Source organism: Lygodium microphyllum, chromosome 12 (assembly GCF_053477565.2).
Source record: "Lygodium microphyllum isolate KBCC chromosome 12, Lygodium_microphyllum_v1.1.10, whole genome shotgun sequence".
NCBI classification, from domain to species: Eukaryota; Viridiplantae; Streptophyta; class Polypodiopsida; order Schizaeales; family Lygodiaceae; genus Lygodium; species Lygodium microphyllum.
In genome coordinates, this window is record NC_141146.1 from 80,327,892 (window position 1) to 80,399,980 (window position 72,089).

Consider the following 72,089-nt stretch of genomic DNA (forward strand, 5'->3'; position numbering starts at 1 on the left):
CCAAGCGATGAAAGCTCCAAAATCCACTCAATAGTATGTTAGGAATATCCCCAACTATGTAGCAGCAAGAACATACATCAGCTCATTTCCCAAAATGCCTCAAAAGCATTTAATGACAATAAACATACCAATTTCCTAACAAAAACAAAGTGCAGTCCTGAACTTCCTGGCAATACAGGTGGTTGTCCTACAATTCAGGCATGTAGTCTTGACATTCAAGAAAAATCTGTCCTAAAAATTCAAAACTAAAATAACCTCTCATATTGACTGAGATTGAGCTCCAAATATCATACAAAACTGCTCAAAACATCACCATAATGTTCTTGCATAGAAACATATCAAATTTCTTGACAGTGAGGTATGCTATCCTGAATATGTAGGAAACTATCCTGAATGTACAACAGTAGACCTATAAGTAAAGCTGATCCAAAAAATGAGCTTTAATCACTGCTCAAATGCATTTTGGAATCAAATCCAAGAATGTAACATCAACCCTAAACATAAATACATGGTTAAGAATGCTCAAGACCAAGTCTAGAAGCAAGACATAATGCATACGCAATCAAAATGTCATTCAACCTTGTTATTCTAGCAACCAAATCTCTATCAAAACCAAGAAAAATGATGACTCTAATCGCCCCAAAATGATCTCTAATCATGAACATAACATCTCCAAGTCATGTAGCACCAATTGGGCATTAGATAGTCATCACCTAAGTGAATCATAAGCATTATTCACTCAAGAAATAGTTGCTGCCCTGTTTCCAACCACAAATATGTCCGCAAAATGATCAAATCCTTGCCAAGATTAGCTCAAAATGGCCTCAAGACAATGCCACATGATTCCCAAAGCATCCAACATCAAGATACATCCAAATAGCTATCATATGAGTATCAATCTCATAGGTGATGCCCTATTTATTACAAATCCGAATTTTATGTATCTCAGACCTGAAGCTAAATGTATATCAGTCCCAAGTGTAATACTACACTTCAATGCACAACGCTAAGCATTAGATGCAAAGTCTAGAGCACAACCATGATGTCAAATGAAGAGGATAAGCTGCTATAGGTCATGAGCATGCTAAAAACCATATCTACATACCCACGCTAATGGTGCCTTCAACCCTGAAGAGATTAGAATGTTGGTCCAAGTGTTGGAGATGATAGGGAGGGTCCCCAACAAGTGGCCAATGATGGCTGCCAACAAGCTCAAATAAAAAGGGAAGCTTCAAGCTTCAAGAAGAAGCTTCAAACCTTGTCGCCTTGCCTGCAAACTCTTCACAGTGAACTCTTCTTCAACTTCAAGCTCCTACACCTGAAGAAATGCCAAGCTCCTGATTGCCTAAACCAAGCTCTGATACCACTTTGTTGAGTTAGCTGCAATGGAGCTTTTGTGTAGAGATGCAGGTTGAGAAAGAGAAGAGACAAAGACACACAATTTGTGGTACTAAAGAGTACCTCAATAATGTTTAGATAGGTATATGTACTATGTATAGCCTGGCCCTTACAGGCGGACATGAGCACTGCTCTTTATCCCAACACAAGTAGCTTCCTATACACAAGTGACTACTTTACCTCTATTTACACACACAAAGGGCATCCCTCAGTTGAATGCTATGGCCTATGCAACTCTTCTATACCCTAGGGATTGGCATGAGGATGCACTATCTTACACATATAGAACAACGTGACATAGTCCTCTCTTGATATTGTACAATCCAATAGATTTTTTTAAAAATCATTATGCAACTTTCCCCAAGAAAACCTCTCGTGGAAGTGTTGTAACCCCTATTGGGACTTGCTTGGCTTGGAACCTTTCCACCAAGAGACATACTATCACTACACATAAATTTTACACAGCTTGTTTGGAGTTTTTGACTACCAAGGTCCCCCAAATAAGTTATCTTAGTATTAGCAAGTGAATTATCTCCTTGTTGAAAAGGTTGGATACTTGGATGCACTTGCAATGAGCAAGGAAAAATCCAAAAGTTTTTGCAACATCTCTGAATATACTTCTCATAGTCAATTGCGTGCATCTTAGCCTCACTTAATAGCTTATGATCTCACATCCTCACTTGAATTTGCATACTAGTCAATAAGCCACTCATAAAAATCTCACACAACACATCATTGGGCAACCCAATGGCCCTTCTTGGTCAAATCCTAACAATATAATCAAAGGCTCTAGCATATTCTTTGATTGAGATGTATGACTCTTGTTGAATCTGTGCAAGATATCCCAAGATCAAAGTCATAGGAACCTTCTTCTCATACTCACCTACGAATTTGTCATATAGTTCCTCAAATGTTCTAATTGACCCTCTTGGGAGGCTCCAATACCATTTCTTGGCCTCTCCCATCAAGGTACTTGAAAACACAAGCATTCATCAAACCCACTTGTAAGTCAAGTTAGATTGTATTCTTTCAAATGCAACATTGGATTCTCATCTAGTAGCCCATAAAATACTAGGAGATCCCTATAAGGAGGAGGTCATTTATTCCTCTTCTTTGGGATCAACACTGGGTTATCTAGATCTTCATATTCATCTTGACCTAATCCCAATATCTCAAGGTCTCTAATCTCTTCTATTTCCACGTTTACCGATGTAGGAATGTTAATATTTCTATTGATGTCCCTTTCTACCAACTCATAGAGCAATCTAGGGAGTCCTATGGCTTTTACTTGGAATAGTACATGTACTAAACTTTTTAGCTCATGTGCTAGATATAATTTGTTAGGGATGATGTTAACCCATGATCCTCCATCCAAAAAAACATCATCATATTTTCTACCCAAATACTCTACTTAAATAGTATGTACGTTGTACTCAACTAGTTGCACATGGATAGGTATCATAGCTTAGCATTCCATTATGCCCTTTGCATAATCCGCATACTACTTCCATACTTTTCCTTGGCTAGTCATAATCTTGACAACAACTTCTCTTTGAAACTAGGAACATTATCAAGGATTTGTCCTAAGGTTAATTGCAAAGGAGACTTAGCTAATGCTTTAAACAACTCATAAGAGCCTTCTTACTACTCATGGAGTCTCAAAATTTCATCATGATATTTTTTGTGTTGCAAAAACCCTTGTAGATCTTGCTATTCTTGATCAAACTATTGTATTTCCCACATTTCATGCGGCAAATCTTTAGGGTTGAATTGATTTACCCCTGTTTTCTCTACAATCTTTGTACCTCTTTTGAAGCTTCCTCTCTAGCCTTCTCTTACATATCCCAATCTATCTTTTTCTTTGCTTTGGATCTTGTAATAGCCAAGACATTAGTGTCCTTTGTACAAATCTTCAATGCAATTTGAACAATCACATTCAGTATGTAGTTCCAATACCTACTAACCTACAAGCTTCCCTTCTTTACATGGCACCTTTGATATGCCAACTTCCTTAGTTTTTTGCTTCATCTGTTAGCCTATGGATAGCTTATTTTGCAATATCTTTAGGGATTTCTAGCAGGACAACAGTTGTCAGTGGTAGTGGTTTACTAACCTTAAGTTGCTCTTGGTGATCACATTTATTGTTGATTACAATCTACATTTCTCTTTCAACCACCCTATGGCATACCCATAACTCACATTTTGGTCCTGACAAATATCCCTACCTTCCATAGTAGTAACAAGGTCTTCTTAGCCTTTGCTATCTATTCTATAGTCTTGCTTGGTCATTGTATCACTATTTTTGTGGTTGACCCTTCTAGCCAAACCCTCTAAATCCTCTTTGTGGTTCCATTTTAAGTATAATTTGATTTATAGGTGCTACTTGTGGTGTTGGCTATATCCTAGCATTCCTCATGTTTGGGTTACAAACATTATTTGGCTTCATGTCCAATATTTTGACAAATAGTACAAGACTTCACATTCAACTAAGTATTCATTACTTCCATATCCACCATCGATGGCTTTTTGGTATTTCTCCTAGAGAGCTCTCTATCTTTCTTTGACTTTTCTTATGCCTTCTTTGTCTTATTTTTCCCCTTGTATCATTTGAATCACTTGACTCAATATTAGAGTCTGATTCTAAGGAAGAATCATCGTCCCTCACTAGTATCATTAGTATTTAGAATATTCTAATTTGGAGTCAAAAGACTCCTAGTTGTTGACTTTCTTTTTGGACTTGCTCTCTCCAAGTATCTTTTCCACCCTTTGGATAGCATCAACTAGAACATCTATAGTGCCACTAGCTTGTAGCTCAATATTAGCAATTGCACTTGCTATGGTCTTATCTAGACCCTTCACAAAATAGGAACTTTGTAGTTCTATTGATGGTTTATCTACAACATCCAATCTATTTAATAAATTCTTAAACTTCTATGCACAATCTTGTACAAGCATAGACTTTTTCTTAATTTGCTTTAATTTCTTTAGAATATTAGTACCTATTTTATCATTTTAAAATTTACTTAAAAATGCATTTTTGAGTGCATCATAGACCAATGGAATACATAATGTACAAATCCAAAGATTTTCTCTTAAAGGTTGTAACAAAATGTTGAAGTTTGGCTTGATCCCCATATATGTTGTTAAAGCCATTGCAAGCCATCTTGTCTAAAATCGAGCCACACGGTAGTCCAAATCTTTTTTCTTCTTTCAAGAGAACTTGAAAGCCCAAACCTTAGGGTTGATTGGTTGATTGGTTGATTGGAGTTACTATGGGTTGCCTCTTTGGATTCTTTAATCGAGATAACGGATTAGAAGTTAGAAATTTCTTTGATCCTACCACCACACATAGAAGTCTACAACATGATTGCACTACCCAACACTAAATATTACAATCCCTTAGCCACTTGATGAGGAGGAGTAGTATAGTCTTGGAATTGGTTTCTCTTCTTTTGTGGAACCAACAAGAGAATGGTACATCGAGGGCACCCCTCCAGAGTTAATGATATCTTGAAATCCTTTGCATAAGTTGTGTGAGCTTTCCTCATCTAGGATTGCAAATTCTTCTACTTCTAATCCATGATTCCATAATGACGTGTTGTTGCTCTCTTGCCTATAATTTCCTCAATTCTCTGGACTTTCTTATTGACAAAATTACATTTGACAGGTAAGGATAATTCTCTGATATATAAGAAAAAGGGCAAAACTAGCCCCTTAAACTACATTATCTTGCTTGAAAGAATGTACCATTACTTCAAGATTTGTGGAAAACTCTAATGTTGTCTGTCATGAAATAAGATTCTTTTTTATCCAATTTGAAACCATTAACACAAGAAATCATAGGTAAGTTCGCTAAAGTGTTACATGTTGAGATAACAAGCTCAATACGTACAGACATTGATGATGGACTGCTTGGTTAGATGGATCTACATGGCTACATTTAGCACATCATGGTCATTATGACTCTTACATGGTCATTGACTTATCAATTATTGTAAGAAAGTCCCCCCACCACATAATTCATGACATGGTTTCAAAGTGGTGCCATTAAGAGAGGCTAATTTTGAAGTTTGAAGTGAAGGAGAAGAAGTAAGGATTTGAGCAAGCAAGCAATAGGTAAGAAACTCTCCAATTCTTCTACTCTTTCTCTTGGATAGAGCTTCTGGAGGCATCAAAAGCATGGTAGAGTAAAAAATTCATATTGATGTGAGATTTGGTATGTGAGCATGTAACGTGCTTACCTATCAGCTATCCAAGCATGTTTTTAGTGGTCCATCGAGAGACGAATCTAAGTGATGCTGCCCAGCACTCCCATGGAATGTTATGGGGTTTTTTGCCTAGGGTTTCTTGAGTCCTCCTGACAATAGAATGTTCATGGCCAATTCCACTAGGATCGACCCGAAATTTGGGTCCCTAGTGGTCAAGGTCTCCTAACAACATTCTAGCGGACATCCTACTTTTCGCAGAGATACCCAAGCCAAAGTAGATCCATGCCGCACTTGGTTCAAAGAGAACGAGAAATGAGAGGGATGTGTCACTCAACCTCTCTACCTGTAAGGTGTAGTTCCATTCCGATCCCCTAAAACGGCATGAATCAAGGTTCTAACCTAATGATTTCTAAGGGTCGGCGGACGTCCGTAAAACCTTGTGAGAAGCCTCCCAGATTTTTGGGACCACCTTGCCATAAGGCAGACCCGTCGGGGGTTCCTCCCACTCGCTTCCCTCAATAAGCGATCTTTAATTATTTAATTAGGTCCTACCACAATTATGTGTGACATTTAAAGTTAGCTTCCTTAATTAAGCCTTTTAGGGATAGGGTTCGTTTCTGTAATTTATAGCACAGACACAAATACAAAGCAAGCAGTCCTTTTGGCAAACAAGTTCAAAAAAGTTCCTTAACTTATCTTCAAGTTAATCTTTGTCTTCTGCCCATACACGAATATTTATATGTCCTTTTTGCCCTACAAAAGTAGCTGGTCCAAATCACATGGCACCACAATTTCCATCCTTTATCTAGAATAGGATATTCCAACGCCACATACGTTGGGGCCACGAAGGTCTTCAACTCCATTCCAAACTTGGCAAGGGGTGTCTAGAGCTCCCCTGACCCGCAAGCTACCTAGGAGTGAAACATTATTCCTATGGTTGGCCTTTTCACCACTCAACCTTCGGCCCATAAATCAAGCAGTGCCCTTGTCGGGTTGATCCGTGGTGCGATCATGGAGGTGATCCACCCGTGTAAATAACCTTTCCTTAAATTAATTCATTTAAGAATCAAGCATAGTCAATGCAGTCAGTCCTAATATCATCTTCCAAGAAAACATTCCTTTATCCCCATGGCAATTTTTCATCATCACAAACCCCCACCATGAATTTACCATCAATCACAAGCACTTGGAATAATCATCCAAACGACAAAATCCAACAATCAATTGAATGTAAAAGCATTTAGGATGTTGTTAGATCAACCAACAAAACCAATTGTATTTTTCCAAACAGTGTAAGAATAGATGCGATAACATTTTCATCCACATATTCGCTCTCCCCCTTGGGATCTAAGGGTGAGTTTTGCTTAACGCTCCCTTCTTTTGCCTAGGGTGTATGTCAAGGTTTCATACAAGCATTACCTTGTACGATATGACTAAGGTAGTACAAGAGAATACTTATCCTTATTTTTTTAATTGAGCATTCAAACTATTTATCTTAGGTTCAAATTTCAACATCTACCAAAAGTTTACCTAGTCTCCAAGATTAGAATTTTGTACGAAGCTTAGGTAAGTCTATTTGAGTTTCTAGTCAGTCGCTCATATCTTGGCTTGAATCTATCAAGTCTCTAAGTAACTTTTCTAGAATTTCTTGTCTCCTGATTCTATGACGGAAATCGTTATGCAATCCTCTTGCCCAACAAGAGTAACTCTATCGAAGTTTAGAGAAATGCAAAGAATCCTAACTTGTGCAATAGTGGGCATCCATTTCCTATAGGTAATTGCATGTTTTTCTATGAAAACGATCTTGGAGATTGTCATCTTGATGACCCTTCTAAATTACCATGAAGGTAAAAACCAATGTTCTTATAGAGATTGATCATAGATAATATTTTGATTATCTTGATAGCAATTTTACAACTATCGTCCAGGGTTTATTGGGCCACTTGAGGTTTCTTGCGATAACCTAGGTGAAAATAACCCCTTTAACTTAGATTAATCTATCCATCTCATTGGGTACACATGATTCTATTTTATCACAACCAAGTATAAATTGTGCATCACTAATTACACTTAGGTGTAGATATGTTTATCATACATGGTTGAGTGTATTTTTCTTTTTCCTAATTTTAATTCTTGCACTTGGATATGCATTCTACAATTATAAAGCTAGAATTTATCCATTTCAATGACCTATTCTTATTATGCGGCATAGTACGGGACCTGATGGATCTCATGCAGAAATCAAAGCAAGCATCTAACAATTTGGAAATGTATTTCTTATATCCGATACCATAGTTGTATTTACAGTGATGCCCTCACCCGAAGCTTCATTGCTAGTTGTGGGATTGCCACCACATGCAACATTCTTTGCTTGTGGGCCATTCTCGATCTTCATTTCTTTTAGGGGCAACCCCCACAGGAACTTCAATAGCCTCTTGCTCAAATAGAGGGGCAAATGGGAGGAATAAGATCGCGGGGTAGAGGAAAAGGGGGAGGTGCATGTGGTCTTCCCCTAAGGAGGGGGAAAAAAACCTTCTGGAACCTTCTCTCTCTCTCTCTCTCTCTCTCTCTCTCTCTCTCTCTCTCTCTCTCTCTCTCTCTCTCTCTCTTTGCCAGTGCAGCATGCCCTCGGGGCGGGGGGGGGGGGTCACTTATTAATATATGTATATATAACGTGAGTTCAAAATAAGAGGTTTTTAAAACACCATTTTTTACGTACAGAAGGGTGTCATATAAAGGGGTTACTTACAGATTGAATAGAAAAGGGTTGTATTTTATTTAAGAAAAATTCACAGATTAGGATATTTATAAATATGCCATGAACGCATGTTATATAGATAATATATATATGGTGAACCCCCCAAGAGCATGCCAAGGCATCTTTTTCTCTTGCGATGGGTGGGGAAGGGGGATAGTGGTTTTATAATGGGGAGGTGGGGGAAGGTCGTATGGGGTGGCAGTGGTGGTGTCTCACCCCACCTACCACCTACCAATGTTTGCATGGTTGCGGGGGAGTTCTCAGCCCCCCAAGTGGCCGTAAACTACATGAGATGGTCAGGGGGTGGTAGGCCACGTGGCCTCCCCATTCATCATTATCATCGTCATTATCTTCTCTTCTTCTCCCCTACCACCTGTTTGGCATCGCTAGGGGGAAGAGATCAAAAAATTTGTAATAATTTTAGTGGAAATTTATGTTGGGGGGAGGGGGGGGGGGGGGGGGTCCTATGGAACACGCAAAGGGGGGTTTATTACAGAGCAGGGCATGATATATTCTATAGGTTTGCTCTTTATTATGTAGGGCTCTTTCGCTGCCATTTCGGGCCCCGTTTTAGATCCACAAGATTGCATAAAACAATTTTAAGGGATACTACGATTTCGATTGTGTCGACTAAAAGTAGATATATAGGTTGTATATTTTGAATCTATAAGTTCTTAGGTGTTTATCAAGAATCAAATACAAGTTTTATCTACAAATAGATTATAGATTATATGTACTATTGAGTAGTCAATGAAAGAGGCTACTTAGTGTGTTGTTGTGCACTTGTTATAAAGGTTGTAGAAGACTTGCTTGCAGATTTTTATCGATTTTGTGATAATGGCAAAGAATAGTGGAAACCCCATCATTAAGAAGCTGCATAAAAATAACTACCCATCATGGAAGTATATATGACAAACTTCCTTATTGGAAAATGTCTCTATGAGTTTATTTCAAGTGAAGAAAAGGAGCCAAAGCTAAGTAATCCTACAACTGCAGAAGAATTGAAGGAGTGGAAAGAATGGAATGCAAAAGACGAAAAGGTAATGTATTGGCTATCCATAGTCATTGATAGTACTATGTTGAGTCATATAGAAAATGTAGAAACTTCACATGTAGCTTGGATAATATTTGAGAATATGTATTTAGTAAACACAAAGGCATAGAAGATTCAACTCAAGCAAGAGTTGAATACTTTGAAGAAAGAGAAGATGCCTATAAATGTGTACGTTTTAAAAGTGAAAAGTATTGTAGATGTCTTAATAGCTATTAATGCAATGCATGATAATGATGATTTGGTTTCATATACTTTGGGTAGCCTTAATAATGAGAAGGCTTGGAAGTCATTTGTTACTTTTGTGTATATACAGAGGCCATTTCCAATTTTTGATGACTTGGTCTCTCTCATGATCACTAAAGAGATCAACATGAGTGAATCATTTGAAAGAAGTGGTGAATAGGTCCAAGCATTTACTCAAATTTAGAAATGGGACATGGCAGATCCTCTTCAAGAGACAATGGCATGGGATGTGCTCGTGATAACCAGTAAAATAGGTTAAATCAATAGTCTAGTGAAATCCATGTTTTAGGAGGCCATGAAAATGTTAGAGGTAGGGGGAATTCTAGAGGAAGAGGTGGAGGGCAGGACAAAGATTCTAAAAAATATATTAGCATTTGTCATTATTGTGGCAAACAGGTCATATTATAGCCTAGTGTTATGCTAAGAAGGATAGTATTCACAATGGTGAATAGCAACAAAGAAACTATGCATCATATTCACAACAAAATGAAGACAAAAATGAGCATCTATTTGCTATGTAGCATATGATAAATGCTATTACAAGAAAGGGACACATGCTGATATATGGTATGTTGCTTCAGATGCATCTAATCATATAGTTGGCCATACTGAATGGTTTGGAAAGACAAACTATTTACAAAATCTAGGTTATCTATAGATAGGTGATGATTCTTGCCACCCAATTTCACACATTGAAAATGTTACCTTATCTTTACATGATGGTTAGTAGACAAAGAGACTATCAAATGTATTGTATGTGCCATTCATCACAAAGAATTTAGTATTTGTTGGCCAAATGGTAGAGCAAGGGTTGCATATTTGATTCAATACAAAGGTTGTTTTGTGGAAAACTTTAATTATAAGTGTAGGTTGGTCAAAAAAGAAAGTAGAGTTGACTACATGTTTACTTTAGATGTTGAAATTCCTGCTATAAATGTTGCTAAGTATGCTAAAGGCAAAGAAGTGGTTGCAATACATTCATACCTTACAACCTTTATAAGGGTATATATAACGTGAGTTCAAAATAAGAGGTTTTTTAAACACCATTTTTATACATTTTTTACATACAGAAGGGTGTCATATAAAGGGGTTACTTACAGATTGAATAGAAAAGGGTTGTATTTTATTTAAGAAAAATTCACAGATTAGGATATTTATAAATATTCCATGGCTGGGGTTTCCTTGGAGCCTGCATAAACTGACTTACCAATCCAATAGCATAGCTCAAATCTGGCCTGGTAATAGTCATATAAATCAAGCTTCCTACTATGCGTCTGTACATAGTAGGGTCTTCCAGAAGCTCACCTGCATCTGTGCTCAGCTTCACATTGTGCTCCAAAGGAACTGAAATAGGCTTACAGCCTGTCGTCCCATATTTGGACAGCATGTCCAATCCATACTGCCTCTGCAAGAGCTGTATCCCACTTGGTGATCTAATCACCTCAATGCCCAAGAAATAACGTAGCTCTCCCAAATCCTTCATCTCAAACTTCTGCTTCAATAGCATTTTCACATGAAGGATATCTTCATCACTGTCACCTGTCATAATCAAATCATCAACATAAATGACAAGTAGCATAATACCTTTCTCTGTTTTTCTCACATAAAGTGAGAAATTTACCTTGGAAATTTGAAAGCCAATAGTGACAAGATATTGTCCTATCTTGTCAGACCATGCTCTAGGTGCTTGCTTCAAGCCATACAATGCTTTCTTCAACCTGCAAACAAACTCAGGATGAACAGCATGCACATAACCTGGTGGCTGCTCCATATAGACCTCTTCTTGCAAATCACCATGCAAGAAGGCATTCTTTACATCCATCTGATGTAAAGACCATCCCTTTGATGCAGCCATAGCAATGACTGCTCTTACGGTTGCCATCCTTGCAACCGGACTGAATGTTTCTTCATAGTCAATGCCATATGTTTGTGCATACCCCTTGACTACTAATCTTGCCTTGTATCTGTTCACAGAACCATCTACATTGTGCTTCACCTTATAAATCCACTTACAGCCAATTGCATTTTTACCTTTAGGCAAAGATACCAACTCCCATGTAGCATTTGCTTCCAAGGCATCCATTTCTTCATCCATGGCTTTCTCCCATTTTTCTTTTCCCATGGCTTGCTCAAAAGAAGTGGGTTCTGGTTCCTGTATCACTTTGACCATATATGCATAGTGAATGGCTGTAAATCCATCATATTTCAGCCTATCCATAGGATACCTAGCTCTGGTAGACCTGCTCAAAGTAGGTTCACTCCCAGGTGCTCTCAAAACATCCCTGGTCTTCCTTACTCCAGGTGTAACAATAGAAGGAATACCCAACTCATCATCAATGCTCTGTTCTAAGCCAGTGGATTCACCATCCACATACGAGTGACCTGCATTCACATCAAACATGGGCTAATCTACCTTCTCTTTTCCTTTCCGTGATACTTGCATACCACTATCTGCATTGCTTTGAGAAGATTCTCCTGATCTCAATCTGCCTGTCCATGGTGAAGAATATGAACCACTACTAGAGGACGCTCCAGGTCCACTGATATCTTGTGACTGCTGCTGTGAATTCTGTGCAGCATTACCATTTTGTGCATCTACATTATCAATCACATTTACTGGTTTATACCAGCTATTCATCTTATCAAAAACAACATCTCTGCTCACTGTAAACTTACGAGTAGAAGGGTTATAGCATCTATACCCTTTTTGCTGCAGAGAATAACCAATAAAGATGCACTTCTCAGCTTTTGGATCCAACTTGGATCTCATCTCATCTAGCACATGAACATAGGCAATGCAACCAAAAATTTTCAAATGAGAAATATCTGGTTTCCCACCAGTATACCTCTCCTCTGGAGTCATGCCATGTATTGCTGCACTGGGAGTCCTATTCATTATGTAGACTGCTGTAGCAACTTCTTCAGCCCAGTAAAAATCTGGCAGGTCTTTTTCATTGAGCATGGCACGAGATACCTCTTCAATATGCCTATTTTTCCTTTCTGCAATTCCATTTTGTTGTGGGGTATGACTGCATGAATATTGCTGCTTTATGCCATGCTTCTGCAAGAACCTTGCAAACTCATTTGAGAGGTACTATCCCCCTCCATTTGACCTTAGGCATTTTATTTGCAGGCCTGTTTCTTTTTCAACCATAGCTTTAAGAGTTTTGAAATGCCCAAAAACTTCACTTTTCTTTTTCATAAAATACACCCAAACTTTTTTGCTATAGTCATCAATAAAAGTGACAAAATAATGACAGCCTCCAAGAGATGCAGCTTTAGTAGTCCACACATCAGAGTGGATTAAATCCAATGGCTTCTCACTCTCTTGAACATGTCTAGGAAATGGTTTCCTTGCCTGTTTTCCAAATTGGCAGGCTTCACATACCTTATGCATTTCTGCAACCTTGAATTTAGGCAACCCTGCAACAATATTTTGGGCCTCCATTGATTTAAGTCGTTGTACATTAACATGACCAATGCGTTTATGCTAGATATCAATATCTGCAACTATACCGGTCCCATGTGCACACATTGCTACACTCAATTCAGACATGTCTGCATCCAACGTAAACATTCTGCCCTTCTTCTTTCCTTTTGCTATCAAGTGACCTTTATTTTTCATATCCTCAACAAAGCATCCATGAGGATTAAATCTGACCTGCAAGCCCTGCTCAACCATTTGACCAACAGAAACCAGATTCTTGGTGATATTCGGGACATGAAATACATCGGACAGGTATTTCTTTTTCCCATCCTGCATAGACAAAGGAATTTTTCCAATCTGCATAATAGAATGTGCAGTATCATCACCAGTCTCCACAAATCCTGGTTTTTCCATTTTCCTTGCATCCTCCATCCATTCTGCATGACCTGTCATGTGGTTTGATGCACCTGAGTCAACATACCATACATCATTGCTTTCTTCTGCACTTGTCACAGAATTATTCATGTGCTGCACCATAAACAAATGCTCATTTCTGTCATCACCCTGTCTACTAGAAGATGCATAATTCCCTTGTTGCAGTTTTCCATTCATGATGTCATTCTACTTTTTATAGCAGTCTTTAGCCATATGACCCATTTTACCACAGTAGTAGCATTCAACATTACTATTTGCATTTTGGTCTCTTTGCCATCCACCACGACCTCTTGGGCTCCCCCTGCCTCTAGAGTTACCAGTCCTCCTCCATAGGACTGGTTTTCTTGAGTTTGCTGCATATTTTGATTTCTACCACAGCCTCCAAATCGGCCTCCTCTACCTCTGCCTCTACCTCTTCCAGCATTTGAGTAGAAGACAGTTTCTTTTGAAGTTTCTCCTGAAGAAGATGCACCACCATTTCTTTGCTCCTCAGAAATTAGAAGAGCAATCAACTCCTCAAAATCAGGAAATCTTTCACGAACTGAAATGGATGTCTGAAACTGTGCATAATCCTTTCCTAGACCATTCAAGGTCACAGAAACTAAATCATCATCTTCCACTGGTGACCCAATGGAAGCAAGTACATCTGCAATCTTCTTCACCTTCATGTGGTAGTCATTGATGCTCATACTTTCTCTTTGCACATTATGCAACTCTTGCTTGAGCTGCATTTTCCTGGCTTGCGTATTTGTGCTATACACTTTTGACAAAGTATCCCATGCCTCCTTTGGCGTACTTGCATCCTGAATATGCACAATCATAGAGTCTGAAATACTGATAGACAGCCAGTACATAACTTTCCTGGCTCTCTCATGCCATGCTTTGAATGCCTGCATTTGCTGTTGATTGGGAACATCAGGAAGAACTGGTTCTTCTTCATTTCTTGCAACAAATTCCCAATATCCTTTTCCCATAAGGAAATTCATCATTCTAAACTTCCATGCTTGGAAGTTGTTCTTGTCAAGCTTTTCACTTACAATCTGTGAAAGAGAATCAGACGCCATTACAGAATACTGCAAAAAATTCTGTCACTGCAAAAAACACAGCTTCACCCTCACAAGGGCAAATCTGCAAAACTGGCGAAAGTGGTATTTGACCACACAGTCACTTCTTAGTGATGATTTTGCATAAACAGGAACCAAGGATGATTCTGTAACTCCCAATGTCTCTGCACACAAGCATACGATGCAATTTCTGTGGTAACTTTTCACCGACCTGTAGAACAGTGGTCGCACAGCATAAAACACGGCCTTTTCTTGAGTGCGTGCAGAAAACTTCCGCCTCCAAAACAGGCCCCGAAATGGCCTCAAATAAAAAAAACAAGGTCACCAAGGGCTAAAGCCCTCGCCCACAATATATACTGCCCTCTTGCTTCACCGTGAAGGGCATCTCAACCTGAGACAATGCACTCTTGCAATTTCTGGCTGTGCTACCTGCAAAGATCTGCTCCCAAAACAGAAAATGAAAGCAACACTGCTCCTCTTACCAGAACCCCGCAAGCTTGGCTTGCTTTCTTGAGCTCCTTACCACGAACAAGGCTCTGATACCATGTCAAGATTGTGGGAGAGAAGGAAGGAGTCTCACTTGTAGCTCTCTTGCTTGCACAATGGAGGAATACACACAGAGGTGGAAGCTGAAAATAATTTTTCTCTTCTTAGTTGTGTAAGCCAAAAAGAAGTCAAGTACAAAGAAATAGAAGAACCCTATATATGGGTCTCAAACCAAACTCAACTAACTAAGGTGGCATACTAACTGAGCCACGAACTAGAGTAGATAAGGATTGCTATCATCTAGCTATTATTCATGAGCGGTGTACCAACTGCATCTGCAACTGACACGTCGGTGACATAAATGCACAACGGTCACCCTGGCATATCACGAGTGGAGCTCGATATCTCAACAGTCAATCACAATCACTATACCTAGAGGTTCTCAAGTTAGGCGTGTCTGGTGGCCTCAATCAACCGGCTCGGTGTCTAACTTCCTAGCCCCTTTTTGACCCCCCACTACCATGCTTAGGGCACATCAAGGGCAGGACATACCTAGGAAGGTAACACTCGTGACCTGCCACCCTAAGCTACACACACCGCACCTTCCTTATGCACAAATTGGGTTCTCAAATGAGGGACAATACTGACCCAACTCTTAGTCCCACTAGCACGAGCACAATGCACCAATAGACGACAAACCAAGCACACTTCCAGGTAGTGCATCTTCTTTTCTTTTTAGGTACAAGCAAAGGCCCCAACCACCAGCTTCAAAGGCCCTATCATCCATGCAATGCACTCCTGGTCTACACCACCTTGACTGGGTGATCCATTTCTTCCCAAGCCCAATACCCCTAAGACCCCATCAGCATCGACTCACACGCCTACCCTTTTTTAGCAAACTTTGATTGAACCTTCGCCAGCTCAAAATCAAAAGTATCCTGGAATCAACACCCACTTAAGAATGGGGTTATCTCATGAGACAATGTCACCATGCAGGCAAACAAGGTAGACCGAGGTAGCCTAGTCAAAAAGTGAATGAAGAAGCTCATTTGGAATAGTGCAGGAGAAGACAAGGGAAAAGGGCCAAATGACGGATCCGTCTAACACAATATTCAATTTCAAAGACGGATCCGCCCCGCCAACCTCTCTTCACGCAGGGATTCATCCAACATGATATTCAATTTCAAAGGACAAATCCCCTCACGGCCAGTAGCAAAGAGGGACCCACCTTGAATTCATCTCCAATTTCAAGGGCCGGTCCACACCCAATACCAACCCTCGTAAGGGCTTGTATACACGCTCAAAAAGCCACCCTGGCTACACCCATCCCTCCTTCCTACCACTCCACATCAGTGCCATGGGACTAGCACTATACTAGGAGGGGGGTAATGTTAACCCCAACTTGAGACGAAATAAAAGGAAGTAAAATACATAGGCAATGGAAGAAGCAAGATAAAGAACAAGCAAAGGTGCAAGGATGGCCTCTAAAATCAAGCTAAATGCAAAATCACATTTTTAAGTGAAAGGTGCCCCAAATTTTTTGTAAAAGAGTGCCACGCTCCTTCATGTGCAAATTGGAAAAGGGTAGATGGACATAAACTAAAGAAATAGGCTAAGAACAAGGGAATGGAAAAAAGGACCTTGCCACAATGGCCAGTCATGTAAAAAAAGGGAATGGGTGCCCATGGCATTTTAGGGCCTATATATAAAGTGCAAAAACTGAATGAGAGATCATTCTTTGGTGTGTGGCAACAAGAGAATCTTCTTCTTCTCTTCTTATCTTCTCTTGTTTTCTTGTGTGTGCTTGAGAGAGGGAGTGTGAGGGTGTGAGGGAGTGAGTCTGGATGTAACGTGTCCCCCTATCCACTTGTAGGACACGTCTTAGAAGCCCATTGGGAAGAGAGTCTAAAAAGTGCCGCCCGACACTCACAAGGAGTGTCACAGGGTTTGCGATCAAGGTCTCCCCGAGTCTGCCACGAAGCGGAAGCATCTGGCCATTCCAACTTAGGACCGACCTGAATCAAGTTTTTCCAAATAGTCAAGTTCCTAGGAGGTAGCAGCATCGAGCCCCAGACAAACCACTTTGCACAGAAACATCAGGGTCGAAGTGAATTTATACTGCACTTGGTTCAAGGAGAATGGAAAATGAGAGAGATGTGAAGCTCGACCTCTCTGCCCGTAAGGCATAGTCCCATTCTGTTCCCTTAAAACAACATAAATCGAGACTCTAGCTCTATTGATTCTAGGTCATTGTTACCTCACTGTCAATTCCTTTGAGAAAAGTTCCCGGCTAACCGGGACCACCCTTTCATAGGATGATCCAGAGTCACGTCCACCGCACTTTCCTTGGGTTGCTTAGTTATCTAATTACCTACCACATTTAGTTTGACAAGCAAAAATAGCTTCCTTAATTAACCAACTAAACACTGGTTCCTTCATGTAACTTAAGCACTAACACAGAAAACAATGTCAAGCAAGTTTCTTTTTCAACATTTGATCTTTATTTGTCATAGTCTTTGGAATACATTAAATGACCTGCCCGAAGGCTATCCCAGCAATCCTCAGGGATCGCTATTCCAAGTTCCGCCCATTGACTAGTATACGGACCTCGAGATCCCATCTTGAGTCACGTCGGCCTCTAGTGCAGGATCTGGAGGCAAGGAATTTATGGCCAGAGCCTCCCCTAGCACCCAAGCATCCTCCTGCTCCAAGTAGCACCCATGAAGAGACCTCTCACAGTGGGTTCGGTCCATGTACCCGGTGGGCTAACAACCCACTTGGATAGGGTCCCAGGCAGATAGTCGGCGGTAACTGATACTGCCTCTCCCTCCAGGATTTTATCCTGAAGTATTAGTTGTTTTTCATGAATTAGTTCCCTGAGCAAAGAAGTACAAACAATGCACCTAAGTGTACAATCACGAACATTCCAGTGGTCGTTTGTACGGCCAACTGCTAAGGTGTAATTCCTTCTCCTCGAATACTTCCAGCATTCGATCCTGGATCATTCGCGACTTGGCAAGATCCCAAGGGTTTTGTAAGTTGAGTTGCTTGTTTACCCTTTTTCCATGGGTTAGGGTTTATACCCTATTGACACAAATTGTCATTACCTTAGGTTTACTTATATTATAGTCATTAAATCCTAGACAACCCCGTCGCCCTAACTTGGATGATTAATTACTTTCTTGGAAATTCATAACTACCCTAGCTTGACAAATCAGTCTCCAAGGAAGAGTGTTGTAGCAGGACAACTACTCAATTCCTAGGAAATTGGACTTGTAATTAGAACTCGCCAAACTGGGTCTAAGGTGTAGCAGTACTATTTTTTGATTTAGATGCAAGGTCATATGACGTTGCAGCTTGTTGCACGAGATAGGTGTCAATACCTAACTTGTGGGATTGTATCTCCCATCATACAGTATTTCTTGATCACGATATAGGGTTTGGGAGTCCTATTGACCCCAATCCAAAACCCTAGTCCTACTAGGCTGATAAACATTTTGGCCCTAGGGTCCCTACATTCCTTGCAGAAGCCTAGCCTTTGGTCAACTGATCCTTAGGGTGAGAACCCTAGATCATTCTTACACGGGCGATTTGATAACCCTAACATTTCGTGAATGTGGGTAGAACTTTTAAGATCGAAAATATTAAATCGGCATCCCAAGTGCGGTACTAAGTAGAATTTTATCATGGCTAACCCTACCTAGCACATTGAGGTGACTGCCATATGCTAACTAATCATATCGCTATGAATTTCATGTAAGTTACTCAATTACACGCGAATTACTTAGTTGATCTAACCAACCCACGATTAAAGATGATCTTCTCTTTAAAGATGCAAATACTTTCTTCTAAACTTGCAAGTACTTTCCCCTCGAGGGGTTCACTATATATATATTCTCTATATAACGTGGGTTCATGGCCTATTTATAAATATCCTTACCTATGAATTTTTCTTGAATAAAACACAACCCTTTTCTAATCAATCTGTAACTAACCTCTTTATATGACACCCTTCTGTACGTAAAAAATGTATAAAAATGGTGTTTTAAAAACCCCTTATTTTGAACTCACGTTATATATACATATATTCATGAGTGACCCCCTGAGACTTTCCCTAAAGGATGTAAGTGACTATAGGATGTGTGAGATGTATCATTCCATGCAATTTCAAGACCATAGACCTTCTTGCCTTTATGCAACTATAGGTTCTACAGTTATCTTTCTTTTCCTTGCCCTATATTATAATGATTGACATTCAAAGCTAACTCTTATAAATCCTACGTTGATGCATCGAATTCAAAGCTTTAGTATTTTAATGAAGATGCATCATTTCCTAATTTCGAACTTTGATAAAAGAACTCTATGCATGGATGCATCATTCTTTCATGACCAGATGCCAATGAATATATCATTGATTTAATCCTTCTTTTATCGCTTATCTCAACCTAAAATGTAACTATCATTGCATACGAATTGCATAATATATGTTTTATTGCCAAAGTTCATAAATCTTTTCCTTTCATTGCAACTATTTAGACATAATTTAATGACCGTCTACGATTATCCTATGCACGAGTTACAACTAGGAATTTATTACATAAGTGTATTATGTATTATATGCCCTATCCTTTGCGTGATGCAATAAGGATGCGGTCTTAGTACAATTTCATCTTTTAACTTATGCATCCTACGTTCAAAAATGTGACTACCCTTGACCATGGAAGTACAAGCAAATGCAAGTACTCGTCATACAATTGAACTTTGTAAATCAAACCAGTATATAAATTGATGGGACCTGAAATGGGCCGGCACTGGCTATGGTACTAGCCGGACCTCATGCTCATGACACACAAACACCCTCACGGCCTCGCGGACCAGGAGCGTCAATCTAATGCTAAAGGAAAAAGTCCCCTAAAGCCTAATCTATGCGTTTATAGTTTCATAGTTTTGTAGTCCAACGTTTCCCTTTCTGTAAAATCCTTAGAGGGAGAACCCATACACACTGGAAATGCCACGATCACATACATGGAGGCAACCTTTCGGTCAAAACACCGCGGCCCCACTGCAGCTCTCCTACATCACAGGAATTGGCCCCTTGATGCGCTGCTCAACATATAAAACATACGAACACAAACTCCTCTCTTTCATATTTCTCATATTTTTAGGAGATATACCATGTGTCCTTACTTAACGGTCCCTTAGGAAACCAACCCTCTATCCTACGGCAAGGGATAACCTCACACTCTCAATCATGGGTCAAATTCCTAAGAAATTAATTGCTATGCAGCCTTACGCTCATGCTGACTTTCCCTTTATTTTAAAACAACGTCCTATAGGCATGGTGCAACACATAAATCAGATTTAAGATTATACTTTGATGCTCAACCTCTCCTCTCACCCTACCGTTTAATGTTTTGCATTCGTTGATAGGTGGAAGAGTCGTTTTATGTGTATTTCTTTATAAAGAAAGCGATAAACATGGATCGAAATGTAGAAACGAGGGTAAACCGAGGCCAACCTCATGCTCTACCTTCATTATACATTGCACAAACACACATGTAATTTTTTGGAATTTTCCTTTTATTGTTTCCTAATTTTCTCCCATTTAAAACCCATTTTTCACCATTTTTTGGTAATTTTTCTCTATTTTCTTCAACAAAAAATGACTAGAAATTAAGATTGATTGTGGGCTATGGCCCTTAGGTTCCTTGACATCAAAATTTCATGGTTTTGTAGATGTTATGTCTCATATTTCCCATTTATTTTGCAAAAAACCCCATTTTTACCTCTTAAACGCGTGTTTTACGAGTTTTACCCCATTCATTTCAGCCATATCTCTTATGATTTTTTGATTTTCAGAGCATAAATTGATCAACATCATAATGCATAATTAGCCCATGGGAATAATCTTTCATCAACCAAATAGCATAAAAACTCATTTTTCCTTCATAAAAATTGAATTACTGCTTAGACTTTGTGTCTCAGGATCTCGGTTTTGGTACGGGACTACGGGCCAGCCCACATTCAATGTCTAGCATCTTCAAAATCAGCAATCTTCATGTCTACGCTGATCCGGAAGCAATCCGGTCTCAACCGGACAAGCTTTCCTTCACCATTCTTCATTTTCCTCTTACATACAAGAACAGCCCCTTAAGGAAGAGAGAGGGAGAAGAGAGAAAGACTAGATCTGGTTCTTCTCATTCCCACAGCCATTTCACGGGTGAAGACAGGCGATAAGACCATCAAGGAGGGAGAAGATTGGGGGTAATGTCAGTTGCATAGGGTGTACCTGCCAATCCAAGATCCATCCATGGAGGCGCAAATTTCGGTGATGGTGCCTTCTTCACGTTTTCATCCTCCCATCTTCTCTCTCCAAGTTTTTGGATCAAGGATGCATAAAATTTTTGAGGGGGGCACCAAAGACTCCAAAGGGCACCCCTTTTGGTTTTCTCCAATATCCACCTTTTCATATCTTACCCCATTTGTGGCCATTTCCCCGTCTTGGCTCCGATTCGAGTGCTGTAAATTTCTACGCGTCCGGCTTGACATCCCGCATTGACAGGAAACTCTTGACAACCTGCACGGCAGTCTGAAAAATGATCAAAAATCCACAAGTGTCGCTCGGGCGCCTTTTAAAAGCTGTCTTTCACTTGGTGCTTAAAATCGTCCTTGCTGGAGCCGCCGCCTTCGACGTTGAATATTTTTCCCTTAAATTTTGGATTTTTTAGAAAATTTTAGGCACATCCCGGGCTCAAAAGCCCGCTCTCATTGGTGACCATGGGATAGGGCGACTTAGCCCTATCCGTCGAATCCCACAACAGATCTATAAAAAACAACCAAAGGAAGCATCAAGCTGATACAAAATAGATACATACTAAAACACATCACAATGCTCACCCTACCCCTTGACAAAACCATGGCATGACATCCACAAGGAGTACTCCTAGCATAATCTGATAGAAGAACCAAAGCTAGTCACTAACCAACTGCTCCAACACGGCCAAACTGAAAAGAACTATCAAAGAGGTCGCCGTAAGTGGTGGTCTAAACTACCTACCTAACTAAGGACAACACAACCAGGAGCTCCTATTAGGCGAGGACTCCTATAGCCTGATCAAAAAGTATTTTCTTTTAACACATTTCTTCTTTTAGGGTTTTTGTTTTTCTATACTCGGGCATGTAAAAAGGAGGGAGCTGAGCGTAGTGACCCAAGGAGAATAGGGCATCGGCCTCAGGTCCTGTCTCAGTACCCAAGAACCTACCAAGCCCTCGCAAGGCGACACTTCTTTTATTTTCGCTCCAACCTTCCTTAATTTCTTCTTTTCCAGCAAGATTCCACCCCTAGGAAGACAAGGCATTGGCCCCAGGTCTGATTCGTCCCCAGGAACCTACTAGGCCTTTACAAGGCGATGATCAATTTCTTATAAATTTTCATTTCTTTTCTTTTGTATTTTTATAGGGGTTAGAATCCCTTTTTACACATCTCTGTATATATTTATTTTCTTTAAGATATTCAGGGTTTTATTTTCCCTATCATCATTTCTATTCGACAGGCTTCGCTAAGTACCTCACAACTAACAAGAACTCCTAGAACGGCTGCCTAGCAAGCTAGCAGAACAGGGTCACTAGAACTGCCTTCTAAAACAGGTATTGTGCTGCCTGACAATGTCTTTACAAGACGCAACGACTACTCAGACCTCCCTCAGACAGACCTAACCTAAACCTGGGACTTCATGCCTTGGACGCCGGTCCCCAACAAGAAAAGAAAATTCCCTACAAGTACACAGACACATAGAGCATAAAACCACGGTACTCGAAAAGGAGAGATATCACCTGGATAGGGACACGAGAAGCTTCCACGCAACAAAAGGCTCCTTCCAAGCTTGTCTTTGAACCTGTCTAGCACAAGACTAAAACAAGAAACCATTAACCACACCTGTACTAAACAGACAACTGGCCCTCTTGGCCTAACGAAATAAATCACTTCACTACACAACTGGATTGGCCCTCTTGGCTTATGAAATAGAATATTCAAAACCCCGCAAAACTGGCCCTCTTGGTCTAATGAGATAAAACAGAATAGCACCTACACATCCCTCCCCGAAATAGTATAGATATACAATAATAGGCTCCTTTCCAAGGAGGAAAAAACCAGGGCTCGTAGCCCTAAACTAAATGCATAAGGTTATGACCCATCCCTCTTGCATATATAGCAAGAGGCATACGCATAATATGTTGTCTAATTAGCCTATGGGTCCAGGATAACAACGGTAGATTGGTCTCGACTACTCTTTGCATCACCCATATCAACCATCGTCTGCCATATATTGCATGCTCTGATAACATTCCCCACAAGAGACCAGGTCTTGTTTCATCATTGATCACAATATCCAAACTAGGACCACAATTAAAGAAAAGGTCTTCTTCATAAGCAAGATTTTCCAGTGAATCCGCAAACTGATTCCAGTAACGTGGAATCAGCTGAAAAGACACTCTCTCAAACTCTTCGAGTAGGGTCATCGCAGTTCGATGATACATACAAAGGATGGGATTCCGCACTGTGTATGTCCCATCTAGCTGATTTAGGATCAACTGGGAATCCCCTTTTACTAACAATTGCCGAATACCACCTTGTTTGGCAATATGCAGTCCCATAATCAAGGCTTTATACTCCACCATATTGTTAGTGAATCCTACCCCGAGATAAGCAGTTAACTTCATCGTAACTCTACGTCGGGGATCTCGGATTGCTACTCCAACACTCCCTTTTTTATTAGGGCCCCTGGACGCTTCGTCAAAATATATTATGTCCACAATGGGTTTACACAGCCTACCATCACGAACTCTTCTATTCGTAATTATGGTAATCAAAGTTTAGCATGTTGAGAGGATGAACTGACGGCTCCATCCCACCTTCTTCATTGAACTCAATAGGGATACTTGTCAACAGTCGTAAGCAGTGATGGTAGAAGACTTTGATCTCCCACACAAAGGTTCCGTCTTCTTGCTCAATCACTTTGTATCCTTTGCTCCACCAAATAAGTTTCCCCTGATGGTATCTCTGCTCCAGATATGAGTGCTCCAAATAAGGAATTAACCGCCCCATCAACCAGCTTTAAGCTCTTTTACAGGTCTCAAATCAGCCCCAACCCCAGCATGGAATTGCAATGCATTCCTGCGTGTTAGCATACTTAGAAATAATAAGGTTTAATCTTATTAGGATTAACCTTATTTTTAAACTCTACTCCTTGCAGATCAGTTAGTAGAGCCGTAGACCTATTTTTCCCTATCCTGACAATCTTGTAAGGGCCATCCCATCTAGGTTCCAGCTTCCCTAGAAATAGCTCCCTATGCGCATCATAATATAGAACTAATTGCTCTTTTTTAAAGGTATACTTCTTTGCTTTAAGGTCGTGCAACTGCTTCATCTGACGTTTAGCTAGTTCCTAGTGTAATAAGCTCTGCAATTTCAGCTCATCCAGATGGGCTATAGTCGTGAAACATTCAAAGAGTGAATCCTCATCTCCCAAAGAGTGGTTAATTGCAAACTGTATGGTTGGCAACTCGATTTTAAGGGGTAACACACACTCTTTCCCATAAACTAATTTAAATGAAGTATGGCCGGTAGCTCGCTTGAACGTTGTATTATATGCCCATACTGCCACATACAACTTTCTGTCCCAGTCTCGTTTCTTCTCAGATACTATTTTGGACAAGATACCCACAAGCTGCTTATTAGTACTTTCGACTTGTCCATTTTCTTGTGGATTATAAGGGGTCATTTTATTGTGCTTGATTTGCCAAGCTTCAGTCAAGCTTTTAATCACTTTATTCAAAAAATGGGTTCCACGGTCCGACACTAATTCCTTCGGTGGACCAAAACGGCAGATAATCTGCTCTAAAAGAAAACTTGCAGTCTCCTTTGAATTGTCCTGCCTCATCGCTCACGCTTCTGACCATTTTGTAAAATAATCAGTTGCTACTATAATGTACCTCTTCTGGGTAGTAGACAACGGGGTGATAGGACCCACAAAGTCAATGCCCCACTTCTCAAATGGAAGGATAGCCATGATAGGCGTAAGTGGGCGTTTCCTATTCTCTCTGCTGTCATGTCTTTGATAGGTATCACATCTCTTAACATACTCAAAGGAATCTTGGAAGATGGACTGCCAACAATATCCAGCTCTTAAAGCTTTCTGTGCTGTCAACCGTCCTGTGAAGTGCCCTCTGCATGCAAAGTCATGGCACTCTTCCAAGATGAAAGGAACCTCATCGGGCATCACATATCGGCGGTAGATATCATCAACACCCTGCCGATATAGTATCCCTGCGATCAAGGAAAACTTCAAAGCCTGTTGTTTGATTTTTTGCTTTTTTGATTTTGATAAACCAGCTCCAGTCTCTCCTGTTGATAGATAATGTGTGATAGCAGCATACCAAGATGGGATAGAAGCTGTATCAATTTTAAAAATTTCTTCAATATCATTTCCTTCAGCCAGAGTCTCTTTCGACTCCCTGAAATCCACAAGGCATTCCACAATACCCTGCAACCTCAGTGGCTTACTCTTAATCTCATAATCAAACTCCTGCAAAGTGATCAGCCACTTTGCCAAATGATCAGGCGGTTGTAGCTTGTTCATAAGCAATCTAAGCCCTTCCGCCTTCATATAGAGTACTACCTTCTCATAGAGGATGTAGTGCCTGAATTTTTTAGTCCTAAAGACCATCGCAAGGCACAACTTCTCCATGTAGATATAGTTGATCTTCGAAATACCCAATTTTCGACTAGCAAAAGCTATTGGATGATACCACTTTTTCTCCCAAATTTGGGCTAAACAGTAGCTGATACTATGCATGGTGGCTGCTGAAAATATGTAAAATACTTTGCCTCTTTTAGGTGCTTTTAAAATAGGCGCTTTTACTAGCTCCTGTTTCACATCCTCGAAAACTACCTTACAAGGGTTTCTCCATTCAAATAGACAACTAAAGGATAATAAGTTTATTAAAGGCAACGTCCTTTTTGCCAAGGCATTTATAAACCTTTGATAGTACCCTATCGATGACAGAAAGCTATGAACCTCTTTCGGAGTGTGTGGTGGACTCATAGCGACTATGACCTTGATCTTTTTAGGGTCAGTTGCGATTCCCACTGAACTGACCACATGGCCCAGCTATAACCCATAAGGCACTCCAAAGACACACTTTCATGGGTTAAGAGCGATACAAAATTGTCTGGAGTGCTCAAAGCACTTTCTTAAGATAATCAACATCCTTTCCCTCACAGTGGCTGCCCCCAAGTCATCAATAAATACTTTCAACTCATTTGGGCAAATGTCACCAAAGGTCTTGTTTACTGTTCGTTGCCATGATCCAGGTGCATTGCACAAACCAAAGGCCATCACATGGTATGCAAAAGTACCAAAGATAGTAATAAAAGTAATTTTCAACTTGTCCTCTTCTGCAATCGCCATTTGGTTGTATCCCGCAAAGCAATCCATAAACGAATATATTTCCCTACCCGCTAATTGATCCAAAATCTGGTCAATAAATGGCAACGGGTAGTAATCCTTAACTGTCTGCTTATTCAACTCTCTAAAATCTACACAGAGTCAGATTTGGTTGTTTTTCTTCTTCTTGATGACAATTGGTGAACACCATTCCGTGTGTTGTACAGGGAAGATTAAACCAGCTTTCCTTAACTTTAGTAACTTCTCAAACAGACCGTCCCTCAATTCAAAAGGCATACGCCTTACTTTCTGACGCACAGGATGATTGCCTTCTTTTACAAGAATAGTATGAACAGCCAGGCTGGGAGGGATGCCTCTCACCTCGTCATAACTCCAAGCAAAGATATCGCGGAATTCTTGGATCAAGGACATATAGTCCTCCCTTTCTGCTGAACTGAGCATGGAATCTAATTTAATTGGCTGCAAATCATTCGGCGTGCCAAGGTCCAACTCAATCACATCTGCATCTCTTATCCTATCTTGCGGCTCTATCGGCTCATTTAGAGTTATCTGATAAATATCCTCTATAGTGGACCCCTCTTTAGACTCGTCACTGGATGATGTCTCACTACCAGATGGATCATCTGCTATTTCTAATTCAGTAGAGGATAAAGGAGCTCTCTCACTCTAAGGAGACTCAGGGTAAGCATCGACTACTACTCGATTAGCACCTCTACCTAGAACCACTCGACCGGTAGGTATATCAACTTGACAGTCTGTTTGTAAGATCCAAGGCCTACCTAGCAAAACTTGATAGCTAGGACGTCCTGCAAATCTGATCACCCTAAAGTCCAAGAAGCATTCTACACTTGCAACTATAATATGGACTCTAGTTACACAACCTTCTGGTTGTCTTAGACTATCATCAGCCATTCTGAGAAGGGTGGAGCTATCTTTTTGGATCCCTAGACCCAGCCTCTCCATCAACTCTGAACTCATGATATTGACGGAGGATCCAGTGTCTACAATAGCATGCTCCACTAATATTCCATCCACATATGCTGGAACCCTAGGGCAATTCTTTTCAGCATGATCAAAACAATCTTCCCCTACTCGCACTATGCCCAAAGGTTCTACAATATACCCAATACTTAGGATATTCTTGAATTCCTTGCATACTCCTGGAGATAATTTAATCAACTATAAGAGGTTTACATCTGGTTTAACTTCGTAAAGAGAACTTGCCAAATCAAAATCATGATAGGTAGCCAAAGCTCTCTTTTCTCGCCAAACCATCCTTTCTTTTGGTCTCGGGACTGACTTTAGTGCTTCTTTTTTAGCTCTTACCTTCTTTCTTGGCACTTCCTCATCCTTCTTAGGATCGACTTTTTTGTCAACAACCCTTAGAGGTCCCCCTTCCACGCTAGGATTTAGGACTTGCGTCCCCTTATCCCCTTGCTTAGGGTTTCCCTCGACCGGTTTTACATTATCTTTGTCAACCTCTTTAGCCTTTTGGCCTCTTGTCACGGCTCTTAGGTTAGAGGTTTCAGCGTGATTGATGCGTACAGCCTCAATAAGGCTAACTCCATTGCCTTGTGGAAACTCTTCTATATTGGTTTTCCCCCTTTGCAGTATTTGTCTTGGTCCATCATTTTGCTGCAGGTTATTACCTTGCGCTCTATGATTAACTGGACCTGGATATTTACTCCCTTATTGGAGGGAACTAATCTTACTCCAACAGGTAGCGGCTAAGTGGCCCGACTTCCCACAATTATCACATTTAACATTTGGACAGTTTCTAGGGAAATGCTGTCCGCCACACCACTTACAGCTGAATCTTGAGGGTCCACCCTCTTCAGAGCGTCGACTCCCTATCAAATTCTACTGCTTCTTCAGGAAATTGACATCAATAGATATTTGCCGATATTGTTCAGAAATCATGTCAGTGTAGTGCTTCATCATATCCTTAACTTCGCCAAGGACATTAGATGCACTCGACTCATAGCCTCGATCGTCTACCCATCGTTCCATTGGTTTAACAATTTGATTAGGCATTGGTTGTTGACTCACAGGAACAACATTAGGGTTCAAAACTTGGCCTCCAACATTTGGTGGAGCGAACTGACTAGCCATAGGCATAGTCACACTGGGAGGAGCTGGCAGTAAAGGTACATTTTGAGCCATGCTTCCTCTCCCATTAGGGTTATTCATAGGCATCCCTTGACTTCCATTTGTCAATGGTAGATTTCCGCCAGGTATTAAACCTGCATTAAGATTTATTCACGAGGAGTAGGCTATTTATAATCGTGCTTCTACTCCTTCTGCCCGCGCGATGTCGGTGTCTATATCAGCCAAAGCCACACTGCTCAATTGTACCTGAATATTGAAATCCAATCCATGCAAGAAGTATTGAAATTGGGCAGTCGGCGGAATCAGAATGTAAGTTTGTAACTTACAAAACACTTCCTTAAGCTTCTTGGCATAGGCTTTCACATTCTCATGGGGATCTTAGCGCGTTACATTCAAAATACGCAACCAGTATTGGCCACCTCTTTCAAGGGCATATTCTGCTCGGAAAGCTGCATAAAATTGGTTGATTGTGGTTATGGTTCCAAACTCTATGCTATGATACCATACTCTAGCCCTTCCTTTTAACGTCATGTTAAAGAACATCATAAGATGTCCCTCATCTTGGATGCAATAATTAAACATTATTCTTTGGAATTCACAAATGTGAAACTCTGCATCCTCTTCAGCTAACCCATTGAAAATGGGCAAAGGAACTCCTAAAGCTGGAAAATCTGGTGTCCCTGCAGGAATTGCAATGGGTTGCGCCATGGCGACAATCGGATTAACAATAGGAGCTTGAACTGATGCACTCACACCCCCACTTGAAGTGGGTTCACTTGGTGGAAGAGAGAAAGAACTTGCGCTTCCTCTTGCACCTAGAGGACTATGTAGAGCATTTGGGTTACTAAGACCACTGCCTCTTATGCGTATCGAGCTACTCCTTTGAGGAGAATAACGACTTACGATTTCTAACCGCCGCCTAGCCCTCTCAGCACGTTCTGCTTTTTGTATTTCGGCTTGATGGTCCTTGTCAGAGGACGTAAACCAACTTTTTGGTCCCTAAAAACCCTAGATTTGAGAACCACCACTTATAGGCAGCTCCCGGCAGACGCACCACTGATGGGACCTAAAATGGGCCGGCATTGGCTATGGCACTAGCCGGACCTCATGCTCATGACACACAAACACCCTCACGGCCTCGCGGACCAGGAGCGTCAATCTAATGCTAAAGGACAAACTCCCCTAAAGCCTAATCTATGCGTTTATAGTTTCATAGTTTTGTAGTCCAACGTTTTCCTTTTTGTAAACTCCTTAGAGGGAGAACCCATACACACTAGCAATGCCACGATCACATACATGGAGGCAACCTCTCGGTGGAAACTCCGCGGCCCCACTGTAGCTCTCCTACATCACAGGGATTGTTCCCTTGATGCATTGCTCAACATATAAAACATACGAACACAAACTCCTCTCTTTCATATTTCTCGTATTTCCAGGAGATATACCATGTGTCCTTACTTAACAGTCCCTTAGGAAACCTACCCTCTATCCTACGGCAAGGGATAACCTCACACTCTCAATCGTGGGTCAAATTCCTAAGAAAACAATTGCTATGCAGTCCAGGAGCTTTTCCTTTGATACCATGAACTATGCATAGTGTATAATGTGAATGGTTTAGTGCACAAACAGAAGAAAATCAGCATTGTGCATTGTGCGAAACCAATCTTTTCATGATCTCCATGCTAACGTTTATGTAATGAGACAAGGCACCGAGCCTTACGCTCATGCTGCCTTTCCCTTTATTTTAAAACAATGCCCTATAGGCATGATGCAACATGTAAATCAGATTTAAGATTATACTTTGATGCTCAACCTCCCCTCTCACCCTACCGTTTAATGTTTTGCATTCGTTGATAGGTGGAAGAGTCGTTTTATGTGTATTTCTTTATAAAGAAAGCGATAAACACAGATCGACATGTAGAAACGAGGGTAAACCGAGGCCAACCTCGTGCTCTACCTTCATTATACATTGCAAAAACACACATGTAATTTTTTGGAATTTTCCTTTTATCGTTTCCTAATTTTCTCCCATTTAAAACCCGTTTTTCACCATTTTTGGTAATTTTCCTCTATTTTCTTCAATAAAAAATGACCAAAAATTAAGATTGATTGTGGGCTATGGCCCTTAGGTTCCTTGATAGCAAAATTTCATGGTTTTGTAGATGTTATGTCTCATATTTCTCATTTATTTGGCAAAAAATCCCATTTTTCCCCCTTAAATGCGTGTTTTACGGGTTTTACCCCAATTTCAGCCATATCTCTTATGATTTTCTGATTTTCAGAGAATAAACTGATCAAACTCATAGCAAACAACATCATAATGCATAATCAGTCCATGGGAACAATCTTTCATCAACCAAATAGCATAAAAACTCATTTTTCCTTTTGACTTTATTTTTTCTAATTTTCTCATCATGAAAGCATAGAAAAAACAGTAAACATCATGTCTACCAATTTTCACTCCATAAGAACAACATTGGCTCAAACAATCAAATATCCAAAACAAGCAATTTTCCTTTGTAAAATAGAATTGCCAGTTTTTTCTTTCTTTGTGGGTTTTAAAAACTGATGTGGGACTGCAGATCATCCCTCATTCAAGGCTCATCCCATCTCTGAACAGCCAACTCTAGTCCTCTATCAATTCGGGATGACCCAGGAGTGACCCGGTACCATGCCGGATAAGCATCCTTCAACCGGTTCTCTTATTGGTTCTTCCCACATGAATTGCCTCTTGGAAGAGAGAGAGGAAGGAGAGAGAAATACTGATTTTTGTTCTCCATCTTCAGGCAGCCATCTCATGCGTGGAGACTGGCGATAGGAAGTGTAGACATGAGGGAAATCATGTATCAAATCTATTAGGGGGGTGCATTGATGCTCTCCAACCCCCCATCAAGAATTTGTCACCATTCATGGCATTTTTTTCCTGCTGCAGCCGCCAAAAAAAAATGCCCCTCCCCCCACAAAAATAAAAAATTAGGTGCCCCCAAAGGGAGCCCCCCAAAAGGCACACCCTTTGGTCCCTCCCAAGTCCATTTCCACTTGGCCATTTTGGCCCTTGATCTCCCGTCCGCTCCCGCGCGTCCGACCTCAGAATTGGCCCCACTGAAAAATTCCGGCCATTTTTCTTGAAGTCCCGCAATGTTGAGAATCTCCAAAAGTCCCTTCTGACAATCAAAAAAATTATGAAAATTCCCCAACCGCCGCTCGGTGGGTCTTTAAAGCACTTATGGGGCATTGCTGCTTAAAATCATGCTGATTGCAGCTGCCACCTTCGACGAAGTCTATTTTTTCCTTGAAATTCAATATTTTTGGCTATTTTTAAGCACTTCTCGGTGTCAAAAATCATATGTCATTGGGGACCACGGGATAGGGCGACTCAGCCCATCATAATCCCACGAACAAATATGCACATACGCAATCAAAGGAAGCATCAAGCTGATACAAAATAGATACGCATCAAAACGCATCACAGCTCTCACCCTACCCCCTGACAAAACCAAGGCATGAAATCCACAAGGAGTAGGCCTAGCATGATGTGACAAAAAGCCCAAACTAGTCACTAACCTACTACTCCAACACAGCCAAGCTAAAAAGAATTATCAAAGAGGTCATCCTAAGTGGTGTTCTGAACTACCTACCTAAGGACAACTCAACTAGGAGCTCCTACTAGGTGCTCCTACTAGGCGAGGACTCCTATAGCCTAATCAACAAATATTATTTTTTAGCACATTGGCCCTTTAGCCTCTTATTTTCCTTACTTAGGCGTGTAAAAATGAGGGAGTTGAGCATAGTGACCCAAGGAGAACAAGGCATTGGCCTTAGGTCCTGTCTTGGTACCCAAGAACCTACCAAGCCCTCGCAAGGTGACACTTAATCCTTTTCTAACGCTCACTTTTATTTTCACTCCAACCTTCTTTTATTTGCTTTGCTTTTCAACTAGTTGCCACCCCTAGGAAGACAACGCATCGGCCCCAGGTCTAACTCATCCCCAAGAACCTACTAGGCCTTCACAAGGCAATAAACAACTGCTCAAGGATTTTCCTTTCTTTTCTTTCCAATTTTTTTTAAAATAGGGATTAGACCCCTTCTTACACACCTCAGTATATGTATTTTTAGCTAGATTCAGAACTTGTTCTTCTCTTGATATTTAAGTGCAAGCTTCTCTAACTGCCTCACAACTAACAAGACCTCCTAGAATGGCCGCCTAATAGGTCAGCAGAACAAGGTCACTAGAACTCCCTTCGAAAATAGGTCTTTCAATGCCTGACAATGCCTTTGTAGGAGGCAATGACTACTCAGACCTCCCACGGACATACCGAACCTAAACCTGGGACTTCATGCCTCAATTGCTGGTCCCCAACAAACAAAAAGAAAGTACCCCCTTACACATGTATTGTTATTTGCTTAAAGGAAAAACCTCGAGAAGGGGACGAAACCACCTGGAATGGCCACAAGAAGCTCCTCCACTACAAAGGCTCCCTCTAGCAACTTCATCAACCTGTATGATGCAATCACTAAAAGAATAAACCATTAACCGTACCTGCACCAAACAGACATAGGGCCCTCTTGGCCTAAAGAAATAGCACATTTGTACTACAAACTAACTGGCCCTCTTGGACTAAAGAAATCAATCAAACCAACTCATATAGATTCCTCCTTGGAAGAAGGCGGATATACAAAAATGCATTCTATACCAAGGGGAAAAATAAGGCTCTCAGTCCTAAACTAAATGCATCAAGTTGTGACCCATACCTCCTACATATACAGCAAGAGGCGTATGCATAACATGTCGTCTGACTAACCAATGGGTCCAAGATAATAGTGATAGATGGGTTTTGGCTTCTCTTTGCATTACCCATATCAACCATCGCCTGCCATATAACATGTGGTCTAATAACGTTCCCCACAACCGACCAAGTCTTGTCTCATTATCAAGAGCAACATGCGAACTAGGACCATAGTAGAAGAAGAGGTCCTCTTCATAAGCAAAATAGGCTAAAAAAATTGAATTACTGCTTAGACTTTGTGTCTCGGGATCTCGGTTTTGGTACGGGACTATGGGCCAGCTCACATTCAATGTCTAACATCTTCAAAATCAGCAATCTTCATGTCTACACTGATCCGAAAGCAATCCGGTCCCAACCGGATAAGCTTTCCTTCACCATTCTTCATTTTCCTCTTACACACAAGAACATCCCCTTAAGGGAGAGAGAGGGAGAAGAGAGAAAGACTAGATCTGGTTCTTCTCATTCCCACAGCCATTTCACGAGTGAAGACAGGCGATAAGACCGGCAAGGAGGGAGAAGATCGAGGGTAATGTCAGTTGCATAGGGTGTTTGTAACTTGCCAATCCAAGATCCATCCATGGAGGTGCAAATTTCGGTGATGGCGCCTTCTTCACGTTTTCATCCTCCCATCTTCTCTCTCCACGTTTTTTGATCAATGATGCATAAAATTTTTGAGGGGGGAGCCAAAGGCTCCAAAGGGCACCCCTTTTGGTCTTCTCCAATGTCCACCTTTTCATATCTTGCCCCATTTATGGCCATTTCCTCGTCCTCGCTCCGATTTGAGTGTTGTAAATTTCTGCGCGTCCGGCTTGACATCCCGCATTGACTGGCAACTCTTGACAACCTGCACGGCAGTCTGAAAAATTATAAAAAATCCACAAGTGCCGCTCGGGCGCCTTTTAAAAGCTGTCTTTCACTTGGTGCTTAAAATCGTCCTAGCTGGAGCCGCCGCCTTCGACGTTGAATATTTTTTCCCTAAATTCTAGATTTTTTGGCAAATTTTAGGCTCATCCCGGGCTCAAAACTCCACTCTCATTAAATTTCCAATGCATTTAAGTTTCCCTACGTGAATTAAAATATGCTTTATGCATCCTTCCCATGCGGAAATATTTTTTAGAACCTGGGCATTCAATATCGGGGCATTGTCCACTCTCATACTTTGGGTGGAAGCTCCCGCATGCACTCCTCTCGACTTTTGCTTAGGAGCCATTGACGAAGTAAACTTGGACTTAGCAAACTCTCCCTTAGTCCCTTTTTTTGATTTTCAAAATTTTCTACTGCTCGAGATCTCCCTCGCGACACGGAAAATAGGCCTTGGGGAACACTATTTAAAAACCCCGGGAGACACGGGTGAACTTGGCCTAGAGAAGCTTGAATAGAAGCTTCTTAAGCATCTAGACGAACATGGGATGGCGCGTGTGATGATTGGAGTGATGATGGTGAGGATGACGATGACTATGGCATTGGCGGCAACAGCCTGGTGGCGCGGACAGCCTGGTGGCAGTAGTAGGTTGACGGCGGGCAGCTCCTAACGATGCCCCCTCCCTCCTTTTTCAAGCTTGGGAGGGGGGGTTTCATATATAAGGTGGGGGTGGGGTGGGGGTGGCCACACAGGTGGCAGGTTGCATGCCCTCCTCCCCATGCCCCCCCACAAGCTCCTACCCATACTCTCTCTCCCCACCATGCTACGGATGAAGGAGAGGGAGTTAATATATAAATTTTTTTTGCAATTTATTGATTATTCCTTTTTTCCTTGAAGGGGAGTTCCCACGGTGGGTTACGGTTTTGAGCCACGGTTTCCTACGCACAACACGGGGCTGGTGTTTGTTAGTATACGAGGATGGAGCACTTAGGCCAAGGTTTTTTTGTTGCGGGAGAATGCTTTGAATTGCTTTTGCGTGGGATCTAGGGTCTTTAATATTTCGTTGTAGAAATATTACATTCTCTCCCCCTTAGAGGAATCGAGATGTCCTCATCTCGAGAAGATCTGGGGGTATTGTTGGTTGAGAGTACTTTCATCCATCCAAGTGGCATCTTCTTCGGGGTAATCTTTCCACTGGATGAGGTATTCTCTCAAGGTCCTGGATCTCAAATGCCTCTCCCTAGCATCTAAGATTCTGTCAGGCCGTAGCTCAAGGACTCCTTGGCTAGGCATTACAATTTGTTGATCATCAAGCACGTGACTAGGGTTAGGCACATACCTTTTCAATAGGCTGATATGGAATACATTATGAACTTTTAGGTTTTCAGGGAGTTGAAATCTATAGGCATTAGGCCCTAGGCACTTGAGAATCTTATAGGGTCCACAATACCTTGGATTTAGCTTTTTGCATCCACCCAAGGATAGGGAACTCTTCTTTGGACGTACGCGAATGAAGACCATATCACCTTCAACGAAGGATCTGTCTTGCCGTTTCAAGTCCGCGTAAGCCTTTTGTCTTTCCTTGGTGGCTTGGATGTCTTGTCTTATTGATTTGATTTGGTCATCCATGTCTTGCAACATTTTATTTGAAGCTTCAACCCTCAAGGTTGGATCTGAAAAGCTTAAAGGAGTGCGACAATCGTGCCCATACAATGCTTGCAAAGGGGTCATCTGAATGCTTTGTTGGTAAGAAGCATTGTAGGCAAACTCAACTAGTGGCAAATATTGAATCCACTTTTTGGGTTCGCGGCAGCAGTGTTCCCTAAGCATATCTTCAATGACTTGGTTGACTCATTCCGTTTGACCATCGGTTTGGGGATGGTAAACTATACTGAAACAGAGTTGAGTCCCAATGGCCTCAAAGATAGCCCTCCAGAAGTGTGAGGTGAAGAGAGAGTCACGATCACTAATGATTCTTCTTGGTAACCCATGCAGTTTGAATATCTCCTTGATGAATAACCTTGCGATGTCTGAGGCTTTATAGTTTGTCTTAATAGGGATAAGATGTGCAACCTTGGTGAGCATATCTACCACGACCATAATGGAGTTGTATCCTCCCTGAACTTGGGGCAGGCCAACAACAAAGTCCATACTAATGAATTTCCATTTCATTTGGGGAATGTCCAGTGGTTGCAATTTCCCTGGCATTTTGACATGTTCAGCCTTAATGCATTGATAGGACAAACATTCCATGACATATTTGAGAACGTCACCTTTGAGCCTGTCCCAATAATAGCTCTTTCTGACCGCATTAAGGGTCTTGGCATAGCTAGGATGTCCTGAGAAAGGGGAGTCATGGGCTTCCCAAAGTATCTTCTACTTGAGTGATTGGCTTGCCAGGATACATAATCTTGTCCTAATGTAGACAAGTCCACTATTGATAGAGAATTCTTGATACTTCATTTCTAGCTTTGGGTCTTGATCTTTGATGGGGATCTCCCTTAGCAATTTCTGATAGGTTGGGTCATGACATGCCTCTTCTCTAGCTAGCTCAAGAATTGGGTTGTTTGGCATGATTACCTTTATGGCTAGAGATCTTGCTGTTGATGGATCTTGCAAAATCAGAGAATTTAGAAATGCCTTGCGACTGAGTGCATCGGCAAATACATTCTCATTTCTAGGCTAGTATTTGATTTCAAAGTCATATTCTTCCAGTACTTCGATCCATTGACGTTGCCTTATATTGAGCTCATTCTGGGTGAAAATCCATTTAAGACTTTTGTGGTCCATCACTAAGGCAAATTTGTTACCCAGCAAGTAGTGTCTCCAAAGTTTGAGAGCATGGATGATAGTCAATAGCTCCAGATCATGGGTAGCATAGTTCCTTTCATGGCTCTTCAGTTTCCTTGAAGAGTATGCTATGGGGTGACCTTCTTGTAAGAGCACACATCCTAAGGCAAGTGTGCTAGCATCAATTATCACTTCAAACTCCTTACTAAGATCAGGAAGTTTCAAGATGGATGATGATACCAAGCTTTGCTTTAGTTTGTCAAAGTTGGCCTGTTCAACAGGTGACCATACAATTGATACTTGCTTCTTTAGTAGATCAGTCAGAGGCGCTGCAATCAAAGCATAGTTTTTGATAAAGACCCTGCACCATCTTGTCAATTGAAGAAAACTACATATTTCTTTGACAGAAGTTGGTGTTGGCCACTCCAAAACATCTCTGACATTGGCTGGATCCACTGAAATTCCTTCCGCTGATATGATGAATCCTAGATATTCAATCTGTCGCTTGAAAAATGCACATTTCATCTTCTTGGCATAAAGTTTGTGTGTCCTCATTGTTTCAAGGACAATGCAAAGCTGGGGTTCATGATCTTTTTCCTGCTTGGATTAGACTAGGGTATCGTCAAAGAAGACGAGTACGAAGTCATCAAGATAGGGCCTAAAGATATCCTGCATTAACTTGTTGAAGGTAGCAGGAGCATTTGTCAGCCCGAATGACATGACTAGGAATTCAAAGTGTCCATACCTTGTGCTGAATGCCGTCTTTGGGATATCTTCTTCCTTGATTCTTATCTGATAATAACCAGATGTGAGATCTATCTTGGAGAAGATCTTTGCACCTTGAAGACGGTCAAGAAGTTCATCTATTCTTGGAATGGGGTATTTCTTTTTAATGGTCGATTGATTCAACCCTCTGTAGTCAATGCATGGCCAAAGCATTCCATCTTTCTTCTTCTGGAACAGCACTGGAGCTCCCCATGGTGAACTACTAGGACGGATGTAGCCTTGGTCTAACAGTTGCTTGAGTTTCTCCTTTAGCTCAATCGCTTCCGGGATGAACATCCTATATGGTCTCTTTGCGACGACTGGTGCAGCTCTTCCTTTAACCAGGAAGGTTCTTCCCTAGATTCCTGATTCTGATCTAGCTTATTTAGTTTAATCAAGTAGACAAGTAGGTCCTTCCTTACTCCTTTTATTATCCGTGTTGCTTTTGTCAGCTGAATTTTTGGCTTACTAGCCTCTCCTTGAGTTGTGACTAGTTCCCCTTTAGAATTTCGAAAGGAGACTTGGCCCTTTCCACAGTGAATGTGGGCATCATTAGGTATTAGCAAATCCATTCCGAGTAAACATTCTTGAACACCTAGGTTCATTACTCGGAATCTAACCAAAGTCGACTCTCCTCCCAGTAGGAATTTCACCTTAGTAGTTTGCCTGGTACAAGAGATCTCTCGACCATTCACTAATTCCACAAGTAAGGTAGGTGCATCTTTTGTGGCTATTCCTAATCTTTTTGCACAGAGACTGGTGAAATGAAGGAATGTGTACTACCACAATCAATCAAGGTTTTGAAGCTTTTACCTTGATAATCCGATGGAGTTTGAATCCCCGAGAATTGGCAATTCGGGCCTTTCTTGCGAAGAGCGGCATGAACCGTTGCCCTCTCAATGTCTACTTCCATGGATGGATCTTCTTCATCACCCAGCTCCTTGAACAGTGGAGATTCTCCCTTTGGCCCTGACGTTGGCTCCTTGGCCATGGATGGCTCCTTGGAATGGCCCTTGGCGTTGTCCTTTGCTAAGCTTGGGACACTGCCTTTTGAAGTGTCCAAGCTCATTGCAATGGAAGCAATGGAGATTGCGGCCACCATTACCTTGTGTAGGAACAAAGTTGTTGACAGCGTTCACCCTAGCTTTCTTCCTTTGTCCCTGGTTTTGGCCCTGCGCTCTCTTAGCCTGATACCTACACATTCCCTTGTTCTAATCCTTGTAAGACCAAGTCCTATTTATTCCCTCTTGGTCTGCACCTCTTGTATTATCTGTGCAGCTCGAATGAGCGCGTCTTGTAGGTCCGTTGGGTGCATTGATTCCAAGCGGCTGTTTATGGGTGGATTTAACCCGGCACAAAACTTTGACACCTGTTGTGTCATATCCATTTGTGGCGCGTACTTTAAGAGAGAGAAAAACTTTGAATAATATGCATCCAGGGATAGTCCAAGCTACTTTAATTCATAGAATTCATTCATCTTCTGTGTGCGGTAGGTAGGTGGCAGATATCTCCCTCGCACATCTTTTTTAAACTTCTCCTAGGTAATTGACCCTTCCGAGATCCCTTGGTCTTTGCACCATTGTTTCCACCAAAGTCTTGCTTCGCTGGTAAGCTTCAGTTTGGGGAGCATAGCTTGGTTAGCGGGCGTAGTTCCTGCTGCCTCGAAATAATCCTCCATGGATTTGATTCGGACCTCAGCGTCAGTTTGAACCGTCCTTCCCTTACCATCGAATTCAGGTGGCTTGATTTGTTTGAGAATGAACTTCTTCTCTTGAATTACAGTTGTACTTAGTGCAGGGGTCGGACTAGGAATCTGCACTTGAGGTTGCACCTAGGCAATAAGATTCTTTACGTTAAAAACTTACTAAACGTTTCTCACATTACATTAATATGCCCAATTCAGCTTTTACCAAGTGACCTAATCACTCAACTCCTTTACCAACACTTATAGCCATGATAGATAGTGATAAAAATCTTATTCATTCATGTGGGCGTAGCCATTTTGAGTATATTTATTTTTAGGAAGGTAGAACAAGCTGATTGGCACATCAATTTGGGGAAAATAGGATTGTGTTACATTCGGCTACAGGGACTGAGTAATAATATGGAGAGGGGTCATGGATTTTCAGGAATCGATAGGTCATAGGAAGCTTGGGGTATCCCTTCCTTTGATACCCATTCTTCTCATAACGTCCCAGCACCTTGATTCTGTCAATAGGGATTATTAGAGTCACTTCCTTGTACACATACTTGTTCTGCTTGACTTTCCGACCATCGACATGTAGAGTTGTGTTTGCGTGAGCCTCGACAAAGATGAATAGCTTCACGATCGTTAAATCCTCCATCCACTTGATTCTCTTCAAGTTGGTCTGAAGGTATGCAAGTCAGTGGGCCGCTATGTAATATATTCCTGATTCACCTGTCCATCTTTGTTCCACGTATAGGGGTGAAGGATTGTAGATGCGGTCTAGAATATTCATCATCCCTAGCCTCTATCGATAATTCGAAGCACGCATTATAGTCATAAACATAACCTAGGACACCAAGAATTTATTCCATGCTTCGCGACTCTGCAGCCCAACATCCATAAGTAAGTAAGGAAATGTTCTTAGTGGCAACATTGCTCTACTTCCCCTCGTTAAGTTCCCTTGTGAATATTAGACCCCGTTGGTTTGCTCTGATACCAACTGTAACATGTACCCCTATCCACTTGTAGGACACGTCTTAGTAGCCCATCGGGAAGAGAGTCTAGAAAGCACCGCCCAGCACTCACAAGGAGTGTCACGGGTTTGCGATCAAGGTCTCCCTGAGTTTGCCACGAAGCGGAAGCATCTAGCCGTTCCCACTTAGGACCGACCTGAATCACGTTTTTCCTAATAGTCAAGTTCCTAGGAGGTAGCTAGCATCGAGCCCCAGATGAACCACTTTGCACAGAAACATTAGGGTCAAAGCAGATTTATACTGCACTTGGTTCAAGGAGAATGGGAAATGAGAGGGATGCGAAGCTCGATCTCTCTACCCGTAAGGCATAGTCCCATTCCGTTCCCCTAAAACAACATAAATCAGAACTCTAGCTCTATTGATTCTAGGTCATTGTTACCTCGCTGTCAATTCCTTTGAGAAAATTTCCTGGCCAACCGAGACCACCCTTCTGTAAGGCATAGTCCCATTCCATTCCCCTGAATCATGTTTTTCCTAATAGTCAAGTTCCTAGGAGGTAGCTAGCGTCGAGCCCCAGATGAACCACTTTGCGTAGAAATATCAGGGTTGAAGCGGATTTATACTGCACTTGCATTCAAGGAGAATGGAAAATGAGAGGGATGCGAAGCTCGACCTCTCTGCCCGTAAGGCATAGTCCCATTCCGTTCCCCTAAAACAACATAAATTGGGACTCTAGCTCTATTGATTCTAGGTCATTGTTACCTCGCTATCAATTTCTTTGAGAAAATTTGCCGGCCAACCGGGACCATCCTTCCCTAGGACGGACCCAAAGTCACGTCCACCGCACTTTCCTCGGGTTGCTTAGTTATCTAATTACCTACCACATTTAGTTTGACAAGCAAAAATAGCTTCCTTAATTAACCAATTAAACATTGGTTCCTTCATGTAACTTAAGCAGTAACACAGAAAACAATGTCAAGCAAGTTCCTTTTTCAACATTTGATCTTTATTTGTCATAGTCTTTGAAATACATTAAATGACTTGCCCGAAGGCTATCCCAACAATCCTCAGGGATCGCTATTCCAAGTTCCACCCGTTGACTAGTATACGGGCCTTGAGATCCCATCTCGAGTCAAGTCGGCCTCTCGTGCAGGATTTGGAGGTAAGGAATTTACGGCCAGAGCCTCCCCTGGCACCCAAGTGTCCTCCTGCTCCAAGTAGCACCCATGGAGAGACCTCTCGCGGTGGGTTCGGTCCAGGTACCTAGTGCGGCTAACAACCCCCTTGGATAGGGTCAGGTAGATAGTCGAGGTAACTGATACTGCCTCTCCCTCCAGGCTTTTAACCTGAAGCATTAATTGTTTTCCCTGAATTATTTCCTTGAGCAAAGAAGTACAAATAGTGCACCTAAGTGTACAATCACGAGCATTCCAGTGGTCGTTTGTATGGCCAACTGCTAAGGTGTAATTCCTTCTCCTCGAATACTTTCAGCATTCGATCCTGGATCATTCGCGACTTGGCAAGATCCCAAGGGTTTCGTAAGCTGAGTTGCTTGTTTACCCTTTTTCCATGGGTTAGGGTTTATACCCTATTGACACAAATTGTCATTACCTTAGGTTTACTTATATTATAGTCATTAAATCCTGGACAACCCTGTCGCCGTAACTTGGATGGGCAATTGCTTTCTTGGCAATTCATAACTAACCTAGCTTGACAAATCAGTCTCCAAGGAAGAGTGTTGTAGCAGGACAACTACTCAATTCCTAGGAAATTTTGACTTGTAATTAGAACTCGCCAAACTGGGTCTAAGGTGTAGCAGTACTATTTTGTGATTTAGATGCAAGGTCATATGACGTTGCAGCTTGTTGCACGAGATAGGTGTCAATACCTAACTTGTGGGATTTTATCTCCCATCATACAGTATTTCTTGATCATGATATAGGGTTTGGGAGTCCTATTGACCCCAATCCAAAAGCCTAGTCCTACTAGGCTGATAAATGTTTTGGCCCTAGGGTCCCTACATTCCTTGCGGAAGCCTAGCCTTTGGTCAACTGATCCTTAGGGTGAGAACCCTAGATCATTCTTACAAGGGTGATTTGATAACCCTAACATTTATGTGGGTAGAATTTTTAAGATAAAAAATATTAAATCGGCATCCCAAGTGCGATACTAAGCAGAATTTTATCATGGCTTAACCCTACCTTGCACATTGAGGTGACCACCATATGCTAACTAATCATATCTCTATGAATTTCATGTAAGTTACTCAATTACACGCGAATTACTTAGTTGATCTAACCAACCCATGATTAAAGATGATCTTCCCTTTAAAGATGCAAATACTTTCTTCTAAACTTGCAAGTACTTTCCCTAAAGGATGTAAGTGACTGCAGGATGTGTGAGATGTATCATTCCATGCAATTTCAAGACCATAGACCTTTTTGTCTTTATGCAACTATAGGATGTACAATGATCTTTCTTTTCCTTTCCCTATACTATAATGATTGACATTCGGAGCTAGCTCTTATAAAACCTACATTGATGCATCGAATTCAAAGCTTTAGTATTTTAATGAAGATGCATCCTTTTCCAATTTCGAACTTTGATAAAAGAACTCTATGCATGGATGCATCATTCTTTCATGACCAGATGCCAATGAATACAGACCTTTTTGTCTTTATGCAACTATAGGATGTATAATGATCTTTCTTTTCCTTTCCCTATACTATAATGATTGACATTCGGAGCTAGCTCTTATAAAACCTACATTGATGCATCGAATTCAAAGCTTTAGTATTTTAATGAAGATGCATCCTTTTCCAATTTCGAACTTTGATAAAAGAACTCTATGCATGGATGCATCATTCTTTCATGACCAGATGCCAATGAATACATCATTGATTTAATCCTTCTTTTATCGCTTATCTCAACCTAAAATGTAACTATCATTGCATGCGAATTGCATAATATATGTTTTATTGCCAAAGTTCATAAATCTTTTCCTTTCATTGCAACTATTTAGACATCATTTAATGACCGTCTACGATTATCCTATACACGAGTCACAACTAGGAATTTATTACATAAGTGTATTATGTGTTTAATGCCCTACCCTTTGCGTGATGCAACAAGGACGCGGTCTTAGCACAATTTCATCTTTTAACTTATGCATCCTACATTCAAAAATGCAACTACGCTTGACCATGAAAGTGCAAGCAAATGCAAGTACTCGTAATACAACTGAACTTTGTAAATTGAACAAGTATATAAATTTTCCAATGTATTTAAGTTTCCCTATGTGAATTAAAACATGCTTTATGCATCCTTCCCATGCGGAAATATTTTTGAAAACGTGGGCATTCAATATCAAGGCGTTGTCCACTCTCGTACTTTGGGTGGAAGCTCCCACGTGCACTCCTCCCGACTTTTGCTTAGGAGCTTGACGAAGTAAACTTCGACTCAACAAACTCTCCCTTGGTCCCTTTTTTCTATTTTCAAAATTTCCTATTGCCCGAGATCTCCCTCGCGGCATGCGAAATAGGCCTTGGGGAACACGGTTTAAAAACCCCGGGAGACGCGAGTGAACTTGGCCTAGAGAAGCTTCAATAGAAGCTTCTCAAGCTTCTGGATGAATAGGGGATGATGTGTGTGATGATTGGAGTGATGATGGTGAGGATGACGATGACGATGGCGTTGGTGGCAGCAGCCTGGCGGCAACACCAGGTCGACGGCGGGCAGCTCCTCATGATGCCCCCTCACTCCTTTTTCAAGCTTTGGAGGGGGGGTTTCATATATAAGGTGGGGGTGGGGCGGGGGTGGCCACACAGGTGGCAGGTTGCATGCCCTCCTCCCCATGCCCCCCCACAAGCTCCTACCCATACTCCCTCTCCCTGCCATGCAACAGGTGAAGGAGAGGGAGTTAATATATATAAAAATTTGCAATTTATTGATTATTCCTTTTTCCCTTGAAGGGGAGTTTCTGCGGTGGGTTACGATTTTGAGCCACGGTTTCCTACGCACAACGTGGGGCTGGTGTTTGTTAGTACATGAGGATGGAGCAGTTAGGCCAATGTTTTGCAGGAGAATTCTTCGAATTGCTTTTGCACGGGATCTAAGGTCTTTAATATTTCATTGTAGAAATATTACACTGGAAGGGTTAGGGATGAAGGAGGTGAAGCTCTCCACCATCTCCTCTCTTCTCTTCTCTTGTCTCATGCGCGGCGATGGAGGATGGAGCTTGGAGGTGGAGGCTTGAGGATGCTTCAGCTTGCATCAAGAATTGTGGAGCTACTAATGTGCTTGAGGGAGGAGGCAACTAATTTAGGCATCGAGGTAAGCTCACTACACCCTAGTAGGATTGAAGGCGTGCCGGCTAGGTGAGAGATAGCCATAGGTGCTCGCTTGAAATGCTTGAACGAATAAGCAGTTCGTGGGTCTTGGCCGTTGAGCATGAGCTCCCTACAAAAGCCAAAAAGTTACTTGGTCAAAGTCTGTGGTGGCTTTGACATTTTAGTTCCTTTTTTCACTAAGATTTAACTGATATCTTTGTAAAAACATAGTAGTAGCACAAAAAGAACATGAACATGCTATACAACTAGCATGTTGAAGAGATAGCATTGGCCTCTTTGTTATCTTATAATTATGGGGGAAGGTGCCATTCCCCCTTTTTTTTTTCAAGAATATCCACTTTTCTTTTCTTTGCTTTACTATTCATTATCACAAAAAAAGAAAGGTAACTTTTAACATTGTGAATGAGTGTAAATGCAAAGATTGCAATTGCCTTTGCTAAAGTGGAACCTATAATGATGAGATAGAACTAAATGAACAAATTTGATTACATCTAAGTAGAAAATCCATTAGCTTCATGTTCAAAACTACTTGAGGCAAGTTTCGCATTCTAATAAACTAACAATCAACATACTATTAGTATATGTCTATGACTAAAACACCAAAATATTAGATGCATTATAAATAATATGTACTAATGTAAATATACTCTTAAACATATACTAATTGTACTATTAATGTATAATAACATAGATAACATATTATAGCATTAGACATACATGTATTACTATACTAGTAGACTATATAAAGACTATACTAGTTTTATCATTCCTATAGTAAAATAGGTAGCATAACTATAATATTACATGTACATAGACATAGCCACTCAACATGAATAGGTTTGCATGTACCTTGTACCTTGATCTTTTTTGTTAAAGGACCAAAGGAGCACACATAAGAGACAAGATAATGACGACAAGTGTCACTAAATTGATTGCTTATTACTCATTCTCTATTTAATAAATTCATATCAATAAATTAATGAATCACTTTTCTTTAAATGTTGATGATGATCTAGCATGGCCATGAGACCATTTAGAGACCAGTATTCCTAGTGCATCACTTAATGAGGTGATCAGAGCACTGTGACAGGAATATCTGGCTGGTACATGCAGTACAAGTTATGAAGGGGGAAAGAAGTGTCTACCAAGTGTAAGAGTGTACACAAGAACAAAGGAGTTGCACATAAATGAAGATGGATTGAGTTCTAAGAAGAGGAAGTGCATTAGCATTGTGTATATGTATTTATGTGTGCATCCAGGGACACTTGGGAATGTTTACTTGTGTGTAATGAGCATTGCATTCATTTGGGGTCATCCTCCCCCCTACAAGCCAAGGTTTAAGGTAAGTGTCGCATCGTAGTATGCGACAATGGAGTCATGAAATAATATGTTTCAGGTTCTTTAGGCTGACCTCGTTACACCTAGGGTTTCCAAGTTTCATCTTTGTAAGATTCCCAGGGACAAACCCTAGTTCACTTTATGATTACAATTCACTATCCCTACATTCAGTGAATGTGGGCAAGTATAAGTTATAGGCATTTCTTGGAATTTAACTCATTCCCAATGAATATTTCGCAGCTTAGGTGTTTTAAGTTTATATCAATTTGGTTAACTCTAGAATATAATTTCGAGATTACCTTCACATGATTTGTTGTCTATGCGTAAATTAATTTTTTGATCCTAAACTTTAACGATTTGAGGTTAGGTTAATTCCAAATAATCTTCCTACACTTTGCAAACAAAATTCATGCTAAACAAGCAACCTTTTACTTAATAATTTATGCTGTTGACAAACGATATTTTCCAAGAGTTTATGTATCATAAGAATCATTTTATGCTTGCACTTTCCATGATGATTCATTGCAAAGAGGATATGGATTAATAGTATGAGATGCAATTTATAATTCTAGGCTTAATCAAAGTATACTATTTCAATGGATAATAATCTAATCTTATAATTCATGTCAATGCATAAGCTATTTGCTAGAAATGCTTTTATGCTTTCTTAATTCGCATGTTTCATTTAAACGTATTGATGACTAAGTTCCTTCATCGTGAACAACTAGGACGAGAATATATTCTATTTCTAACAATTAACCTTGCATGATTGAATTACAACAATATCAAAAAAAAAAATTAGGAAGGAAAACCTGGGTTTGGGGTGAGATATCCACATGGATACCGGGAGATGACCCTCCTGCGATTGCGCCTTGGACTTTCTTAGGAGGCATCACAATTGTAGTCCTTCGAACGTGGAAGCAGCTTTATACTCCTTTTCGAAATTCCACCGTCGCTCCCTTGCACTTCAGTACTCTTCTTTTTTTCGAGTAGGGGGAAAAACCAAAGTCCCAAGGGTATTTTGAAAAGGGCAAGGAATGGCTAAGGGGTTTAACCACGAGGAGGGGGGGTAGTAAGACCTTTTAAAGCCTTAGTACTTTTGGGGGGGAAAGGGACTTATAAAGCCCAAGAAAAAGGGCTTATAGGTGGTTAAAGCACGGGGCGGGGGGGGGGGGGGGGGGGGGGGGGGGGGGGAGGGTGATCCCGAAGCCAAGGGATAGGGCTTTTAGGGATTATACACAGGGAAGAAAAGTAATAAGACCCTTAAGGCCTTTGTGCTCTTGGGGGGAGTGACTCCAACGTGAAGGGAAATGGATTTTAGCACGAGGGTGAAAGGGGCTTAAGAGATTTTAGAACCCAGGGGGGAGGGGGGTAATAATAGGCACAATTAGGGCCCTTGGAGGGTTTTACGATACGAGGCTGAAAGGGGTTTCAAGGGATAAAACACAGGGGGAAAAATAAAAGGTTTCAAAGCCCATAAGAAGGGCCTTAAAGGTTTAAATCACGGGGGTAATAATACAAAGGGTTTTAAAACCCACAAGAAGGGGGGTGAAAGGGGCTAAGGGTTTTGAAGCCCATAAGAAAGGGCTCCAAGGCTAAATCGGGGGGGGGGGGGGGGGTAATAAAAGATTTTTAGAAGGCACATAAAGGGGGGTGAAAGGGGGCTATGAAGCTCCCTTCTAGAAGCTTCTGGAAGCTTCTACATTTCCAAGGGGGAGAGTATAGTCGGCATTGGCATAGGTCCTCAGCGCCGGGGCGTCTCCATGGCGGCGGCTGGTTCACGCTCTGCAGTAGCTCCCAGACATCCTCCCCTCTGTCAAGGCCTTCCCTTCTCATAGCCCGCCGTATTTCAGCGTCGTCTGCCTTCCCTCTCTTCAGCCCGCCGTATTTCAGAATGCCCCCTCTCACCTCACGATGCCTGCAGAGTGCCGTCCCCCCTGCCTCATCACAACTACCTCATCTGTTTAAATAGAGGAGGGGAGGGAGATGCTTCCTCTCCTTCGTGTCCTCATGCATGAGCCTATCCCTCTGCAAGCTCCACCGAGGAGCATCTGCAACCTTACTATTCCCCTCCCCCTCTAGCACGACTGTCGGCTGGGTGGGATAAAGAAAAAATAAATTGTATTTATCATCAAAAATTTAATAAAATTTGCCTTATCATTATCCCCCTTTCCTATAAGGGGTAGTTCACACGAGGAAGGAGATTTAGAACTTTACACAAGAGGTATTCGATATCCTTAAAAAGTAGGTTTTTGGTTTTTTGGATTTGGAAAAGTAGGTTGGAGTAGTGTAGGTGTTTTGTTTTTTATTTTTGTTGCATTAGGATAGGATTAGGACTAAGGAAACATGGAAAATAAAAGGGTTTCTACTGCTGAAAACAGGCTGAAAACAGAGAAAAAGGGGCATAAAATCTAAATCTTGAGTAGATGGGTGCAAGAGGGGCAACCATAAGGTTGAAGGAGACTTGAGCAAGGCAATAAGATGCTCAAAAGGTTAGGGCAATCCTCATTTTGTAGTCAGACATTGAGAGAGAGGGCTTGAGAGAGAGACTGTGAGTACAGGTACAAAAGGGATTTGATCCGATTATTTTGTTGTCGCCCAGCCATTTCAGGTATTCCTTGACCTTCTCTGTATTGTACTTGTTTGATCTGGAAAGTTGGAGCTTGTACCAGGACCTACAAGCATGGCATTCACCATTCATGCCCTCCTGACTACGCTGCGGCAAACATAGATGAACTAGGCTGTAGGTGTCCGAGTCCTAGAATCGGACACTCGGACCATCTGACACCACTAGTCAGACCACTCGTCCAATCGGACGCACCACTTAGACTCGAATCACTTGGTCCGATCTGACAAACTACACGATCGGACCCCGTCCGACCCTACCAGTCGGACCCCGTCACATGGTAGTAAGACCCATTTTTAGACTCGGAGCCACCCGTTTGATCTGACAGTCGGACCATACCAAGACTAGGATTGGACCACCCGATTCGATTGAACAGTTCGACTTGGAAAGTCAGACCACCCAAAATCGGACGATACGATTCTGATAATCAAACCTACTAGTCCAAATTTGGATTTTTTCGTATATTTGACCTACAGACCCCGAAACCGACACAGAGGCCATATAGAGCCAAAAGCACATCATAGATCTATCACTAGACTAAAATCTAGAGCAAGTAGTTCAAAACTTGGATATGAACGGTCCTTCAAATCGCTCATGGTGTTTACCATAACGGCCCTATGGGTCGGGGGGGACTGCCCCCCCGGACCCATGTAGAGGGGGCTCTGCCCCCTTTGCACCCCCTCCCCCCCCCAAATAGGTTGGAGAGAAAACGCGAGCCTTGTGACAGGTCCTCCAAATTAGATCCTAGTGTAGTAATGGCTCTACACAAGCATGGATTCTCACTTGCAAAGGAGCAAACAGAATCCCATACCCAAAGAAAGACAAACAAAGACCCTAGAACCTCAATGGGCCACTAGCCAACAAGGGCAAAAAGGCCACACCGCAAAAACACGTATGTTTTGCATTCGAACTGCATCTAGTCCAAGCAGAAACTAACAACATCAAGCTTCAACTGCAACGATGACTAGATATGATAGTCCTGACGATAGATGCACCTTGAATAGCACTGCACAGACAATCCAAGACATCAGTGGAGAATCCACATCTGATCATATAGCTAGGGACTCAAGGGCATTTGTCAGAAGGCTTAAAATTATGTGCCAAGACTCGGAAGATGAAGACATAGTACCATCTGCTTATATTAGAGTCAAACTCACTGCAAAAAGGGAGCACCGTGTCGATGCTCTCATCGATGAAGGAGCTGGTTTTAATAACTTGACCTATGAAGCATAGACCCTACTAGTGTTGAGATATCGAGCTCCACTCGTGATATGCCAGGGTGACCGTTGTGCATTTATGTCACCGACTTGTCAGTTGGAGATGCGGTTGGTACACCGCCCATGAATAATAGCTACATGATAGCTATCGTTATCTACTCTAGTTCGTGGCTCAGTTAGTATGCCACCTTAGTTAGTTGAGTTTGGTTTGAGACCCATATATAGGGTTCTTCTATTTCTTTGTACTTGAGTTCTTTTGGCTTCCACAACTAAGAAGAGGAAAACTGTTTTCAGCCTCCACCTTTGTGTGTATTCCCCCATTGTGCAGGCAAGAAAGCTACAAGTGAGACTCCTTCCTTCTCTCCCACAATCTTGACAACTAGGCCAACCAGAGCTCACACCGACTAATGCAACTCTTAGTCCTTACGGGAACACTCCCAAGCACTTATGGGAAAGAGCAAAATCCTTGTAACCATTGAAACGGAAAGCTTGCCTATCCTATTCCATGTTCCTCCAAATAGCGCTAATTGCGAAAAAGAAACCCTCCTAGGACGACCCTTCAAAAAGGCAACTAAGTGTGAGGCCGACTATGTCACACAAAAGATACACTTGATGCTACCGGGTGTGAGGATAATCTTTAGTAAGGGTGACCTCATCAAACCTCGAGGGAAAAACAAGGAACATTCCAACATTCCAAGCAAGCCTAATGATGAGAGCAAGGACTTGTTGAAAGAGTTGCTACAGTGCATGTTGAACAAAGAGAACCAGTGAGTGAGGCTAGGCTTGAAACAAGAAGGTCAAGAGACAATGGCAAGGGTAGGCTTTGGACTTACAAACATCATAGAAGACCATGAAAGAAGCCCAAGCCTTATAGACGAAGGCACTGATGGAGAGCTAGCACAACACCGCAATGGATATCCAAAGCGTCACTACGTGCTCAAGGGTATTACACAGGTAACCAATGGGTTTGGGTACCAAAACCCCCTACTAAACCACCTCTATCAGCTGAAGGCCAGATTGCATCAAAAGCAAAGAAGCACAGGAGGAAATCTAAGAGAAAATCTAGGTCTCTTGGCAAGAAACCAAACATGAGTATTAGAAAGGAAGAGCCTAGCATGCTTAATAAGAAGATGTCAGATTTAACCAGTGAGTGTGCACAAAGACCACTAGTGCCCAAGGAGCTTTTGACTTTCCAAGAAGATCATGAGCACCACAGGCACAACACTGCTCCTAAGAAGACTGATTTCTCAACAAAGCAAATGGCACAGTCGTCTAACAGCCGCGAGTAAATCTTTCAGACAGTGCCAAGTCCACCTAAGAGTCTCGAATCTCTTATCCCCTTTTTCCCTAAAGGAAGCACAACAACAGCCATCAAGTACAGCTGCTCAATCCCAACCTCTATCTCAATCTAAGCTTCCAGATGTCCAAGAGGTGGGACATGACACCACCCATAGCTCTCGGCCCAAGGATATGCCAGTGCAACCTAATGTGACTAGATCAACTGTCGATCTACACAAGTGAATGCTCAAAGGGAAATAAAAGACAACCACTTCCAATTGGCCTAAGGACTTGACGCCGCAATCCACCAATAGTGGCGAGTCCACTGAACTAGCTTCTACTACTTCCAATCAGGGATCAAAGCAGTCACTGCCCTTGGCTGTGACAATGTCCCTTGCGAAACGTGTCCTTAGCCATTCACCTGTGGGGGAGTTGTCGTAACCAACATCCTTCACAACTCTAGCACTTCCAAAGCACCTAAAGCCTAGGCTTGAGGAGATAAATAGAGGGGAATCTGCTAAAGAGCTAGACTCTCCAAAAAGAGAGGCAGTTTTACCCTCACAATCTAATAGGGCTATTTAGCAGGCCGCAGCTATGTCCCATGAGGACACACAATAGAAAGAGAATGCTGAGGCCCAACCAAGTACATCAATGACTGACCTAGTTCAAGGTCCCAATTCTTCCAGGGATACACCTTGATTGCCTAAGAAAGAGAAGAGAAAATAATGAAAACAACAAGGGCAGTTGCAAGCGGTTGTAGACCCTAAGAAGATTGAGATCAAGAGTGCCGAAGAGCTAAGGAATAAAGCATCAAGTCCACCCACGAAGGAACCCACTAGCATATCTCCTAACAGTGGTGAAACCTCATACACATCTGTGTACTTTGAAAAATCAAAGCAACTGTTACCATCAATGGTTGCTTGCAACACTCAATCCACTGACAATAGAACTCACACTGACCAATCAAGAGTGGATACAACACTGTCACAATAGGGTGACAAGACTATACCGGTCACACCCAATGAGAACCATGACACAATAGTAGCAAGGCCTCAGGAGAAACATGGAAATCCCGAGAGCATAAGAAATCCTAGCGTTGACCAATCTTACTCATCTAGACTTGAGCCCCCAGCTATGCTCAAGCCTAGGAAAACTTCTAGAACCTTGCATGGGATAGCAACCGAGCAAGCCCTCATTGAACATAGAAGTGTCCAAAATGCTTAGCTGAGTTGGATGCTAAACTCAAAGTATTTGCACGTGTCTACGCCCTTGCGGACATGGGTGCATTCCCTAGGGATCAGCTCAAAGAATACTTTCCATTTCCCCTATCCAGGGAAGAGCAAGAACATCTTGATGAGCACTATGACAGGTTCTTACATGAACGCATGCGACTCACCTCTAACGAGGAATCCGATGAACTACGCTTAACTGTAACATTCAATGATGTGATCTGCCAACCAAATCTCTTAGAGATAAAGCAACTAAAGTGACAATTAGAGGGTCGAAGTCAATTTGAAAAATGTTGGTTTGAAACCCGCGTTGCAATGGCCGAACTAGGAGCCCAGATTATGAGTCTTAGAGGAGCAATTGGCTAAATGGAGTTCTCAAAGAGACCCAACCTATGTGGCACCGACTTCCTTTCAAGTACTGACTGCCATTCGGGGTATAGACTTAGCCGAAACCAGCCAAGAGAACTCTCTGGTTGATAAGGTTCTCATTAAGGAGGAGTTACATGTTGCCAGTAGACTCGGATAAGGTACCATGTTACTCGATGTTGCAAAATATCTATTATTATTGAGTATGCTGCCATGAGTACTGGATGCGTGTGCCATGCTCCAGTACAATCCTGAGTTCTACAATTGGTTTTTATCCTTACGAAGTGACATGGATTCGTAAATATATACATAAATAAACAATGAGTTTTGTGACCCTGTATAGATAATATCAACACACACAAGCAATGATAGTCAAGCGCAGGAAGAAGAGTTGGGTTTGATAGGCTGAGCTCCTCAGGACCTCCTCTCATCACACGTCTAAAAGTAGTGTGATCATTCCTACCTCCAAGTGGAGGGTATGCAACCCTCATTGCTGCCATAGGAGGCCTTGACCAATATCTATGACGGCATAGACGAGGTGTCGTCCCCTTCTATACACCTTTTCCCTTTTCGATCTATCCTTTCGAGGACAAGCCCTGCTCCACTCCATGATAACCAATCCATACAACTTAGTATAAGCCAAGATCTGATATAGCTAGAATACGCCCCGCAGTCGAAGCAGGATGAATATCATCACGGGGGCCATCCCTCTACAACAAACACTGCATGTCTCACCTCACCGCACTCCTCCTCATATGCGCTTGATAATCCACTATTTAATCCCTTTCATGCAAATAATTCTATCCTACCTCAAAGCCTAACCTTGGTTCAAATTTTGTAGATTTCCCCATAGTGGCTGTCATGGAGCACACAATGCAGCTGGCATGCAAGGAAGCTCTCCTCCGTAGAAGGAAGCATAAGGTACTAGCGTCCCCAACAAAATGCTACGTGCCCACTCTAAAGAGGTACACACCGAAAAGAGGCCCCAAGAGACAGTGCCCAAGATGTAGGCCAAGAACTCCCCAAGTCAAGAGGACGAAGGCTCAAGGGAGCACCTGGGGTGTGGCAACACCGGCCGTGCAGGCCTCACCAGACGCTCGGGCACTAGGTGCTCAAAAGAGGAGAAGGTAGCTAGAGACAAGCGGGAATTTGATGAATTGTTTAATTCACACTTTTTGTCATTGTATGACTTTCTTTGAGGGTATTCCCATGGGATTTGAGTCCATAAATGTATCTTTCAAAAGGCAGGACTGCACATGCATGAGTATATGTAACACACCACCTACCAAATTTTATTTGTGATTTAGAGCTCTGGTGGTTAGGGTATCAATTTTAGGAGGTCCAATTTTCTCGATTGCTACTCAATCGCATGCATTGGCTCCTATCTTTTAGCATTCACAACATGGAGACTATTTCTCCAACCACAAAAATAAGGCACAATAGCTTATTTGTTTATTGGTTCAAGAAATGCCAAATTTTTAGCAGATATCTAAGAAAGTGCACTATTTTTTAAGGGCATGACAAAACAAGAATTGTTTTTCTATTCTCTCAAATGTAATAAAATGAAAGGCTTAAAGATTATCAATAATAAATATAATGTAGTTGTATTATAAAATTAACAATTATGATTATGTTTTGTACAAGTCACATTTGTACCCTAAATGACAACAGAGGGTTGATGGTGAGCAAGTAATATGACCCATACTAGCGACTCCTTTGCTTCTACATATGGAAGGAAACTAATAGGAAATGATTCACATCTCTATATTAGATCAAAATAGTAAGAAGAATTTATGTTTATTGGAGGTCTCTTGTTTGTTACTTCAAATTGAATCGTGTAATTTCCTTATGAAGTAAGAAAAACATTCCATTGAAAACCTACATATATTAGCTTCATTTCATCCAACATGGTTGAAATAATATGAGATGTGATTGGAATATTGGAATTAGTGTTCCTTACCTTTCATCGAACATAGTCAAAATTAGGTGAGATGTGATTGGAATAATTGAAATTAGTCTTTTACTTCATTTTGAGCAATTTGTATCTATGATTCATCATTGTTCATACATATTTTCTACTTGGTTATCTCCAAATCCTTACCTTTACTCTAGATGATCACATTATCTCTAGCCTCAATTGTGTATGTTTAAAGCTAATATAAATCTATTCCATATCTTGCTTTGGCATCTCTGGGGCTTTTTGATCTATTCCACTAGCCTCTTTGGATGGACTACTTATGGGTGATGCACAATTTCCTTGTCATAAACAAGAGTGCCAATAGCATCCACCTTCCTAATGTCCCTTTCTTCCAAATGCTTTGTTTGATGAGCCCATCATGAAGTCTTTATTATTACAATAATGCTAGAAACACAATATCATCTCTACATATATAGAGATGAGTTAACACACGAGATACATATATATATGCACAAGGTCAAATCAAGAATATTGTTATACAGACAATCATAAGAGTTTATTATCTTTCTTGAATGCTATACAAAATGGTAATTGTTAACATAAAATATCTAACATCACCCATTGGGCAAAAATCACACAAAAACTTCTATTGAAAATGTCTCTAAAGAACACCTCAATATAGACATAATCCCACCAAACATCTCATTTTGCTACAGGGAAAAAGAACACTTTGCTACTATTGACCTCAATGTGTGAGCAAGCATGGTGAGATGGAGGTAGAAGATTGCATTGAAATGGCATGAGAAGTCATTTCATGCAAGTAGTTGTGATGCAAGAGGAAATCTATGTCAATTCTATGAATGAGCAACTATTTTGATATTGTAGCTAATCATGACAAGCCATGAACTACATACATTTCCATTATTGGTGAATCATTATATGCTAGGGACTCAATTGTGCCAAGAATGCTAAATACCCATCTAGTCTTTTCACTCTTGTAAGTTTTCATTAGCATAATCATCCATCAATGTGTGAAAAAAAACCAACGATAACCCATTTTTTATGTGTTAGGCTCACCCCCTTACAAATAAGACTAAGCTTAGATATGATTCACCAAACTTAATACTCTACTCGTTTTCTTTGTGATTTAGGCCAAGGGAGCTTGATCTTATTCTCATGAGGAACTAGCTCACCAATTGGTTCTCAAATTTCATGAATTCTTGTTCACATCAAAAAAGATGGAGGTCAATAAATAACCTCAACAAGGAAAATCTCATGCTTTTTAGTTCATAGCTTGAACATTTTTCCATTACATATTAATCAATTTATACATAGGACAAATTTGTGTGCTTGACCCAAAAGTGTTGTGATTATGAAAGGATTTTCAACTTTTGTGTCATGGGAACTTAAAAAGATCAATTTTCCTAGTTGTGAATTAGACAATCATGCAAACATGTTCTTTTTCCCATGATTTTTCCACCCCTTGGTAAGGGCCTATGTCAAATTACACTAATCCTTGATGAAGAAGGAAGGATGCTTTTTCTATAATGTGAAGCCATATTAAAGTGATATTTACATCTCAAATATGATAACAGGCATAGCCTCAAAAGACATGGAATACATGCAACATGCCTCTAGAAGCAGAGGGGAGATTCAACTAATAGCCAATTTCTTAGCTATGGCTTCATACATTAGTGGTTTAGCCTTCACAACTCTAAAGGGAAGTAGGACTTCTTTCTCAAAGGACTTCACACCATCCATGAACCCTCTACCTCTTGAAAACTGACCAGACATTTTGGCATTCCCCAATCTCCAAATAAATCTGAGAATATTTACTATTTATTGTTTAGAGGTTTACCTAGGTAACTCTCAAACCAAGGAGAAAGCCTCTAAGCCTATGTGGTAGAATGAGGGAGGTTTGGTTGACAATAGGGGAAATTTGAGATTTTAAAAAGTCCTTGTTATGGAGTTTGACCAAAATATTCCCATAAAAAATGGGGACACAATGACATTTTTGCAAATCAACTCCAAACTTGTCAAAGATTGCATTTTTATAACCTACCCTTTAAGAGCCTTTTAGTGCTATATGCATTGTTAAGGTTTGGAAGTGGAACAAGGAAGTCATATCAAAAATTCATTTTTGCCTAGGGAATATTACCATAACTTCCTTGTCCCACTTCCAAACCCTGACAACCCATATATCAATAATAAGCTCTTGAAGAGTAGGTTCTAAAATGTAATCTCCAAGTTTGGAGTTCATTTGTGACAATTTTATTGTGCCCCCATTTTGTGAGGGAATATTTTAGTCAAAATCCCTTACAATGCCATTTTTTAATCTCAATTTTCTCCTAATTGTATTAATTCTTATCCATGGCAATCTTCTCTCTCTCTCTCTCTCTCTCTCTCTCTCTCTCTCTCTCTCTCTCTCTCTCTCTCTCTCTCTCTCTCTCTCTCTCTCTCTCTCTCTCTCTCTCTCTCTCTCTCTCTCTCTCTCTCTCTCTCTCTCTCTCTCTCTCTCTCTCTCTCTCTCTCCCCCCTCAAGAAGATCTTGTGCTCCACCCTCTTTCTCTATCCCTCTCTTTGCCTAAGAGGGTGACAAGAGACAACAATGCTCTTTACTATTGCACAGAGGTGAATAGCAGAAAAGTACCTACTAGCCATGTGTCTTCAAGGGGAGTTGCACAAGTTGAAGGTTTTGGGAAATTGCATGTGGTAGTGTGGGTAAGCTATTGCTAGCATCAAGGGAGATAAACTTTAATAGAGTGACTAGCTTCTCTTTCCTACAAAACTCAACATCTCTCCAATTCCTCTCATCAAGGATGACCCTAATGGAGTAATATTGGTGGGAAACTGTTGGTGTCATCAACATTGGCAACAATTGGGGGCACAGTGAGCTGGTAGGGTGGGCCACAAGTCGAGGGAGCCATGGGAATGTCAAGTAGGGTGAACATGCCCAAATCCTTAAAATGATTTGAGATGGCCATTAGCTAGGGGCGAGCAACCTTGGATGTGTATATATATATGTACATATATGTAAGAGAATGAAAAAGGGGAGAGTGTGTGTGAGACAAAGTGAGGTCTTTAAATATATGTTGGGAATGATCATAATATATTTGCCCATGATGCATGTTAGCCCACACATGCCCTTGCTATAAGGGTCCATACACACATAATTCACCCAATGAATAGTCCCCAACCATGAAATCCAAAATCCCAAACCTAAAATTATTGGGACTATGGAGGGATTCGGATACTTGATTTATTGACTTTTGTATAGGTCTTACTCTTGAGAGTAAGTATTTTTAAGTCAAAATACTTATTTTCTATATAAATGCATGATTTGGGCTAATATTTATCCTCAACATCCAAGTAGATTGTTGTAGTTGATATTATCATTGGAGAGTCCATAAGTATCTCTCATGAGATAATTCTAAGAGCCCTAATTGTCAATATTACCAGTGTGAAGCACTGACCTAAAACTAGGCATAGAGTGCCTAGTTATTGTGAAGGGAGAAGCTCAAGGGAGAGCATAAGTAAGAAAAAGAAAGGGAGGTGTGAGCTATGGTGAAAGGAGAGAGAGAGAGAGAGAGAGAGAGAGAGATCTGGGAACTCCAACAATCACAATGTGTGACCAGCCTCCCTTATTCTATTAGTCACTAAAAGCATAAAGAATGAAGTGACAACGATGAGTGTGCACCTCTTGTAGTGTATAGATGTGCAGGTACTATTAGTGTAGTCAATACATGATCGGTGTAGGCATAGGTGCCTTTACTCCCAACAACCTCCCACTTAAAGGTGAATGTGCCTCTAGTGAGGAGAGAACAAGAAAAAGTGACAATGTACAAATGTACATAAAGTATAACATGGTGAAGAAAGACATATCCAATGCCCATCATCTTCTTAAGGAAAAACGCTCCGTTGAGAGACTTTTAGTGAGAAAATTTGCATGGTTTTAGTCAGTTGAGATCCTGACAAGATCGATGGACTTGTCCTCAATGACCTCTCTAATAAAGTGATAATACACCTCAATGTGCTTTGTCTCTACATTGAAGATCAGCCAATTGAATAGCGCTCATAGAATCCAAATGCAATGTAAGGACCACATCAATAATACTAAGGTCTACTACCAAACAGCCTAACCAAAGAGCCTCCTTGCAAGCCTCATTGGTTGGCTACAACATAGGTGACCTCTATGTGGTAGAGAGGGCCATGCATTTCTGCACCCTAGACATCTAGGAAACGTCACCTCTAGGAAAGGTGAAGACATAGCCAGGGGTGGTGGACTTCCCACTATCTATATGTCCTACATAATTACAATCAGTGTATCGCATAACTTCTATATCCTGGCCAATGTAACATATGCACATATCTCCAATGTCCTTAAGGTACCTCATGATATAGCATCCAAATACTACCTACCAAGTGTAGCCATGTAGCTTGCCACAACTCCCACTACAAATGCTATGTCATCAAGACGAGTGGCTATCATGGCATACATGAAACTACCCATTGTGGATGCATAAGGGATCTTGGCTATCTCAGCCTTCTACTCATCAGAGTGCAAAAAATGACCTAACTAACCTTCACATGAGAAGTTAAAGGATAGCTAATAGGCTTAATGTCCTACATATGAAACCACTATAGCACTTTCTAGATATAGTCCTTCTGTGACAAGTAAAGGAGCCCTTTAGGGATTGCGCTAATGGGTATCCCAAGAATATGTGAGGCATGTCCCATGTCTTTCATCTTAGAGCTCTTCTTGAGCTGACTTTTCAAGGCATTGAGCTCAGCATAAGCTCTCCCAACAATCAACATATGATCCACATAGAGTACCAAAATGATAAGCTCACCATCATGTGCCTTCTTTTGTATATAAGTATGAATCCATATCACTATGGGTATATCCTTGTGAATGCATGAAACTATCAAACTTGTAGTACCATTTGCTAGGTGCTTACTTAAGGCCATAAAGACTCTTTCTCAACTTGCAGACTAGGTGTTCCCTGCCTTTTTTCTCAAAACCCTTAGGTTGTTGCATATAAATCTCATGTTGCAAGTCCCCATGTAGGAAAGCCATCTTGACATCCATCTGATAAAGGTCCAGATCAAACTGCACAACTAAGGCCAAAACCAAGCATAAGGTATTCATCTTGACTACATGAGAGAATACTTTATCAAAGTCAACACCATGCTCATGCTTAAAACCCGTAGCAACCAATCTAGCCTCATACTCTAGCTTGGGGCATCTAAGGGTACTCTTCAATTAGTATACCCACTTGCATGGCAAAGCATGCTTTCCACTAGGCAAAGAAACTAAATCCCATGTAATATTTTTCTACAATGACTCATACTCTAATTGCATGGCCCTCTCCCAATAGTGACTATCACCTCTTCACATGGCCTTATCATAGGTAAGAGGTTCACCAACATTGGTCACCATAACATAATCCATGGAGGTTGCAAATTGATCAAGTTGATGTCTATCTCTAGTAGACCATCATAAAATAGGATGGGCAACATGTACATCCTATCTAACATCATGGTCATGGACTTGTTACTGTAGGTTGTCTAGCTGGCTATATAGTAAGAGGACGCTCCTCTTGAAATATCACCTTGCATACCTCAACTACCTACTCAAGCTACTTATGCATTTTCTCTTTATGGAAAACAACATTATGGCTATGTATGACCTTTTGAGCTAGCGAATCCCATAAGAGATAGCCTATCTCACTTGCATCCCCATAACTAAGAAATATATATTTTACAAACTTAGGATCTAACTTATTACAATTGTCCTTGGAAGCATGGCAGAAAGCCTCACAACAACCAAAGACACATAAATGAGTATATAATGGAGCTTTTCCAAACCATATCTCCTCTATAACTCGATAGTCAATAACAATGTATTAAGATCGATTCATCAAATATAAAATAGTAGTAATTGCCTTAGCCCAAAAGTGCTATGGTAAACCTATCTCGCTAAGCATACTATAAACTCTCTCGTAAATCATCTTGTTCATGTTCTCATCCATACCATTTTGGGGTGGGGTGTATAAGGCTGTCAATTGACACTTAATGCCCCTCTCATTACAAAACTACTCAAAGGCTTTAGATACATACTCACCCCCATTTTTTTATTGTAGGCATTTCAACCTATATCCTATTTGAGATGGCAAGCTCAACACATGCAGACATTGATGATGGACTGCCCGGCTAAATGGGTTTGCATGTCTACACTTAGCACGTCGGTGGTCATTATGATTCTCACATGGCCACTGACTTATCACTTATTATATTTAATTTGTTGCACCTACCGATAGCTAGCATCGTTATAGTGATAGTCGATTAGTATAGTCAGTTATGCACTGTATGACTTAGTAGGCCACTTTCCTTTATGTTTTATCTTAACTATACTTCGTATACATTGTATAATGTGTGGAAGAAGAATAAAAAAACTAGCAAGCCAACATTTTGGCATCCATCTCTCTTCTTGTGTTCTTGAGTGAGCTTCCTATTATGTGTGTACAATATGTGTTTGATGCAACAGCTCAAGCAAGTCCCCCCCACCATGCGATTCTTGACATGGTATTAGAGCAGCGCACTAAGAGAGGCTAGTTTTGTAGGCTAAAGTGAAGGAGAAGAAGCAAGGATTTGAGCAAGCAAGCAAACAAGTAAGAAGCTCTCCCATGCTTCCACTCTCTCTCTTGGATAGTGCTTGTGGAGGCATCGAAAACAGGGCGACAAAGTGAAAATCTTAGATTGCTCTGAGATTTAGTGTGCGAGTAAAGCACTACATATTCTACAAAAAAGTCATTCCGGGCTTGTCCACTTATTTTTTGGGAAATTGAGACCATTTTTTGGGCCCCATTTTAGAGCTGTAAGGTTGTGGATAGCAGTTTCAAGATATACTGTGATTTTGGTTGTATTGACCGAAAGTGGATGCACATGTTGTAGATTTCAAATCTATAATTTTTTAGGTGTTTTCCAAGAAGCAAGCATAGGTTTTATATGAAAACAGGTCATAGATTACATGTACTATTGAGCAATTAGTTAAAAAGGTTATTATTGTATTATTGTATACTTGTTGTGAAAGGTTGCAGAAGACTTGCTTACTGTTTTGTATCATTTTTGTGATAATAGCATAGAACAATGAAAATCCCATCATTGTTGAGAAGTTGGACAAGAACAACTACCCTTTGTGGAACTTCCATGTGATGAACTTCCTCATTGGAAAGGGCCTTTATGAGTTTGTTTTAGGTGAAGAAAAGGAGCCAGAGGTTAGTATCCTTGTGACTCCAAATGAATTAAAGACGTGGAAAGAATGGAATGCAAAAGACAAAAAGGTGATGTATTGGCTATCCATAGTAATTAATAACACTATGTTGGGACATATTAGAAATGCAGAAACTTGACATGCAGCTTGGAAAATTTTTGAGAACATGTTTTCAGTAAATACAAAGGCACGAAAGATTTCACTCAAGCAAGAGTTGAATACCTTGAAGAAAGGAAAAATGTATGTCAATAAATATGATTTGAAAGTGAGGAGCATTGCATATGTTTTAGCAGCAATTGATGCAATGTCTAATGATGATGATTTGGTTTCATCTACTTTGGGCAGTCTTAATAACAAGAAGGCTTGGAAATCATTTGTCACTTTTGTATATATATGGAAGCCATTTCCATATTTTGATGTGTTGATTTCTCTTATGATTATCGAAGAGATCAATATGTAGATCCAAAAGAAATGGTGAACAGGTCCAAGCATCTTACTCAAGTTCAAAAAGGGGACGTGGTAGATCCTCTTCGAGAGGCCGCAATATGGGACATGTTGGTGATAACTAGCAAAACAGGTTGAATCAACAATTTAGTGAAATGTAAGTTTCAGGAGGCCATGGAAACTTTAGAGGTAGGGAGAGCTCTAGAGGAACAGATGGATGGCAGAACATAGGTTCTGGAAATTCTCTTATTGTTTGCCATTATTGTGGCAAAACAGATCATATTGTAACCCATTGTTATGCTAAGAAGGATGATATCCATAGCAATAGTAAATTGCAGCAAGGAGACTATGCATTGTCTTCATGACTAATAAATGAAGACAAAAATGAGAATCTGTTTGTTATGTAACATATGATGAATGTTGTTACAGGAAAAGGGACACATGATGGTTGATTTAGGTGCATCTAATTATATGGCCAATCATGTGAGATGCATGACTTGCAAAATCCAAGTTATGTGCAAACAAATGATGATTCATGCCACCCAATTTCACACATTGAAAAGGTTCCCTTGTCCTTGCATGATGGCCAAACAAAGAGTCTGTTAGATGTATTACATGCTCCATCAATCACGAAGAATTTAGTGTCTATTGGCCAAATGGTAAAGCAAGGGTTGCAAGTTTAATTTAATCCAAAAGGTTGTTTTGTAGAAGACTTTAATGACAAGTGTAGATTGGTCGCAAAAGGAAGTAGAGTTGGCTGCATGCTCACTTTAGATGTTGGACTTCCTGCAATGAATGATGCTATGTATGCTAAAGGAAAAGGATTAGTTATTGTAGACATTGATATATAGCATAAATGTATTGAACATGCAAATGTGCAAAGGCTAAATTTAATGCAGTCCAAAAGAGTGGTTACAAGGTTGCCTGCTTTTAGAGTTGCAGAATTTCATAAAGTGTGTGAAGCATGCCAATTTGGTAAGAGCAGGCAAAACAACCCTTTTTGCATGATAGAGTTATGAGCAGAAATATACTTGATGTTGTGCATACATATGTTTGGGGAACCTACAAAAATGTATCTCTTAGTGGTAGCAAATACTTTGTCATGTTTATTGATGATTGTTCAAGGAAGCTATAGGTATACTTTATGAAGGAAAAGAGCGATGTATTTGAGCACTTCAAATCTTTCAAGGTGGTTATTGAAATAAAAATATGCCTAAAAGTTAAGTGCTTGAGATTAGATGGAGGGGGAGAGTACCTCTCTAATGAGCTCAGTGTCTTCTTGAGATCTCATGGGATAAAGAGATAGTTTACTTGTCTTAGGTATAGCCCACAACAAAATGAGATTGTAGAAAGAAATAATAGGCATACTGTAGGAGTTGGATCGGCATTGGCGGCTGAAAAGAATATGCCAATTTTTTTTTGTTTGAAGCTATTCATACTGCTGTCTATATTATAAACAGAACTCCCATAGCTGTAATTCATGGGATGACCCCCGAAGAATGCTTTACAAGCAAGAAGCCCAATATATCACACTTAAAAGTGTTTGGATGTATTGCATATGGTCATGTGCTAGATGAGCTACAAAAAAAGCTTGATCTAAAGGCTAGAAAATGTATTTTTATTGGATACTCTTCAGAGCAGAAAGGGTATCATTGTTATAACCCTAACGGGTGAGTTCATAGTGAGCAGGGACATTATTTTTTATGAGATGAGTAGTAAGTATGCATCTATTGGTGATGTACTAGATGATGATAATGATCATGATAGCTATATACATAAAGAAAAGCAAGAATCACTGAGCCTTAGTGGACTAGAAACATCATCTAATACCACACCTACAGTTAGCCCTTGGACTGGGAGACTAAGTAGTAGCCCCACATCTTCAAGTGGATCTACAAGTGTTGCAGGTATAGACAAAGGAAAGAAAAAAGTGTTGGATGGTAATGATGCATCTACTAGTCATTTGGGATTTTATGGAGATTCTAGTGGTTCAAAGAGTTTGGATGATAAGCTTGGTATTGCTTCAATTAGGACACCAAGAGCACATAGTAATGTAAAGGCTCCATTGAGTGATCTAGTGGTATGTAGGTCCAACTGTGTTAGATAGCTTGTTAAAAGATTTAGTTTTGAAGATTATGCAACTCACCATTATGCTTATATGATGAAGGTATTTGAGGATGTTTAGCCCATTTGTTTTGAGGATGTTGTTGGCCATGCTCATTGGGATGCAATAATGGATGAGGAGATGGCTGCATTAGAAGCAAATAAGACTTGGAATTTGGTACTTGCCTAAGAGTAAGAAAGCTATTGGTTATAAGTGGGTTTACAAAGTCAAGCATAATTCAGATGGTTCAATTAGTAGATATAAGGCTAGGCTAGTTGCAAAAGGCTATGCTCAAACATATGGCATAAATTATGAAGAGACATTTAGTCCAATTAATAGGATGGCAACTGTTAGATGTGCGATTGCCTTGGCAGCAACCAAAGATTGGAGTTTGTAGCAAGTGGATATTAAGAATGCCTTCTTACATGGTGAATTGCAAAAAGAGGTGTATATGGAGCAGCCAATAGGTTATGAGGATTTAGAGCATCCCACATATGTGTGCAAGTTAAAGAAGGTGCTATATGGGCTAAAGCAAGCACCTACAGCATGGTTTGACAAGATCCGAGAGTATCTTATCAATATTGGCTTTTATATTTCTAATGTTGTTACTCACTTTATGTAAGAAGGGGAGATGCAGGTTTGGTCATCATAGTCATCTATATGGATGACTTGATTATTATAGGTGACAATGACAATGGGATTGTTGAAAATAAGGACTTCTTGAAGAAGAACTTTGAGATAAAGGATTTGGGTGAGTTGAGATACTTTCTTGGTATTGAGATGATCAAGTGTGATGATGGTATATGGCTATTCCAAAGGTCTTATGACTTGGATATGTTATCCAAGTATGGTATGACAGTATGTAAGCCTCTTTTAGTACCATTGGAGCAAAATGTAAAGTTGAGTGTTAACATTGAGGATGAGATAGAAGACCCTACTATGTTTAGGGGGATAGTAGTGAGTCTAATTTACATGACTATCACAAGGCCAGACTTGAGCTATGATGTTAGCCTTATTAGTCAATTTATGCATATGCCTCATTTGGATGTAATTAGACGCATATTGAGGTATGTGAAGTCCACTTTACATTATGGACTTTTCTATGAGGTAGGTAAGGATGTATAGGTATTTGGATACATAGATGTAGATTAGGCATGCACCATGTTAGATAGAAGATCTACTAGTGGATTCATGTTTTCCCTTAGTAGTGTACCAGTTACATGGAGCAACAAAAAGAAACCTGTATTTGCTTTATCGAGTACAGAGGTTGATTATAGAGGTGTTGCTATGGTAGCATGTGAGGTGGTATGGCTACAAAAGTTATTGGGTGATTTGGATGTGTAGGAAGATGGTCTAGTTGTCATTCATTGTGACAACATGAGTAGCATGCAGCTAGCTAGGAACCCTATGTTCCATGCTAGGACAAAACACATTGAGGTGCACTACCACTTTGTGAGAGAGAAGGTACTTGTAGGAGATATTGAGTTTGTAAATGTCAGCACACAAGATCAAATAGCTAATATTTTCACAAAGGCATTGGGTGTAGAGAAGCTTTGAAGGTTTTGAAGCTTACTTGGAGTTGCAGAGATAGAATTGAGCTTGAGGGGGAGTGTTGAGATGGTAAGCTCAACACATGTAGACATTGATGATGGACCGCCTGGCTAGATGGGTCCGCATGTCCACACTTAGCACGTCAGCAGTCATTATGATCCTCACATGGCCACTAATCACTTATTATATTTAGTTTGTTGCACCTACCTCCACCTGGCATAATTATACTGCCAATCAATTAGTATAGTTAGTTATGCAATGTTTGACTTAGTAGGTCACTTTCCTTTATGTTGTATATTATCTATATTTTGTGTACATTGTATAGTGTATGGAAGAAGAAGAAAAAAAAATAGCAAGTAAATGTTATGGCCTCCATGTCTCTTCTTGTGTACTTGAGTAAGCTTCCTCTTGTGTATACAGTGTGTGTTTGGTGCATCAACTCAAACAAGTCCCCCGCCACATGCGATTCTTGAAATATCCAGACTGGTTCTCAACAAAAGTAAGCCAACATGAAAACATAGCCAAGACTTTGGACTTATGCTTTATGGGGTATGCCTAGACCTTATATGTGTAATCATCAATGAAAGTAACAAAATACTTCTCGCCACCTAACAACTTGCAAGGCATAGGTCCACAAGCATTAGAATGGACAAGAGACAAAGGCTCACCCATACGTATAATGCCAGACTTCCTGTGCAAACTATGCATCTACATGCAATATACTCAAGAGGCAAAATATACTACAAATAGGTAATCATTTTTGTTCCCTTTAATGACATGTGCCCAAGGCGACAATGCCATAATGATATATATGGAACTACAGCAATTGCCAATACATAGTTGATAGACCCAGATATAGGTAAGGGATAAAGAGTGCCAAACTTGGCATCTCATGCTAGGACAAGATTCTCACGAGTAATCTTCCATGAGGAATTCCCAAAAGATACTAAGTAACCTACATCATCCAATTTTCCAGCTGAGAGTAGGATTTTGGTCAAAGCCGAAACATGGTGTACATCATGCAAAGTAATGATGCTGCTTGAAGCAAACTACAATTGTATATCTCAAATACTAACAATCTCCAATGCCAGGTTATTAATTAATCTCACAAATCCTATCATATTGGGATTGGAGTGGAGTTACTCTCGATGAGGGGTAATATGAAATGAAGCCCCTGAATCAATTAGTCAACACACTAAGTAGAGGTGGATGAGGCATCAATCAATTGTGAAACATCAAGAGAAGAAGCTGTAAGTTTGTAATCATCATCAGAATCAATCTATACAACATTAATCTCTTCAATCTTGAGGCTAGACTTGCTAGGGACAATGCTATGATCATCATTCTTTTCCTACACTTTGCTCTATACAACATTAATCTCTTCAATCTTGAGGCTAAACTTGCTAGGGACAATGCTATGATCATCATTCTTTTCCTACACTTTGCCCTTTCCCTTTACCTTACACTTGTCACATCACACATTTTATGACACTGGTTGAATATGACCCTACTTCCCATAATAATGATAAGTCAATATAGACTTATGGCCATAAGGGGTACTGCAAGACAGTCCATGTGATTGAAAATGGCACTTCTGAGAGTCTCTCCCATGATGGTCATTACCACTCTTACCACTACTGCCTCTAAGTGTCAAAGAATGGGAGCTATGGGAAACGTCAACATTCTTTCTGTTAACTTCTTCATTCAATATTGCACCCTCTACATCCTGCAATTTCAGCCCATCAATAGGCATATTTGCACACATAGCAATACAGAATGTGTCCCATGTTTCAAGCAATGTAGCCAACAAGAATAATACTTTACATCAAAGAATTTGGGCTTTACACCCTCATGTCTCAATGGCTTAATTTGCAATTTTTGCACCAAAACTTTCCATATCTGAGCCTTGCAATAATTGTAATTAGTGCCATCCAATTTATCAATATTAAAGATAGCACTATCATTTGATCCACCAACTATTATTCTAAGAAAATGAAAGCACAGTGCAAGAACACAGGTTGATGTAAATTACTACAAATTAGCTAAAATTTTACAACCTACACAAGGGCTAAGCAAGAGGAATTGCCAAAATGGTGAACTCTCTACTAACTGCAACTAATGAATTGTTAAGACAAAGTGTTTGGTTGCATGAACAATGCTAAATTATAGCATGTTGAAGTAAATACAATAGTAAATGCAAAACCAAGTGTGGGCAAGTGATCCAAAAATTCCAAGCTTCAACTATGATGTATATCCTACAACAAATGGGATAAGTATGAGCAAGTAGCAATGACTGAGCATGTAACCAGTAGTGATGAGAAATGTCAACCTCAATGTGTCAGAGAGAGATACATCCAATAGGCATAAAAATTGTGCGTGTAGTAGGTTTCAAGAATAACCGAAGAGAATTGCCAAATGCACAACTAATTGAACAAGGGTAATGAAGCTCAATACATAGCCTAGTAGGGTGAATACATCATTGATAGAATACTGAGATAGAGATAGGTGGTGACTCCAAGGCAAGAATCAAGTCAACCCACTAGGCAAGTAATTGGGTCCAAATAGCATCCAGAGAGCATATCCATTAGATGAAAATCCCACCATCTCAATGAAGCAAGCTCAAGCTTAACAATAGAAGTCCAAAGTTCAATGCCAAGTGTCAAGTAGCTCCCATTGAAGCAAAATTGAATGATAGACAAGTAATCAAGCTCAATAAATGAAGTACATAAGCATTTGGAAGCGAAGATGCATCAAGGCCATAAATCTGAGAGCAATACATATAGCCAATCCTCAAGCTCGTAAGTAGGCTCACTAAAGCACCCAAAGCATAAGGCCAATGCTCCAATACATGTAACCAAGCTCAAAGTCAATTGCCAAGGCAAACCATAAGCCTATCCAATTGCATAGCATCAACGTCATAATCAATGCATCCATTGAAGTATCTGAATAGCATCAAATGGCAAGAGGCATAGACTTTCCCTGTGTAGATGTTTGCTGCCCACTGTACTACTGTAGTAAAATCTGCCAATGCAAGCTCAACTCTATTCAAAAGCAACGCAAGACATTATCCCCACATCCACCACGCATTCAGATACCAAAACACCATCACAGAAGCATCATATAGGCATTATGGAACTCAATACATGCTACCCTATAATGTACACAACAGATTTATCGTAAATAATGAGATAATGGTTGATCATATGCAACCCAAACTGAGCTCAAGATAATGTCACAAGCATCTCAAGACATTGGTCAAACACCCAACAATGATCCCAGCATCATATCATGAGTAGATGAGCATAGCTGAAGCTCACAAAGTGATTCAATGACTGTCCTTTTTTTATGATGGCATGATGTCTTGTTGATATAGTGAATGGCTGAAGCATGTGAGCTCCAAAAAAATGCTCCAAGTTGATTACCAATGCCATGGAGGGGGGCCAACAATGTTGAATGAGTTTTTTGTAAAAACATGGATCTAGAACATGGCTTGAGGCGGAAGATATGGAGGTTGGAAGAGAAAGAGTGAGTTCATGAAGACACTGACATGACTGACTGTTACACAAGTGAATTAGGTTCCAAGATGGAAGATTGGACTCATAAACACAATCTTGTGTATACACTGACAATGACACGTGGACTTTACTGAAGGACAAAAGTACTATGACATTGCATTAGAAATGAGAGCAAGTACAATGCTTTAAAGGAAACTGGATGGTAGCACTTCTCCTACTATGCCTATGGGATTCTAATCCTGAGCCCACACTGCTCCATACAAAGAGGCTATAGGTGTGATTGCAGAAATCTCAACACCTCTCCTCAATCACAACTAGAAGTACAAAGTGTGTAGAGGCTTTAGTGAGAGCAACATTTGCAAAGTGTAGGCACACCATAAACATGGCAAAACACTAGAGGCTGTCGCAAAAAAGGCTAAGTGAGGGTACCAAAAACATGGTGGACATCTAGAGGCTATAATAGGGGCCTCACAAAGTGTATAGAGGCTGTAGTGCAAGGCTACATGAGGAGTTTACAAGTTTGTGTTGTAGCACTTCTCCTAATGTGCTTATGGGATTCTAGTCCTGAGCCCACACTACTCCATACAAAGAGACTAAGTAGGTGTGATTGTAGAAATCTCAACATGTTGAAGTGACTAGAGCAGATAGAGGACTGCTACAACTAACTAAAATGCTTTCCAAGTAGCCTATAAAATAGGTGCAAACAATGTGGACAATTATTTGTGGCATGTTGAATTTGTTGGGCACAATGGTGGTGAAGACAAGGCTCAATACACTCCAATGGAGCCCTAGGACAAAGCCTTGAGGAGTTGGGAAGAAGTGGAGCATCAATATTTACCTCTTCAAGTTAATCCATAGCTGCCACGAGTGAAGTGCTGAAACTTTTCAAATCCATGTTGAAGTCAAGCTAATGAAGCCCCTCATTCAAGGGCTCTAATACTAGTTGAAGGGACAAGACCGAGTGAGAGCACTAGCAAGTAGAAGCAACAGAGGTGTGAGCTAAGGGGAATGGAGCAAGAGAGTAAGAGAGAGAGAGAGAGAGAGAAAGATTCAAGATGTGGGAACTCCAACAATCACTATTTGTGACCAGCCTCCCTTATTCTATTAGTCATTGAAAGAATAGAGAATGAAGTGACAATGGTAGGCACTTGCCATTTGTAGTGTACATTGTGGATACTATCATTGTAGTGAATACATGAGTGATGTAGGCACATACTCCTTTATCCCTAACGTATTGCTTGAATGAGATTCTAGATTTTGATTGATACCTCACTAAGGGTTCTAATGTCAGTAAAAGGAGTTGTCCTCATTGTTATTCCTTCTACAACACAAACAACCTTAGTAGACTTTCTCACCCAACTTTACAAGGCCTTTATCTCCCTACATTCCAAAATTGGTGGGAGATTGATTTTTCTTCCTTTTAGCAACAATGGCACAATGATGAACCCTCCATCATCTTTCACACTCTATCCTTATTGGGAAGCTTTTCCATTCTAATTATTCAAGGGAAGGGGTCAAGCCTCATGGATGGGTAGCATGCCAAACTCTACATGCCATGACTATTGATTTTTTGAACCTTATATGAGGGAAGCTTTTCCATTCTAATTATTCAAAGGAAGGGGTCAAGCCTCATGGATGGGTAACATGCTACTCATTTTCTTCTCTTTGTCTCTCTCTCCCCCTCTCTCCTCTCTTTTCCTTTTTTCCTTTCTTCTCTCTCTCTCTCTCTCTCTCTTAAAGTTTATATTTTCTCTCTCTATAATTCTATTTATTTCATTTAAATTGTATATTTTCTCTCTCTATGATTCTCTCACTGTATTCAAATTCTTTCTCTTCTTCTTCTTATTTTCTCTCTCATTTTCTTCTCTTTATCTCTCTTCCCCTCTCTCCTCTCTTTTCCTTTTTTCTTTTGCTCTTTCTCTCTCTCTTAAAATTTATATTTTCTCTCTCTCCATAATTCTCACTCTCAGTTCCCCCTCTCTCTCTCCCTCCCTCTCCTCTTTTTTTTGCTCTTTCTATATATATATATATATATATATAAGTTAAACAAAACGGTTACATTAAAAAGTTTAATCTGAGACAGAGAGAGAGAGAACCTAGGCCCTACGCATGAGAGAGAGGGGGAGGGGGAAAAGAAAAGTGTTTAATTAAAAAAAGACTATTCTCTTTTCTTTTTCTCCCCCTTCTCTCTCCGTCTTCTTCTTTTTATCCTTCTTCTTCTTCTCTCTCTCTCTCTCTCTCCTTCTCAAAGTGTGTGAAAAACTATGTTCGAAAAACTTTAAATTAAAAAAAGCTTTTAAATATTTAATTAAAGAAAAATTTAAATTAAAAAGTTTAATCTAACTGTGTGAGAGAGAGAGAGTATG